Source organism: Centroberyx affinis, unplaced genomic scaffold (assembly GCF_046629955.1).
Source record: "Centroberyx affinis isolate AG114_WGS23_722 - 3 ecotype Tasmania unplaced genomic scaffold, CSIRO-AGI_Caff_v1 ptg005692l_1, whole genome shotgun sequence".
Taxonomy (NCBI): domain Eukaryota; kingdom Metazoa; phylum Chordata; class Actinopteri; order Beryciformes; family Berycidae; genus Centroberyx; species Centroberyx affinis.
The window spans coordinates 1-52,500 of NW_027282870.1; the positions used below are offsets into that span (position 1 = coordinate 1).

Genomic DNA, 52,500 nt, shown 5'->3' on the forward strand with positions numbered 1-52,500 from the left:
AACCCTTAATTAACAGTTAACTAATGTGTAATTTACTAATGGTGTTCATGTTAACTAAGGTATTAATTTATACATTATTTAATAGTTTATAAAGATGACTATTAAATAATGTATAAATGAATACCTTAGTTAACATGAACACCATTAGTAAATGATTACCAGACATATTAGTTAACTGTTAATTAAGGGTTAGTTAATGCTTATTAAGCATCAACTAACCCTTATTAAGCATTAACTAACCCTTAATTAATGTACACTTATTGTAAAGTGTTACCAATTATTCTGCTGTTTAAAGGACATTAGGTAACTTCGGTCATAAGTTTTATATTTCATATTTAGTAATTCATAATCAATAGAGAGTAACATCTGGTTAGTGACCCACATCCACATTTTAGAATAACAGTAAAGACATCAAAACTATGAAATAACACAAATGGAATAATGCAGTGACCAAAAAAGTGTTAAACAAATCAAAACTATCTTATATTTTAGATTCTTTAAAGTAGCCGCCCTTTGCCTTGATGGAAAGGCAAAGGCTTTGGAAAGAAATTCATACATAGGATCAACTTCACTATTTATATTTGTCTAAGAAACTAATTTCAAGCATTTAAGCAGAAGCCTTTAGATCAAAATGGCTTTAAGAGAATGAAGAACACAGAACATTCAGTCAGGTGGGTCCAGACTGTGGACTGGTGGTGTAGAAAGTGTCGGCTGCAAATGTTTATATAATTTCACTTTTCTAAAAAATTGGTTTACAAAGTGCTTTACAGACCAGCATGAAATCAAACAAAACAATAGAGCGGTAATTAAACAGTGATGAATAAAAGCAACGAAAACTGTAACTGTATATTGATAATGATGATACTAATCATCTTTATTCATGTAGCACTTTTCAAAACAAAGTAGTAAACGCTTCACAGCCGAGGAAAACAAATGAACATTTGACCCAGAGCAATAAAACAGAACGATCAAATAAAACAGTAAAAACAGTCCTGGCCTTATGGAGCAGACAGAGCAGATAACAGACAACACATGTTCATATAACCCACCACTCTTTATTTTCTATTTCTTCTGCTTTTTTATTGTTTTGGTTGATTATTTACATTCCTTCCCCTGTGATCCCTGTGACTTTTCTGACTGTTTCTGCACAGGATTAAAGTTTCTTCTCTTTTCCAGACTCTTGCTTTTAACAGATTAAATGAACTTCATGACTTCAGCTTTTGTCCCAAAATGGATGTAATGGATAACATGATATTTTGGAAATGGACTCTTCTTTTCCAGACTTCCAGGCCGACTATTACTGCCCGCACATGTGGAAGAGGAAAGTTGTTGCCCATTTGAGAAGTAAGTGAAACGTTGTTCGCTAGCTAACTGTGATTACTGTCGCTATGTGATTGTCACAAATGAGCAATGTTGTTCAATGTCTTTATATTTTCATATTTATGTACTCTGCCATCTAACGTTAGGTTATCCTCTTCCACATTCCCCTTCGGCCCGTTTCATTGTCAACATCCGTTGTTGCTCACGTCCGTTGATGTTGTGGCTTTTGCATTTGTGTTTTCCGTTAATCTGCTAATCTGTTTCCAGACATTATATTGTGTCAGTTCTGCTTTATTAGATGATGCATGGTAGGAGCTATTGGAGAGAAGGGGGCGGGTCTTGGGGTGTGTGTGTGTGTGTGTGTGTGTGTGTGGGGGGGGTTACTGAGAAAGATAGTGAGTCAGAGTTTCTCCACGTTTCATAACATATTTCATCATTTGAACCATTGCCACACACTCACACTTTGTTTTTGTTTTTTTTTACTTTGATTTTATTTTGAAATAGTTTTTATGTCTCAATTTCTTGTCTCTCTCTTTCTTTATTCTTTGTTCTTGACGGCCTGATCTGTCCGTCGATCTGAGCTGTAAGTCGGTGTTGATGTATTCCTGTGTATACTTTAGTTATTTATTCCATCTGATCGTTATTTTCTCACAGATTCTGCTTGGTTTTGTTTCAACTGGAAAGTGAAAATCAATAAAAAAAAACATTACAACAACATCATGGCTTCACACTACATGACTTCAGGCCTGATTTAGCTGTTCCAGACGAGTTTGGGAGATCTGAGACAAAATGGTTCTCTGCTGATCAAATGTGAGCCAGAGAGCAGAAACCATTGGGCAAAATTATCTTTTAAATTGATAAAACATCATATGTGTAATTCATGGCACAATTCAAATGGGATCAAACAATTATTTGTCTCTCGCCGTTGACTACCGAACATATTTTATCTGAAATAAGGTCCCATGGTGGTCCACCGGAAGGGGAGGGGCTTAGGCTCTCTGTTTGGTTCGTTTAGGTCCAAACTGACCAATTACAAGTGGACCAAGGCTTGTAAACAACAGTCACATGACTCACAAGTAGCTTGTTTATTGGACAGAGTTTTGGTGACCTGTCATCCTGCAGGTTAGAGATTCAAAACAAATCCTGACTCTGAGTTCCTGTGACTTTATCTAACATGATGTTCTTGTCTGTCTCTTCTTCTGTGGTGCTCTGTGGGAAGGAGAGGGACTGAGGCTCTCTATATTTACATTTTTGGCATTCAGCTGACGTTTTTATCCAGTGTGATTTGCAACAAGCACAAAAGAAGAAAAAGCTTAAATTCCTGGATCACCAGCATCAGCCGACCGGTAGTGAGTGCAGTCGGCTGATGATAAAACGGATCAGCAGCTTCAGAGAGAGAGGGGTTTCCTCTCTGAAGCTGCTCTGGATGTGGATCTGAATGTGGATCTGAGTGTTTTCACAGCCACAGCAGACTAAACTCTTTCTCAGGACCTTTGACTCCACTTTCCTTTTGTTGCTTTTTCTCTGTTTTCTTTGCACCGTCTCTTCAAAACCAACCAGCCTCGTTTTCACAGGACTCAAACTGTTGGATGTAAACTGAATGTAGCAAAACATGTAGAGGGGAAACTTCTGCTTTTTATGAAATATATGATGAGGTGAATCCCGGTAAAAAAGCCTTTATCCCTTATTGAGTTCCCTCATTAAATCTGTACCAATCACAAAGGAGGAGAAGCAGACGAGTTGGAGAAGGATCTGAATGAGAGTCATATTCAGCTGGAATAAGATGGCTGTTTTTTATTTTTAAATAATGCTTTCATCACTGAATTTAGTTTGAATTCATTTGTTTACGTTACCTTTTGTCATTGCTATTGTTATTTTAAGCATTTTCTCATCTTATCCCACTACTATAATTGGAGAACGGTTTGTGTGTTTGTGTGTCCCACCATGGAGGAGAGGAGAGGAGGAGAGCGGAAAGGAGACAAGGAGAGGAGAGGAGGAGAGAGGAGAGTAGACAAGGAGAGGAGAGGAGGAGCGGAGACAAGGAGAGGAGAGGAGACAAGGAGAGGAGGAGAGGAGAGGAGACAAGGAGAGGAGGAGAGAGGGGAGACCAGAGGAGAGGAGAGGAGGAGAGAGGGGAGACCAGAGGAGACAAGGAGAGGAGAGGAGAGGAGAGGAGAGGAGAGGAGACAAGGAGCGGAGACATGGAGAGAGGAGGAGAGGAGAGGAGACAAGGAGAGGAGAGAGGAGAGGAGAGAGGAGAGGAGAGGAGAGAGGAGAGGAGACAAGGAGAGGAGGAGGTTATAAATTCTAGTCATTGATTATTAGTGTTGTATTGCTTCCTTGTGAGGAGCCCAGGAAGACTGTCTGTCATTAACTTGGCAGCTAATGCCAATTGATGCTAATTAATAATAATAAAAAAACAGAAGTGTATTGTGCAAAAGGAGGCTGCAGCACAGTGTGCAGCCTATACTGCCCTCTGTCCATATCATGTCCTCTGAACTTTATGTAAGATCCTGTTTTGTGTCCAGTGAGTCAGAGTCAGTGTTGTGAAATCTTGTTGATATCTCTCTCTGTTTCTGCAAGGCAAACTCCTGTTTTCATTTACTATACTTACAAAATGAATCAGATTCTGCATGGAAGATATTACCAAAATTAGAATATAATAATAATAATAATAATAATGATAAAAATAATAATAAAAACCTTTATTTGTATAGCACCTTTCATACACAACATGCAGCTCAAAGTGCTTTACATCAATAGAAGGCAGATAAAAGATGAAATTCATATAAAAGAACAAGCAGAATGCATTGCATTAAAATAATCAAATCAAGTAAAATATAAAGATAAAAGAACACAACAAATACTCCCACTTTCAGATGCACATTGTGAGTGAACCCATATGTTTTTCTGTAATTTTCTTTTCCCCTGTCCTTCCTGATTCTACTGTAGAAGGATCAGTCTGATGTGACACTGCAGACCTACATGAGTCATGACACATATAGATTAGATGACAACAACACTGGGTGACTGACCTGCAGTCTGCTGGAGGACCAAGGTCTTGTGCAACGACACAGTAAACATGAGCCAGATTATGTAAGAATCCAGCACAGCAGAGGGAGGGGGGGGGGGGGGGGTATTGTTGTCACGCTTGAATGTGATATGTCATGACGATCGCCTATTATGTTGGCAAACAGGACATTTTGTCCAGCACACACCCACACACACACACACACACACACACACACACACACACACACACACACACACACACACACACACACACACACACACACACACACACACACACACACAGTGCTGAACACCTTGTGCTTCACTACAGATAATGTGGCAGAGAGGATGAGAGCTGTGGAGCCGGTTAACATGGCAGCTGATGATGAGTCCAATCATTATTATTCTGTTTGTTTAACACAAGCTGAATATTAATTAGACTCCACTGTCCATAATCTCTCTCTGTCAATTCAATTCAACTAGAATTTATAACCTCCTCCTCTCCTCTCCTTGTCTCCTCTCCTCTCCCCTCCTTTCCTCTCCTCCTCTCTTCTCCTTGTCTCCTCTCCTCTCCTCTCCTTGTCTCCTCTCCTCTCCTCTCCTCTCCTCCGCTCCTCTCCTTGTCTCCTCTCTCCTCTCCTCTCCCCTCCTTTCCTCTACTCCTCTCCTCTCCCCTCTCCTCTCCTCTCCTTGTCTCCTCTCCTCTCTCCTCTCCCCTCTCCTCCTCTCCTCCATGGTGGGACACACAAACACACAAACCGTTCTCCAATTGACCCTTCGCTAAGCCCCGCCCCCCTTGGTTACTGTTGCTACGCCTGTCAAGCTTTCACACCCGGCATGTAAATATGGCGTTTTCAACGATATCAGTGAGAGATATTCCAAAGGAAATAATAGCAAATTTATGGAATAATAGTTCTGAAATATCAGAGAGAAGTAGACAGAAAGGACTACAATATGCTTTTGAGAGCTAACTTCATAATATAATTTTTATAATTTGAGTATTGTGAATGAAGAGGACATTAAAATGGAGGGAAAAGCTCTCGGTCCCAATGCCAGCGTCAGGCAGCCCACATCTTCACAATTAATGTGCAGGACAAACATACAGAACAACAATGTTCTTGCACAGCAGGGAAAGTCAATATATTGTTTTATTTTAAGCTAACGTTTAGTTATGACTCCCTTATCTAATATATGTTTTAGCCCATTGCTAGCAAAACTAAATTATCCCGCTTTTCCATTAGTTTAAAGCGTGTCAGCATACTGCTCCCACATGGTGGGTTTGCTCCATACATTGGATTTCATAAAGGCACAACAGGAAAGGCCAAGTCCTGCACAAGTTTAACAACAACTAACATCTAAGTTAACAACTGTGTGCTAAGCTAGCTAACGTTAGTTAGCGTCTTACCTTGGAGCAAACGAAGGAGTTTTTGTTGATCTGTGATGGATTCAGCTGTGTGAGGTCTTCCACACTGTTCAATCCATATCTCATCTCTCCTCTAGTGTTTTTGGCTTCGGAAAAGCGAAAAATACGACACCCATCTCTAAACTTTGAGGATATCTGCTGTCGGCCTTGCAGGTTCCATATGCACCGTTTTGGCATTTTCCCTTGTTCTGAAAGCTTGACTGGCCTCCCGCGCCTAGTTACGGTTGCTAACGTAGGATTGGACAGTGGCTGTTCTAGGGAGGGGCTTAGCGAAGGGTCAGTTATAGTAGTGGGATGAGCTTTTACTGACATGACAAACCTCATATCACCAAAACTACAAATACAACAAATGTAGGACAAGATGATAACACACACACACACACACACACACACACACATATACACAAATAGGGCACACATAGACATACATAAGATGCAGAAGACATGCACAGGAGAAGCTACCAGAAGCAGCAAACATGGACAAATGACGGCCAAGACAAAAAAAACAACAACAACAACACACAACAAGGTGTGAATTGAAAGAAAGTTGATAAATGGATTAGTATTGAAGTTCAGAGTCAGATTAAGACATCTGCTTATAAAATAGTTTATTTTTAGAGGAGAGAATCATTTATGTGTTTTTCATATATTGCTTGGTGAATTTCAAGTAGGATTTATTTCCAACAAAATGCATATATATGGTTTTGGAATGAAACCCTACAGTACATTTTGACTTCCAGGCAACAGAAAGCATCAAAAAGCTTCAAAATGTTGATCTGATAGTGAGAACTTGAGTTTTAAAGTTTTTTAAGTAAAGGATTTGAAGACTTTCCACCGCTGCCTGTTTCTAGACACTTCCCAGCAGGTGTCAGCAGGTCAGGAAAACAACAGAAATATAGAAATGTGACGTTTTGACTGTATCTGTACAGAATAATCTCATTTCCCAGCATCCAGCAGCTGTCAGTAGGTCAGGAAAACAGCGTGGTGGCGGGGAGGCGGTGATGTAACTCTGTCAGAGGGGCGGGAGGTGCAGGACGTCCTATCAGCCGGTGTCAACACTCTGCAGGTGTGACCTTGCTGTCTGGGAATGGAAAATTCTGGGTGACATGTCGTTCCTGTGTGTGTTTTACATGACGTTTTTTTTTTTTTGCAAAATATTTTTATTGAAAACAGTATTAAACGACATAACACTGAGCATGTGGGTGTACATTTTTAGAATTTTTTACCATAAAAAAGAAAAATGACAGTAAGAAACACTCACATTATGCACGTAAAAGAAAGAAGAACAGAAGAAAAAACAGCAAAAGTACAAAACCCCAAGAACCCAAACACACCAACATTCACACACCCCACCCTGGCTCAGTAAGAGTGAAGAGCACACACACACACACACACACACACACACACATAACAGAATTTAACAAACCAGCCTGTAGTCCCGCAGGACCTGCAAGTCTGTAAAGTATGATAAAAAAGGTTGCCATTTGTGAAAAAACTTATCAGTATATCCTCTCATCGTATATTTAATTTTCTCAAGTTTGAGAAAAAACACAGTGTCTTTGAGCCGCTGTGACACAGAGGGAGGGTGAGGAGATTTCCACTGTAGGAGAAGGTGACATCTGGATAGTAAAGATGTGAAATTAATCATTTATTTTTGCACAGAATTCAATCGACCTGACTCATCCGGGGTCCCAAAGATAGCAATCAATGGACAGGGCTGTAGATGTATTCCCATTATGGTAGACATTATATTAAAATAACCGGACCAAAAATTATGTAACCGTGGGCAGAATTACATGAAGGTCTGTCTGATTCACAGTTTTTGCTGCTGAAGAAGAAGAAGAAGAAGAAGAAGAAGAAGTAGAAGAAGAAGAAGACGAAGACGAGAGGTGGCGGCAAAACACTCGGCTTCCATGAAGTGTGTTTCCTCGCTGCAAACATGGAGCTGAAGCTCCTGAGGGGCGGAGCCGGGCAGCGAGGGGCGGAGCCGGGCAGCGAGGGGCGGAGCCAGGCAGCGAGGGGCGGAGCCAGGCAGCGAGGGGCGGAGCCGGGCACTGACTGCTGAGGTTGTTCAATTCCCTGATAGTCTCCATGGGCAGAGAAGGCTGTCCAAAATATTAGGGACGTGTTCTGATCTCGAGCTACAGCAGGTTTTAGCTCAATCCACATCAAAACTCCTTCTCTAACTCGCTTCTCTTTACCTCCATCTCTTTCGCAGTGTTGAGCGGTAACATTACAGTAATGTGATTACTTTTGTCAGTAACAGTAGTGTAAGGGATTACAATTTCAAAATCAGTAATTCCATTCCAGTTACTAATCCCAGTACCGCTCTGTTACTGCGTTACTTAAACCTGAACCACCAATCTTTTCTGTTCTCTCCTTTGACATTTTCAGGTTGTTTTTTTGTCCAAATCCCCGTGTCTGTTTTCCTCATCTGTCTCTTCAGGACCTGCAGCAGGTTTTCGGCGGCTGTTCGCTAAAGCAGTGGTTCTCAACGTGGGGTCCGGGGACCACCAGGGGTCCTTGAGGAGGTTCCAGGGGGTCCCCAGCAAATTGATGAATTGTTAAACTTCACCATTATATCATTTACAAGAAGTTAACACAGTTAGAGAATGTAGAAGAATGACTGTTCTGATCATAGTTTCACTGTTATCTTTGCCTACAATACAGATAGTCATAGAATTCTGGACAAAATCATATCTAACAATAAAAATATTCTCAGATTTGGGTCCGAGAGACAAATGGGGGTCCGTGGCCCTAATGTGTACTAACTTTAGGGGTCCTTGATATGAAAAAGGTTGAGAATCACTGCGCTAAAGAATCAAAACAGAAGCTGGAGGCTGAGGGAGAGACACAGACTTTCAGCAGCTGGAAGTTTTCCCGTCACTTTGAACTGATCTCAGTCGAGGACCAGAGAACATTCTGGACCGTTGTGAACTTTGTGTGGCAGCAGAACTCTTTCCACAGAGAAAAACACAACATCCAGTTCATCAAAGCATCTGATACAGAAACACAGAGATGAGAAACTCAGAGAGAAACAAGGAGCCAACGAGAGACTGCTGCCAACGAGACGCAGAGGAACTAATTACTGCTGCTGCTGAGGAATCAGTAAAGTAGTGGGATTACTTTTGAAATGAGTAATAAGTAATGAGTAATTGATTACATTTTCCGAGTAACTTGCACAGCACAGCTCCTTTGTGATCGGTGTAGATTTAATAAGGGAAATCAATATATCGATAAAGGCTTTTAGGTGAACTTCATGAAAAGAGGTTTCCTTAATATTTTGCACATTCAGTTTACTTTTTTACTTTTTTTTTTTTCAATCAGCTCAATAAAAAATAGAGCAGCAACTCTGCAGGTTACAGGTTCAGGTCCCTCTGGGGCCGTTCAGGCTGAAACTGTTAATTTACGGCACTGGAAGCTGCTTTGCATAAAAGCATCGACCCAATGCCAGATATGAATTTCCCATCTTATTAAAAGCATCACCTTTCCCCTCCTGTCCGTTTATCAAGTCAGATTTTATTGATAAAGCACATTTCATACAACAGTGTAACCCAAAGTGCTTCACAAACAGTTCAGAGTCTTGAAAAAGAAAGATGACCCACATAAAGGGACGAGAACAGGAGAAGTAATGTTTAAAAAGTAACATCTATATTTAAAAAGAATGGTTAAAAAATAGATTCTGATCCTTTAATTCCTGGTTTCTTCATGTTTGGTTGGTGGTAAAACTGCACAACATTCCTGCTTCACTCAAAAAAAATATTGTGACAAAAAAACATCAATCAACAAGAAAAAACTCCAACTTTACTCAGTCTGCCACAAACCAACACAAACCCAACCGTGAAAAATTACTTTTTTTTTTTTTATTTCTGACCATTTTTCTCTCCATCTGAGTCATAGTGAAGCGTCTCTGCCTCATTTCGGTGTTCTTCCTTCGAGCATGCTCAGTTCGTTTTCCCTTCAGGTGAAAAGTTTCGCATTTTGACAGTTAATCCCTTCAAACAGCGTGTCAGAACGTCACATGATCTCATACTGAAATGGTGCCATACAGGTTCAGAACAGGCTGAAAACTTTACTGATATTTTACTGAAGTAGAAGTAAAAGTACTGGTGCGATAATCTCCTTCAGTTAAAGTACAAAGTGTGTGATTTAAAATGTCCTCAGAGTAAAAGCTCCTGAGTTCCTCTTTAGAACAGAGAACGTTGTCAGCTGTGATCTTTTCCATGTGATTCTAACAGGAGAGAGGACAGAGTTCACACTGGATTCTTTTCACTGGAAACATTAGAAATGACAAAATAAAGTGCAGAAACAAAGTAAAGTCAGATTCCTCTTCTCACTGTGAATGGATCCACCCAGTTTGTCAGTTTACGTCGATCCAGTTTCTGCTGCTGATAGAGACACAGAATCAGGGGCCGGATTCACCAATGTGTTCTTAAGATAGATCTTAAGAAATGACATAGGAGGAAATTTTAGGAAGTTCTTAAGAAGGCTCTTAAGTGCAATTCCTCAATATTTCCTTAGTAACAGTCTCATTTCTTACGAATTTCTTTGAATTTCCTACTTAAGAACTTCTCAAAATAGGGCCTGAATTAATTCTGGTTAATAAACTTTAGGCTTACTGCCACTGAGGCTAGGAGACAAGGCTAGGAGGCTAGGAGACAAGGCTAGGAGGCTAGGAGACAAGGCTAGGAGGCTAGGAGACAAGGCTAGGAGGCAACCCAAAGTGCTTTCATCTACAAAACAATTGGGGAAAAACTATTTAGGGCAACTAGAGCAAAGATTTAAACATTGGTTGCTGTTGGTAACTGTAAAATTTGCATCTTATTTCCAACAGACATGAGACAGAGGCCTACCTGGCCCTACACCAAATAAAGCTTTACAATAAATGTTCATCTTAATGTTAGGTGTAGGGGAACCTATGAAGACTTTGAACTATAACCTACTTGTCTAAAATGTGTTTAAATATATGATATTAGAGGCTTACCTTTTCACTGTAGGAGTTTTAAGACAGGTGAAGGGCCGTCTTAAAGTTAAGAAAAAAATCAACAACAAATTTGACAACTTTCATTTCAAGAATTCCATTTATTCCTAAGTTTTTTCTTAGGAAGAAACATAAGAAGAAAGTTAAGAAAATATATAAGAACTGTTTTTGAGAATAGCATTTTTTCCTTTTTTTTTTTTCTTAAGACTAAAGTTAAGAAAAAAATGGCACTTGAGAAGATTTTTTTTCTTAAGAGGGTTTTGTGAATCCGGCCCCAGTTCTGTAGTGGATGGGATTTAAAATGGACTGAAGGACAAAACTGCAGGAAGCGTAAAATGACTGACATTAGAAAATATGCAAAAAACTACAAGTACGCAATAAAGCTACTCAGTCACAGTACAGTAACATGAGTAAATGTAATCAGACAGCGGATCAGAGACTGGACTGGACAGCTGTGGTTCAGACCTCACATCATGAAGACGCACCTGAATCATCTGCAGACAGACCTGGTGTCATGCTGCTGGGATTAAACTGACTGTTAGAGAAGTGCTGATGTAAGCAGCGTCAGATCGTGGCGTGACAACATGCTCACTGCTGACATCATCGCCCCCCCCCCCACCCCCCCTGCATGAGTAACTTCCTCCTGTCAGCACATGCAGCCTCAGTGTTTTGGTTTGGTTGGCAGCATGTGAGCACATTTTGTGCAGCAAAACACCCAAAATCCACACTGACTGTACAAAATATTAAGGGACACTTCCTCTTTTCACGAATTTCACGGTGAATCCACACACAGAAAAATAAAGCGCGGACTGGAACCGAAAATGGTTCCATATATGGGACCATACATGGTTCTTTGGGATGTTAAAAAGTTCTTAAGTGTTAGTTATTGGATCTTGGGTGATAGCATAAATGTGGAAAATAACCAAACCCCTCCATAGTTTATATTGTGCAGTTGCAAATGAGGCTATAGAAGGACAGATGAACAAAAACACCATGCAGGAGTCTAAGCAAAGGAGAGCAGAAATGGTTCTTTAAAGCAGTGATTCTCAACCTTTTTCATATCAAGGACCCCTAATTTAGTCCACATAAGGGCCACGGACCCCCATTTGATGAGATTTTGTCTCTCCAACTCAAATCTGAGAATTTTTATTGTTAGATTTTGATGATTTTGTCCAGAATTTCATGACTATCTAGATAACAGAGAAACTATGATTAGAACAGTCATTCTTCTACATGCTCTAGTTGTGTTAACTTCTTGTAAATGAAATAATGCTGAAGTTTAACAATTCATCAGTTTGCTGGGGACCCCCTGGAACCTCCTCAAGGACCCCTGGTGGTCCCCGGACCCCCCGTTGAGAACCACTGCTTTAAAGAACCTTCTTTGTGGAACCAGAAATGCTTCTTCTATGGCGTCACTCAGCAGAAAGATTTTCAGAATTTTTCTGTGTGCAGGTAAAGCCAGTATGCCTTATTGATTTCCCTTATTACAGTAAATCTGTACCAATCACAAAGGAGATGTAGATGATGAGTTGAGTGGATTGTGGAAAAAGGGGCTGCAGCTCAGTATCAGACATCCTGAATATTTTGCACATTCATTGTATTTGTAAAATGAGTTTATACTTTTGTCACAAATGGCACTAAACACCTGATCTGTGAGCAGCTGGATAATCCAAAGAGTTTGACATTTAGTCATCATACAGTATGTGATGTTACATTATCATTAAGTTTAACAAGACGAGGCAGGAGGCTGCAGGCTGTTGGAAGAGAATTCACATTCCTTCACTGTTAGAGAGACAGACAGACAGACAGGCAGACAGAGAGAGAGACAGACAGAGAGAGAGAGACAGACAGACAAAGAGAGAGACAGACAGACAGAGAGAGAGACAGACAGAGAGAGAGACAGACAGGCAGGCAGGCAGACAGACAGACAGAGAGAGAGACAGACAGACAGACAGAGAGAGTGAGACAGACAGAGAGAGAGACAGACAGGCAGGCAGGCAGACAGGCAGACAGACAGACAGAGAGCGAGAGACAGACAGACAGAGAGAGAGAGAGAGACAGACAGGCAGAGAGACAGACAGACAGAGAGAGACAGGCAGGCAGACAGACAGAGAGACAGACAGACAGAGAGAGACAGGCAGGCAGAGAGAGAGACAGAGAGAGAGACAGACAGACTGACAGAGAGAGAGACAGACAAAGAGAGAGAGAGACAGACAGACAGGCAGACAGACGGGCAGAGAGACAGAGAGAGAGAGACAGGCAGACAGAGAGAGAGACAGACAGGCAGAGAGAGAGACAGACAGACAGGCAGAGAGACAGACAGAGAGAGAGAGACAGACAGGCAGAGAGACAGACAGAGAGAGAGACAGAGAGAGAGAGACAGACAGGCAGACAGACAGACAGACAGACAGACAGACAGACAGGAGAAACACGAGCCTGACTGGCTCCAGTCAGACAGATTTATGAGTTTTTATGAGAAACTGTCTTGTCAGATCGGTATCTGCCAACAAGCCAATTATGAACGGAAGCATCACTTCATATTCTGCATTTACATTTTGACATTTAGCCGACACCCTTAAAACTCCCAAGTCTCCAACATTACAAGCAGCCAATAGTAAGGAAGTGAAGGGTCAGAGGTCACAGCGCTCAGGTGATGGACGGAGCAATGATTAACAAATTAACAAGAAGTCGATACTTATTGTCCTAATGGAGAACGATCTTCTTGGAGAGAACAAACTTCTCAAGAACACGAGAACAGAGAAGCATCTGATGGACTGTGTGCTCCAAGTTGTACCTTTAATTAAAGGTCCCACATGGTGTAAAACAGGACTCCCCTTGCCTCTGTGATGATAAAGGAGTTGGATGGTCTATCTAAACATGGTGAAAGAATCAAAACTAAATCCACACAATCCATATTAGAAAAGCGAGCCTCTAAACGAGCCGTTTGGACTTCCGTAACTTTGTGGCGTCACAAAGGTTCGCTCATTATCATTTTGTAAGAAATAATAGACTAACAAAGTGTTTTTTTCAAAGCGGTTGAGCGGTTGTCATTGTTTATTACCGGAGAGTTTTCCCTACCTGTAGCCGCCGGGCCGCGGCGTCTCACGTTTCACTCTGGAAACGGTTAGCCGATCAGAGCTACAGAGGGGTCGTTAATATTAATGAGCCTTAAAGACACGGCGACAGAAACGGCCTGTTCTTGGTAAGGCTCAGAGAGATGCTGGAAAATGAAACGTGGAGAAATGGATTGAGAGTGTTTTTGGTTCATGACTCCACACACACAGCTTTGAATGGAGCTCAAGACATAAAATAAATCTCTGGACAGTGGAGGATCTGGACCTTTAAGACACAGCAGGGTTTTGCTCCTCCAGCTAACTCACCTGTCTCTTTACTATAGAGACTGCAGCGGTGTTTGGACGTCGTTCTCACAGTGAATCTCGGGGCTTCCCGTTTGTTCCTGTCGGCCAAAGCACCACTCGATTTATCCTCAGCTGGCAAGTAAACCTCATCGTCCTCCATCCTCATGTTCTTTTGTTTCTGAGCCGTACTTCAGCTGTTAGACATTACATCAAATGCGTCATGAAGGACACAAGAAACTCGTCAGGTGGCACTGTGGCTCAGTGGTTTTCTCCATGTTAACCTCCCATCCAGCTTCATTCTGTTGATAACAGCCGATCTGAATCAAGTCAGCTTATCAGTGGTGGAATGTAACTAAGTACATTTACTCAAGTACTGTACTTAAGTACAATTTAGAGGTACTTGTACTTTACTTGAGTATTTCCATTTCATGCTACTTTATACTTCTACTCCACTACATTTCAGAGAGAAATATTGTACTTTTTTCTCCACTGCATTTATTTGACAGCTTTAGTTACTAGTTACTTTGCAGGTTTAGATTATTAACACAAAGTATAAATCAACTAATAAAGTATGATATATTTTTATAGGTTAAGCTACCCAGCAGTATATAAAGTAATTAAAATTAGCTCCACCTTCACCAGCTACAACATTAAAGTGATGAACACATTAATGCATTAATAATTATAGTCCAATAACATGATATATATGATTCTGAAATGGGCCATTCTGCATAATGACTACTTTTACTTTTGCTACGTTAAGTATATTTTGATGCTAATACTTTTGTAGTTTGACTTAAGTAAGATTTTGAATGCAGGACTTTTACTTGTAACAGAGTATTTTTATACTGTGGTATTGCTATTTTTACTTAAGTAAAAGATCTGAATACTTCTTCCACCACTGCGGCTTATTATCTTCTAAGGGTGAAGCGTTCTGTGATCAGTGACTGTGACTCTTTCAACCTCTGTGTCGAAAAATCTGCTTTTTTATCGTCAGACAAGTACGTTTCCACGACACCTACTACAATACCCATAAGCCTCGCCAACTCCTGACCAATCACACGACCCGAACAGCTTTTACTTTCCACTGTTCTCTCCTCAGCACCGATTTTTACTCTAGCGGGATTCATCTCCTCTCCTTCTTCAAGGATGATGAGAAAAGTTTTAGCAGATGAGAAAATTGGAGCAGCGGTTACAATCCGGCACACAACACCGCACCAGAGAGCCGTCCGGTCGATCAAAAATGGCGCTGTGGCATAAAGCACCATGGGAATTGTAGTCCTTTACCGAGCTAAGGCTGTTATGTACACAGTCTTGTACGTCCAATCCCACTACTATAATTGGAGAGCGGTTTGTGTGTTTGTGTGTCCCACCATGGAGGAGAGGAGAGGAGAGGAGAGGGGAGAGGAGAGGAGAGGAGAGGAGAGGAGAGGAGAGGAGAGGAGGAGAGGAGAGGAGAGGAGAGGAGAGGAGAAGGGAGAGGAGAGAGTCGAGGAAACAAGGAGAGGAGAGGAGGAGAGGAGACAAGGACAGGAGAGGAGAGGGGAGAGGAGAGGAGAGGAGAGAGGAGACAAGGAGAGGAGAGGAAGAGAGGAGAGAGTCGAGGAAACAAGGAGAGGAGAGGAGGAGAGGAAAGGAGAGGAGGAGAGGAGACAAGGAGAGGAGAGGAGGAGAGGAGACAAGGAGAGGAAAGGAGGAGAGGAGACAAGGAGAGGAAAGGAGGAGAGGAGACAAGGAGAGGAGACAAGGAGAGAAGAGGAGGAGAGGAGAGGAGACAAGGAGAGGAGAGGAGGAGACGAGGAGGTTGTAAATTCTAGTTGATTGAATGAGTGGAACCGTATGGAACCAGCTGGGTTCTGCAAGTGAATGAAAGTGGAACCTTATGATGTTGGGATTAGAGACATTTATAGAGAAATGAGCAGTGAGGATATAAAACCTGAGGAGAGAAGAAGGCAGAAAGGATTTCTCTCTGGAACTCTTTGCACCAGCCTCCGTTCTCCTGGAGGCCCTTTGTCTGAAGCTTATGACCTTTCCTCCAGATTATGGATGGAGGTTGTGTGTGTGTGTGGGGGGTGTTTGTGTGTGTGGTGGTGGTGGGTGGAGGGGGGTTCAGAGTCTTTGGGCAGCCCTGCTTCCTAATCTCCCCCCCCCCCCCCATTAGTGCTGGAGCGGTGTATTAAACCCAGCGGTGACCCAGATAGTCTGAACTGAGTCTGGCTTCATCTCCATCCTCTGGCCTCCCTCTCAGTTTCTAATGGAGGAGACATCAGACTTCATTTCATTCAGTGGTTTTCCATTAAATGAGATCATTAAATGCCTCTGGGTGTTAATCAATATTTTCAATCGATCCAAAAAAAGGTCTTCCTCTCTGTCTGAGGAAGGGAGAGCGACTTCTGAGCTAGTTTGCTCTTCCTCTAGCAGCTGAATATATATATATATATTTTTTTAGAATTCACGATGCAAATCACTGCTGTCATGTGAAACCTTGTAACTCTGGTTTTTGGTGATTTTCATGTTTTGACATCAGTTGCTCCTCTGGGTGGTTTCAAAAGACAAATTCTGGGTTTATGAAACGCTTTCAAAACCCAGCAGATGAAGTCAAAATACATTTTGAATGAGCTAAAAACAAGGCTGTGCTCCTCAGATCCTGAACCTCTCTGTTCTGCCAAGCTGAGCTACAGAGAGGTGTAGACCAGTGATTCTCAACCTTTTTCATATCAAGGACCCCTAATTTAGTCCACATTAGAGCCACAGACCCCCATTTGATGAGATTTTGTCTCTCTGACCCAAATCTGAGAATATTTTTATTGTCAGATATGATTTTGTCCAGAACTCCATGACTATCTGTATTGCAGGTAGAGAGATAACAGAGAAACTACGATCAAAATACCCATTTTTCTACATTCTCTAATTGTGTTAACTTCTTGTAAATATAATACTGGAGTTTAACAATGCATCAATTTGCTGGGGGACCCCATGGAGCCCTCTCACGGACCCATGGTGGTCCCCGGACCCCACGTTGAGAACCACTGGGTGTTGACGCTCTTTTACTCCTGCTGCAGTTAGGATGTTTTAGATAGTGACTTTTACACACTTGTATATATTTAGGGATGGATGTGTCCCTTTTATATATAGACTAGTATATTTATGGATTTACAGAATATTGAAAGGCAGAAATCTTGGTCTGATGATAAGGTGATGGTGACTTTTATATATGCTTTTATATATGTATTATCTCCATTTTCCTGCAATGTGGTACCGTCATGTTTCTTATTGTTTTGTTAATGTTATATATGTTAATGATGCCGGGTGGGTGACGCCCAAAATTCCCTCCATCCGGATTAATAAAGTATCTGTGTCTGTAAAAGTTGAGTTTTCACCTGACTGCACAATATGATAAAAAAAAAAAATATTGCATAAGTGTTAATGAATGAATGTCCTTGTGAGTGTCATGTTGAATGCAAACTGCAAAACAGCAATAAAAGTCACCTCGCTGTAATCAAAGGTGTGTTATGAAAGGCCGCACTGTATTTTTCCGTTTACTGAGTATTTTATGACTGTGTCACTGCGTTATGCAAAACCTCAAGGCCGAGGAGCTGCAGTCAACACACAGCTGACAGTTATAGGCCGTATGCATAATTAGAAAACGGGAAATATTGCAGTTTATCCCTGAAGTCAGTCTGTTTCTGTTGTTTCTGGGATATCGGTGTGTATTCTGGACCGGGACCGGACCCCGTCCTGTTGTTGCGGGGCACTCCCAAACCCGGAGCGCTTTGCCCAGTCATGTCCTTTTCCGGCGGGGGGGGAGTCGGGTCACGTGGGTTGGTGACAGCCCGTCAGAGCTCGCCGCGCCCCGTGATTGGCCGGGAGGTCGCGCAGCCGTCCCTCCCATAGGCTGTCCCTGCCTGCGTCACCGCGATCAGCTGTTGGCTCTCCACAACAATAACAGAAGGAGCAGAGGGACTGAGGAAGCGACTGAGGAAACTAACGCACTGTGACTCCCGATGTACAGTCCCTGAACTTTTACATTTTTTTTTTCTATTTTTATTTCTTCTGCGAAGAAACTCAAGTTTTTCTATTTTCGAAAAGAAAGAATCTACCTCATTCTTAAGGATTTTACCGCGGCTGAAGTCGCTCAGTTTACATCTCCTGCCGCAGGTGAGCGTCGCTTCTTTGTTTCTCCGGTAAGAACATCCAGTTCTTTCTCGCCCGTCGTGCAGAAGCTGCTCGTCTCTGCTTATTCACACCGGCGACGACACACTTTACACATTAAGACACACATTAATATACATGAGCGATGTTGCGGTTTCATAATCCAACAATAGATTTGTTATTCGGCCTGTTCAGCTGCTCGGTTTGTCCTCGCTGGATTGAAAACACTGCTCTGCTTTCACTCTGCAGAGCTTCATTTTCCAGTTTATTCCTCGACTATAATATTGCATCGTATATTTTTTTTTTGGAAAGGATATGATATTATATTATGTGAGATAAAAGTTTCCCAGCAGACAGTGCGGTCCGCCCAGCGGGTGTAGAGTTACAGCCTCCTCCTCCTCCTCCTCCTCCTCCTGCAGGCCACACCGGGCCTGAGCCGCTCCAGTCTGGGCTTTTTGTTATCGTCCCCCCGGCTATCTTTACCTCTCAGACAGCGCTGTGGTGCTGGATAACAGCCAGGGTGAACTATCTGCTCCTGTAAGGCATCACAAGCATCTTTAGGCTATAAATAAACACTTATATTTTCATATAAAAGCATCAATTTATGCGTTTTCCCCTTTCTCTCAGCTGTTGATATGATGTAGTCTTTGAATCTCTTATTATACCGCTTTATTCCAGCCTAAATAGCCGTGCAAAGTCTATTCTATAAATTAAAAAGTGTCTAAGAAGTGAGTTTGGGTTTACCCTCCGCTGCACCCCTGATTATCGAACAGTATCATTTATCTCTAATCCTGCCGCCTGTACATCGGATCGATCGCTTTTCAGCCTCGTCCTGTTCACATATACCTTGCATAACCGCCTATTTGTTTAAGATTCAGAATCTGATGTAATGTAGGCTAATGCTGTTGCAATGACTTTCCACAGAAGATGTTAATCAGTGACCCATTTAAAAGCATGAGTCACCGATACAACAGGCCTATAGGGAGGCTTTCCTCTGCGTTCGCGGTTATTAAAATAGAAAAACAGTCATTTTAATATAAGGTTATCGTTGAAATGGGGTGAGTGGAGGGCGGTGGGTGGAGGGGGAACAGGTGCAGCAGATTATCAGCCTGCTGTTGGTGTGACACAGTGAGATAAAAGCTTTTCTGTTGCTCGCTGTGTACAGAGCTGCAGCTCGTCTTTGTTTCTAATGTGAGAAAAACGAGCCGAACGGAGAGGAAGTAAACGCATCACTGTCAAGGTTAGAACTCGGTTAGAACTGATGGTGCGTTCGGGTGCTGGGGGAGGAAAGTCCGATATTCTGGACTTTCAAGTCGCGTTCGTGTCATGTCGATGTACAGTAAATAAATACGAACTGCTGACTGGGGGGGAAAAAAGGTTCACGCGCGCCTCCTAGTGGTGAACACTGGCAGGACTTGTATGTTTTTTGTAGCTGATATCTCCCAACTGTCATCATAAGTTGCATAAGTGTGTCAACAGACAGCAAACACTGCAGTGAAGCCCCAGCTGTCAGCAGTGCAAAGTAATACAATGATCAGTTAGCTTTATTCACAGTAATACACAGTAATACACTTCTGATATAAGGTGAATGTGGCATAAACAATATTATCTAAATCGCAATATGGCCAAGTGCAATATCCAAATCGCAGAAGCTGCAGTTTTTTGATAAAGGTAAAATGACAAAACAGCGTTATAACTGAAGTACTGTAGTGCTGCAGAGATGCCCAGGACTACAAATCTTGTAAGTAAAAAAAAACATGTTTCTTTGGTACAGACCCCAACACATGTCACATCATCGTGATTTTAATAGTTTTTTCAGTGGAAATGAAAATTGTGATGCAAAAATGATCATTCACACTAATCGTGAATCATATCGCAGTCGTAATATCTGTCAAAATAATCGCAATATGATTTTTTTTTACCATATCGTGCAGCCCTAATAAACAGTGTTGCTTTCACATGCTATTTCGTCAGTAAATCAAACCCAAGAGTAATGTAATAAAGCCAGGTGCATAGAAGTCTGGTAGCAAAATTTTCTCTGATTTTCCAACTCTGAAAGCCATTCATGTGAAATTTTGAAGCGCACCTTTAAAAGATGGATCCAGTCCTTAGATCTGATTGGCTGAGATATGTTTAGAAATACCTGACTAACACACAGCTGTGACCACCTTAATAGCTAGTTTAAATATTAATGATATTGTTACATATATACACAGCACACCTGTGACCACATAACAGTTAATTATTAATGCACTAATTGAAAGTCACTACTTACACCGGCACTTATGTGTTGCCTAGCAACCACTTTGGCTACTGTCAGAGGACTGTATTGTTTGGTGGAAGAATAGCATACAATTATGGATTATTAGTGATAAAAGCTAAAAGATTAAAGGTTAGAAAAATAATTGTAATGTTATTATAATGCTGTTTAATAATAGGCACAATACCAGTCAGGTGGATTAGTGTTAATAACGCCTCCTAGATCTTGTGGCTTACTGTCTATATTTATTAAGTAAATATTAGTTCCTGACTCTATCCAGCAGCTGCAGTGTAACATTGTGCAGCAGCATCACATGGGACCTGGTCTACAGCAGGCTGCAGGTTTCTGTGTTTACTGTTGAACAGAACAGAGTCCGGACCGCTCCTCAGATCCACAGCTGCTGCCCGTCTCACTGGGCAGGAAATCCAGATCCAAATTTATTTATAAAGCACATTTAAAAACAACAGCAGTTGACCAAAGTGCTGTACAATCAAAATAGCGAAAACCATAAAACAACACAATAAAAACAAAGACCAGTTTAAAAGACAAAAGGACAATAAAATAATAAAAGCAATAAGACCATAAGAAAAAGAAAGGCAACTCTCATACTGAGTTAAAAGCCAAGGAATAAAAATGTGTTTTGAGACGGGATTTAAAAACAGGCAGTGTGTGGGCAGCCTAACATGCAGAGGAAACTCCTTCCATAGTTTGGGGGCTACAACTGCAAAGGCCCGATCTCCCCTGTGCTTCAGCCTAGAGCTTTGGGACAGCCAGAAGCAACTGGTCAGCGGGCCTGAGTGACCTTACTGGGATGTGTGGCTGGAAAAGGTCAGAGAGATAGGCTGGATGATTTGTAGGCAAACAATAAAACCTTAAAATCAATTCTAAAACGTACAGGGAGCCAGTGGAGGGAGGCCAGTACAGGGGAAATCAATCCCAACTATTCACTCTACGACCTGATACAGGGTGATGACCTCATGACCCAGGCCTGGCCTCTGTGTGTGTGTGTGTGTGTGTGTGTGTGTGTGTGTGTGTGTGTGTGTGTGTGTGTGTGTGGGACGTGTGTGTGTAAACAGCTATACTAGCAGAAATTTCTATTAAATTTACGTCCCATCCACTGACAGTCCACAACATTAAATCCTAGTTGCCTGTTTCCAGAGAGGAGAAGAGCTGCCATAACAGACAGACTGGTGTGTGTGTGTGTGTGTGTGTGTGTGTGTGTTGGTGTCAGCTCCTCCTAACATGGCTCTCTCTCTCCCCCCCCCCCCCTCAGGGCCTTGTTGTATTTGCACTGTGTTGGATCGTAGTGATGAGCGTCGTGCGCCCGCTGGCCCTCAGATGATCCTCTGCCACACCTTATTGATGCACTTTAGCGGTTTCCCGGAGCCTTCCCCCCGCGGCGGAGCCCGCAGCTGATGACCGAAGCGCCCGCCTCCCCCCCCCGCCGCCGCCGCCGCCCCGAGCCCCGCGCCGCCCCCCGCACCCCAGCGCCCCCGCGGGACGTCCCGGGATGTTCCAGAGGTTCGCCAGCGCTCTGTTCGGGGACGAGGTCGAGGAGCTGAGTCGATGCGGCCGGACCGGAGAGCGCCGGCAGGAAGAGGAGGAGGAGGAGGAAGACTGGATCCTGGTGGACTACCTGGGTGAGTCTCAGCAGCAGCTGCAGCTCATGTGTGGAGTCAGATGTGTCCAAAAAATAAATAAATACACAGAACATGCCTATAAAAAGTGATTTGATGGAGAGTCACAAATTGCTAACAGCCCAGAATTTACCATTAGCCTTGGTTAGCTTGTTAGCATTTTGTGATACTCAATCAAATCTCTGTTTTATAGTTTCAGTCGTCTGACAGAAACAGAAACATCTGTCAGTGGCAACAGCTGTAATGTGTTATAATATAATGAAACTCTAAATCAGTGATGACAGACAGAAAGTTGGCTTCTCATCACTGCTGCAGGTTTTCACTCCTTCCAAACACCACAGCAGCTCAGTTCACTGCTGACTTCTCCCCGTCTGGTCGACTGTGTGCTGATCTGTGAGAAGAGCTGCTGTAGTGTTCAGCTGGAGTGAAAACCTGCAGACTCAAATTCACCAGTATGTGTAGCAGCACTCCTTCAGTGTTTCAGGATGTGCAGCTACTGGGTAAAGCCCATGCAACAAGCAATGAGTCTGATGTGAATAAATCTCAACAGACCATAACTCCATTCAGAACGTTTAGTGGAAAAACAAAACAGCTACAGACTAACAAGATTCATCAGTTGGCATCAAATCATTTTCTCTCGGTCAATAAACCGTGTTGCTCCGTGGACTTTCTCTCTGCAACTGAGTCTAATGAGGTCAATGTAAAGGAGCATTTCAACTACTTGGAATCTATTGGGCTATAGGCCTACATAAGAAACTATAGGAAATCTAATGTTCTATAATAATCAACAAATATGACTATAGTACAAATTAACTATTCAATATCACAAGTATTTCAATTAACATTATTAGCTATCAACATTATTTCAAATATACAAATTACAAATCGAATATCAAAATATCTTTTCCCCTAGAATGGCTCTTACAGTGTGCCTTCATTTAAATTCCTTGCTGTTACATACAGTATCTATATAGGATTTGTTTTCCCTGAATCGTGCAGACAGGGCGTTCCCAAACACCAAACCAGAAATAATGTACACACAGAGACAAAACGCAAACACACACTGACACAAAGTACCTGCAAACACACACTTTCACACACACACACCCCAGTTCACCTGCTGTAGGCTGCAGTGAGGTCCAGGTCCAGGTCCAGGTCCAGGTCCAGGTCCACACAGTGTCTCCACCTCGGCCCGCAGCTGTTTTTAACTCAGACGGATCCGTCTCGTCTCCTCAGCCCAAGAAAAAAAAAAACCCTGCAGGACCCACTTGTCCTCCTCCATCTGTCAGCATCATGAACCAGCCTGAAACTTAATAAAGTCTATAAATATCAATATAAAAAAAAAGTCTAAACTCACCTCTACTTCTGGGCATGTGGCTTTGAAACCATACTGTAGACACTAATGTAAACAAAGCCCCCAGAGAATATTCAACCGCTTGATGTTTTCCTCTTCATGTGGTTTTGCAGCTTCAATTTTAAAATGGAATGAATTGAAATTGTTTTTGTCACTGATCTACACATAATAACCCATCATTTCAAAGTGGTTTGTGTTTTGACCCAGAGGGCTGAATACTTATTTAACTGAGACAATTCTGTATTTCATTTTTTAATAAGTTCCCGAAACACAAAAAAAAAAAAAAAATCCATTCTGAATTCAGGCTGCAGCGCCACAAAACGAGGAAGAAGTCAAAGAGGTTGAATTCCTTCTGAAGGCGTTGTACACACACACACACACACACACACACACACACACATTCTTCAAGAAACAGATTCATGACACACACAGTATACAGAAACACACATACACACACTGTATATAGAAGGATACATCACACCAGAGCCAAAAACAGGCAATAAATCATGTACAAACAACACTAAATGTAAAAATCAAGCTCAGGATCAATAGAGATGCTGATCGATCTGCAGCAGCTCTAAACACCTCAATAACCTGCTGATTAAAGCATAGAAGTGTGAGCTGTCAACACAACACATGTAATCCCTCAAACAGTTTGTAGTGCTGAGGAGAAAATAAATGAAGGTAGGAAGGAAAAACGGATCCGGAAACTTTCGCACCAGACGGGAAAAATGTCGAGTCAGACGAGTCAAAACCCCTGGCACGGGACAAACGAGTCCAACGTGTCAGAAAACTGGAGCAGACACACACACACACACACACACACACACACACCTTCTCAGAGTATTCAGAAACAGATATTGTAAACACATACTGTATACAGAAACACACTCTCTGCCAGCTGGCGTCCGGCCGGCCCAGCGTCTCGACTCGACCGGCTCCGATTCCACAGCCGTGTGAATATTTCAGGTGGGAGGGAGGGAGGGGGGAGGGGGGGGGAGAGGTGGCCCAGATCTGGATGGGACGGGAGGGGGTGAGGGGGGGGGGCATCAGGCAGTTTATGGGCAAGCCAACCTGTAAACAGGTCAAACAAAAGCGCCTGGGGAACCGGCACCAGAGGTATAAATAGGTACTTGTGGCAGCAGAGTTACCGCTCTGAGCCGAGGGGCTGCAGACGGACATGTACGGGCACACAGCCGCCTCCAACACACACACACACACACACACACACACACACACACACACACACACACACACACCTGATGCAGCTCTAAACAGCGTCCTGTTACTCCCAGGTGCATTGTGGGTGTCTTTGCACAGAGTTGGTCATGGGAGTCTGCAGAGTTGGGGAAGACTCCCGCTGCAGATCTTCATCTTCAGTGTTGTGATGTGATGTGATGTGTTGTGATGTGAAGTGATGTGATGTGATGTGATGTGATGTGAAGTGATGTGAAGTGATGTGAAGTGATGTGATGTGATGTGATGTGATGTGAAGTGATGTGAAGTGATGTGATGTGAAGTGATGTGATGTGATGTGATGTGATGTGAAGTGATGTGAAGTGATGTGATGTGATGTGATGTGATGTGATGTGATGTGATGTGATGTGATGTGATGTGAAGTGATGTGAAGTGATGTGATGTGATGTGATGTGATGTGAAGTGATGTGAAGTGATGTGTTGTGATGTGATGTGATGTGATGTGATGTGATGTGATGTGATGTGATGTGATGTGAAGTGATGTGAAGTGATGTGATGTGATGTGATGTGATGTGATGTGATGTGATGTGAAGTGAAGTGATGTGATGTGATGTGAAGTGAAGTGATGTGATGTGATGTGAAGTGATGTGTTGTGATGTGATGTGATGTGATGTGATGTGATGTGATGTGATGTGATGTGATGTGAAGTGATGTGATGTGATGTGATGTGATGTGATGTGAAGTGATGTGATGTGATGTGATGTGATGTGAAGTGATGTGATGTGTTGTGATGTGATGTGATGTGATGTGAAGTCGTCTGTGGCTGCAGAGGCTTTTCCAAATCATTTTGTTTTTCAGGCATTCGGTGAAAAAAATGTTGTGGTGAGAAATTGCGAACTGCTAATTTGTATGTTTTGAATATAATGAAAGATTTTCTCCAGGCTGCAGCTTGATTTGAATGCCAGAGACTAATGCAGAACACAAGAAGAGGTGGGATGTAACAAAGTAAAAATACTTCATTACTGTACTGAAAGTAAGACTTTCAAGTATCTGTACTTTACTCAAGTTTTTCTTTCACTGAAGATTTTTTACTTGTACTCACTACATTTCAAAAGAAAAATCTGTCCTTTCTGCTCACTACATTTTCAATTCTCGTTACTCTCGGGAAAGTAAGTAAGTGCTTCCATCCCAGAAGCAGCTGATCAAGAGCCAGATGTGATCGGCTGCTTGTTCAGCAAAGTGACACCAAAAATTAGGGAAAGGGAGAGAGAGAGAGAGAAGCAACAAGAGAGAGAATTAACGTTATAGTGAATTCAGCTGCTTGGGTTCAGGTTCCTGATCTGAGCTGCAGACTCTTTCTCATCTGGAATTCAGAGGAACGCTCAACAGAAAACCAGTTTAGAACATTAGAAATGACATTTTTAGAGAGAGCCACTTTTACTTTTATACTTTAAGCAAATTTAAGTCCACATACTTTTATACTTTGACTCGAGTAAAGGATTTGAAACGGTACTTCAACTTCTACCAGAGTATATTTTTAAATGAGTATTTGCACTTTTACTTTGAGTAGGGAATTTGTGTACTTCTACCACCTCTGATTATCTGAAACACCGTTCAGTCTTATGAGAAACACTCTTGACATCTTGTTTAGATTAGCTTGGCTTTGTGATTGTTTCAGTGCGGCTCCAGTACACAGCAGCACTCTGCCGGTCTGAAGGTTCGGCTGACCGCATCGGCACGCTGCTGCTGCCTGGATGTTTATTTTTAAAGTAGAAGAAGTGGAACGGTGTGCACCTCCAGCCCAGCCTGGCTGCAGGTGCAGGACAAAACCTACAGAGAGGCGAGGAAGGACCGATATAGATATATATATATATATATATCCCAAATTTTGGCCGGTCGAAACGTTGCAGCGATAAATATTTTGGGAGCTGATGCTGCCTCCACTCTCTGGATATTTATTTATAACACGTTTATGGCAAAAAGTCCCTCGGTGATTCACATGAATCTGGAAGGTCGCAGGTTTGATCTCCGCCAAACAGATGCGTCTTATTTAAGTCTGTGAAACTCGACCTGCAGCGGCCAAAGCAGTGGTTCTCAACGTGGGGTCCGTGGACCACCGGGGGGTCCTTGAGGGGGTTCCAGGGGGTCCCCAGCAACAAACTGATGAATTGTTAAACCTCAGCATTATTTCATTTACAAGTTAAAACAATTAGAGAATGTAGAAGAATGTTTTGATCATAGTCTCTCTGTTATCTCTCTACCTACAATACAGACAGGCATGGAGTTCTGGACAAAATCATATCTGACAATAAGAATATTCTCAGATTTGGGTCCGAGAGACAAAATCTCATCAGATGGGGGTCTGTGGCTCTAATGTGGACTAAATTAGGATCCTAATGTGTAAAACCTGTGCAGCAGACGGGTCACGGTGGCACATGACTGAGCAGACAGTAGACTGCTGCAGAAGGTGAACTGGTTGTTCCTTCATAATCCACAGCGGCTTTATTAACCCGACACACACACACACACACACACACACACACACACAGCCTGCCACACACACACACACACTGCTGCTCTGCAACAACAACACTGTTTCAGTCCTGCACACCTGCAGGCTCCATGAGTTAGATCACTTTCTGATGCAGCATTGCTTTGCTGCATTTTCAACTTCCATATCAAACACTTAAACCTCCACTGGAAACAAGCTCCATCTTAACAAGCCATTTAATCTGTTATTGAGTTCTAAAATCGCCATTTTCTCAAAATAAGTGAGAAAATCTGCCACTGGGTTAGATAATTTCACTTGTTTCCAATGCAAATCGACTTGTTTGAAGAATTTAGTAGAATCAAGAGTCATTTTCTTGACAGCAGTGCAGTGATCTGCCTTATTCTGACTGGTTTCAACAGACTGAAAGAAAGAAGAAGGTCCACACACTGTAGCTCCCTTTAGTTCATTTAATGAAACATCCCATATGTGACGTTTCAAGCTGCTGCTCTTCTTCAGACATAAACAAATATACAGAGACGTCATCTTTAAATACACAGTACCCTCTGGTCACATGACCATCACATGATCCAGGGGAAAAAACACATACAACACCTTAGACACACCGCTACAAATAAGTGATGGAAAATACAAATATATGTTACAAAAAAATGTTAATAAATATATACATATATTATACAACAAAATATAGATAAGGCCCTCACAGCACATAAGAAAATTCCACCAGGTTTCAACAGACGTTTCTAGAAAACTCCTGAAACAAGTGAAGCTGCAGTGGAGACAAGTGGAGTTATCTCTCCTCACTGCAGAATGTTTCTCTTGGTCTCTTGGATTTGAAGGCTGTGTCCTCTTCTTCACACACACACACACACACACACACACACACACACACACACACACACACACACACACACACTCTGGGCCTCAGGTGAAAGGATTACCTGGACAGTGAGTGTTGTCCTGCTGCTCGGTGGATAAAGCTGCAGCAGATCTGACTCAGCAGCTGCAGCCGCCTGCTGTGGCTCAACAAGGTTTCCTCTGTCACCTCTGTGGTGGTGTCGCTGTCACGTGTGAAAATGCACGCCAAACACACACACACACACACACACACTCACACTCTGCACACATGCATGGAAACAAACCTGCATGCACACTTCAAACAGAGAATGCATATTGTAAACTTAGGAAAAAGGGCGAGCAGTAAAGGCTAAAAGGTGGAAAAAGGGTCCAGATGAAGGAGTTTAGTCTGAAATGTTTAGGACAGTAAAGGAGGGATCAAGTTAACCTTTTTATCCCTTTGCTGGTATCTTTAGTTCCCTGGATCCCTTCTGCTGTCTTTAGGGGTGAAAAATGTTTGACTGTATGGTTGAATCAACACAAACTAACTCGTGTGGACCCCCTCCACTCCCTGTGCAGAGAGGATCACACATCAGCAGCTTCTTATTTTGTCGGTCAGAGATCTTTGTGCAGGTCTGACCTCAGGGACCCGCGTCTCCCGTCTGATTTCAGTTCTGTTTAAGGGCCTGCTGGGTTATTTTTAGAGTCCAGTGTCTGCCGGCCTCGGATCACGTTGCCTTTCCGCCTCATAACTTCCTGTATCTCTGTGAATCATTAGGAGGTGATGCTGCACCTCGGATCAAAACAAGCGGGCGGGTGCTGGCAGGCCGCCCGGGCGGTCGGTCTGTCTGTCTGTCTGGCAGCCGGCGGCGGTGTGTGTGTGTGTGTGTGTGTGTGTGTGTGTGGCGTTCAGATGTCGGCTCGTTTACAGCTGATTTATGTGTTTAAAATGTTGCTGCTGCTTTGTGTAGAAACAGAGGAGGAAGAATGGAAAGATTGTGTGGCTTGTGAGCAGATGAAATGCCTGATCAGTCAGAGACAGGTTTAGCAGCACACACAGGCAGGTTTGCAAACACACACACACACACTCTCTCTCACACACACACACACACACACACACACACACACACACACATGCAGGCTGTGGTTTGGGTCGGGCACGCGATGCTCTGGCTTCAGCTTGGGGGGGAAAAAAATTGTTTACATTTGGTTGACTTCACTGCTGCTCGTCACACAGGCCACACTGCCTCCTGCTGGCTGGATTCGGATATTACATGGAGTGTTGTAAACAAGGCTCCCATGAAAAGATCATGAAACTTTGAATCTGACAGAGGTGGAAAGTAACTAAGTACATTTACTCGAATACTGTACTTAAGTACAATTTTGAGGTGCTTGTACTTTACTTGAGTATTTCCATTTCATGCTACTTTATACTTCTACTCCACTACATTTCAGAGGGAAATATTGTACTTTTTACTCCACTACATTTATTTGACAGCTTTAGTTACTAGTTACTTTGCAGATTTAGATTATGAATACAAATTATAAATCAACTAATAAAGTATGATATATTTTTATAGGTTAAGCTACCCAGCAGTATATAAAGTAATTAAAATTAGCTCCACCTTTACCAGCTGCAACATTAAAGTGATGAACACATTAATGCATCAATAATTATAGTCCAATAACATGATATATATGATTCTGTAATGGGCCATTCTGCATAATGACTAGTTTTACTTTTGCTACTATTTTGATGCTAATACTTTTTTACTTTGACTTAAGTAAGATTTTGAATGCAGGACTTTTACTTGTAACAAAGTATTTTTACACTGTGGTATTTCTACTTTTACTGAAGTCAAAGATCTGAATACTTCTTCCACCACTGCAATTTTAAAAATGGGTTTTATTCCAGGGCTGGAAATGTTTTGGAAAATTGTAGAACATCATTAAACTTTTGGAAAAGTCACAAAACTTTAAATTATGATGATACAGTTGTTTTGTACAGTTGAAAATAAGACTAGGAGTGATTTGGGAAAAATGTGACAAAAAGGAGTCTGGGCTGGAGTGCAGTCAGTGGTTGCTGTGAGTCTCAAACAGAAGAAATGTTTCACTTTGCAGGTGAAGGCTGTCATCAGTAGTAACTCCCAGGGGGGTAGCTACGATTTTTGGGCAAACACACCTCCACACCTTCATTTTCTGATCAATTATCAGACACATCCCTAATTGAAATCATAGGTTTTGGGCGCTACCTTTAGCTAACTGGATGTCATAACCAAACTTTCACCTGTAGTCCCTTGTTCAAAATCTGTCATTGTTTTTTAGTCTGCACTGGAAAAAACAGAGCCAAAATGTATTCCTGCTTCCTACTTTTTAACACAATAAAATGTGCTGTTTTTTATTGTTTGGCACACGCTCAAAATGTGGCTTTTGGCCCCTTTGGATGTAATTGCACAGAATTTAGTGGGACCATTCCAAATACAGGTTGAGATGTGATAGTTTTTTAAATTTCAACCAAACCCTGTTTTAAAACCAGAGCAGTGTGAAATGAAACAGGGTGTCCACGGGGTCTTAATAAGTATTAAAAGGTAATAAATCAATTTAGTGAAAATTACGGCCCTTAAAAAGTATTAAAAAGTGTTAATCAACATTTTATGAGGTACTCAATTTTGTAGCTATTTTTTCAATGTGAATAGCCTATTTGTCCAAATAGTATGGGTGCTTAATGTTTGCATGAACTTATTTATTTTGCCCCTCACAACTACTACAACACTCAATTTATTCTCTTGAGCTTTGTTCCCTCCCGGCCTATCTGAATTCTGTTGTATTGATACAGTGATCCATAGAAGTTATCACAAAGTAAGACTGTTTAGTTTTGCAATCTCAAAATCAATGTATAGTAAATGTAAGTTAAAGGTGTCGCTGATGTAACCTGTTACAGCTCAAAGTGGTGTTGAGGTCTTAAAATATATTGAAAAGGTCTTAAAAATTGTCTTAAAAGGTATTGAATTTAACTTCAGGATTCCTGCATATACCCTGTGAAAGTATACAGTGTTTATTATCACACACTTTAGGACCACAAAAGGCACTTTAGGACACTTTAGAGGCCCTCTGTCAGCTTGGGGCCCCTATTCCCCCAACTCCTGCACCCCAGGTAACTCCTCCTGTACAGACTTCATGCAGATCGGTTTACTGTTGGTCCCTCTGACCCAAACCCTCCTCTCTCTCTGCAGCGGACGCCTGCTCCAGCCAGTGTGGTGACGGCCGCCCCGGACCTGCTGCTGGTCCTGAGGAGGAGGAGGAGGACGAGGAGGAGGAGGAGGAGGAGGACCTGGTGATGATCCCCTCCCCCATGGCCAGCCCCCCCCTCCGCTACGCCTCCTGCACCTCCCTCAACTCCACCGCCGACACCGACCCGGACGGCTGCCCCGAGGAGGAGGAGGAGGACGAAGAGACGGAGGAGGAGGAGGAGGAGGAGGAGGAGGGGGGCTTCCTGCGGCTGGAGGCCTGCTCCCTGGAGGAGAGCTGGTTCGTCACCCCCCCGCCCTGCTTCACGGGGCGGGGCAGCCAGCCCGTCCTGCTGGAGACCAGTCCGCTGGAGAACCTGCTGATCGAACACCCCAGCATGTCGGTGTACGCCCACCACAGCCCCCCCCGGCTGGGCCTGGACCCCCGTCTGGGCCTGGACCCCCGGCCCCGCTCCCTGGACCTGGGCCTGTTGCCCGGCAACGCGGCCGCGGCCCCGGCACCCGCGGGTGGGAAGGAGAAGGCCAGGCGCTCGCTGGACGGCCCTCGTCACAGGTCAGACTCTGGTTCTGTTTATAAAAACGACTTATTCCTACTGAAGGCTGAACTGAACTGTTTGACTACTGCTCTGGACAAAAGTGTCTGCTAAATTATCTACTCTATGAACCAGTAATCCATTAAAATAACCTTACATTTTCATTCATTTACATTAATTCACCCCTTAATTCACACAAAATCCCCTTAAAATGAATTAAGGGAGTTATTAATGGAAGAGACCCCATCGAAACCTCCTTAAACTTCCCCTTAATCTTGACTCCTTACTTTATAATTTAATGAAAAATTCAGGGAGACAGGAACTTTACATTAATTTCCACTTAATAACCTGTAAACCTGCACAAATCCCTTATAAACTCCATGATACTAACCTTACTTTTTTTAAAGCTATGTTATTTTTAATGGATAATTAAATGTTTATGTAATGAGAAATTAAGGACATTTCAGGGATAAAATTAAGGGGTTTGGTTTCGTAGTGATATGTAATGTAATATAATGTAATGTAATGGGTTTTATTTTTCTCAGCTGAACAAGATTCTAGTCGACAAAAATTAAGTCAAGAACAAGAACCAGGCAACAGACTTTTGCCAACACATGATAATAAATAATAATAATACATTTTATTTGTACAGCACTTTGCAAGATACTCAGTCAGTTTACATGGAATAGCGTTTGCACTAAAAACAGCGTACAAACACATAGTATTTATATAAAAAGTAAAATAATAATAATAATAATAACTCTGTTTGTATAGCACTTTTCTAAAAACAATGTTTACATACAATAAAACCCAAAAGCAGTGATGTGAAACTACCACAATGAATGATAGAAAAATAAAAATAAATGTAAAAAAATATATAATAGAAAATAGGAATAAAAGGTAATATATGAGGTAAACAGGTACAACTAAAAACACACAAACAAACAGAGATACAATTAAATACAGATCGAACTTTACATAAAAGTGTGTGCCGAAAAGAAATTATGAAAAAATAGGAATAAAAGGTAATAAAAGAGATAAAGTCATATATAATGAGTCAATAGAGCAAGCCATTACAGTTCCATGGCACAAACAGTGACGTCCTGTTCTGTGGTGACAATATTGAATTATTAAAGTCGAAACACTCAGCTGATAAGCTGCATTAATATTGAAGGGAAAAACTAAAGCAAAACAAGTGGTGCTGTGTGAAGACTGACTGAAGCTGAACTTACATGAAAATCAGATTGGAAAATAAAACAAAAGTAAAATCTAATGGGAATCATAAATAATGTTATTACTGTAACGTATTTTTAAAGAAACCCTGGTATTAAGCCAGTCCAGCCTCTCATCTCCTCCCTGTGTGTGTCTGTGTGTGTGTGTGTGTGTGTGTGTGTGTGTGTGTCTGTCTGTGTGTGTGTCGGTGTGTGTCTGAATGAAAAGTCCAAAGAAGTGTTTGTTTTAGAGGTAGCCTGCACCTTTGACTCCAGCCTAGAGGAAGCCTTTATGACCGAGGTCATTAAATACCAACCACTCCTAAACACCATCTTAGAGCTGGTTATAGGTGCAGACTACTTGTTTTCATATTTGGCAGCCTAGGACACACTCACAGGTTGGTTGTTAGAGGGCTTCAACAACTTGGGATGCCCAAAAAGGCTAAACGGCTTGCAAAGTACTGTGCTGTCTCTGCTACTTATACCCCTGAGAACTGAGTATTATGTTTTGTATTGTGAAGATCTATGCCACTGGTCCATGATTTTGTGAATGTACTTTACTGCACCTTCAATATTTGTGTCCTTGTACGTTTTCTTCTATGTGGACATAAATAAATTGTTAAAATGTGTGTGTGTGTGTGTGTGTGTGTCTCCCCCTGCAGGCCGGAGGTGGCGGTGGGTCCGCGGCGCTCCAGCCTGCACGCGGCCTGCTACGCGGCGGCGCTCTCGGCCCACGCCGGCCTGCTGGCCCCGGGACGCCTGGCCCAGCGCGCCCCGCCCCCGTCCCGCAACGCCCTGCGCCGCCTCAACCTGCTGCGCCACCCCAAGACCAGCGCCATGCACCTGCACCAGCCCAGCCAGAGACACCTCAACTTCTGAGCTGAGGGTCATCATCATCATCATCATCATCTTCATCATCTCTCATCATCATCATCATCAACCCTCCACCTCCGCGCAAACCAGAACAGCAAATCGACACCAGCCTCGTCAAGATCTGAGGAGGGGAGGGCAGCGTTCACCTGTCAATCATACATCCTCCGCAACACACACACACACAGACACACACACACACACACACACACACACACACACACACCTTCCTCCATCTTCCCTCATCATTTGGGAAATGAACACCAGCTAATTTCAGTGTTACCGGCCTCTGTGCCAGGCGACCAAGCATCATGTCTGTCTGGCTGGTGAAATAGGGAAAGTGGCTGGTGAATTTTTTTTTTTTTTTTTTTTTTTTGAGGATTTATCAGCCGCTCTGGCCAATCAATGGATGAAAAATTAGTTTCCTGCCCTTCTCCTCATCCATCCATCCATCTATCCATCCATCCATCCATCCGACTTCTGATTGACGCTGAGAAGAAGGGATGTGAAAAAGAAGAAGTCGTCATATTTATCCATCCATCCATCCACCTCTGTACGTGTTTCTCCCTCCGTCGGACCGCTTTGTGTCCCGTCACAATGGAGGAAGTGATGTAACGTCTTCTTCTTCTTCTTCTCCTTCTTCTTCTTCATGGACATCATAATGTGTAGAATCAATGCTGTAGGTCACTTTACTCACTGGCAGGTTCACACAGCCTCCATGGCAGAGCAGCCGAGAGGCGTCGGTGTGTTTTTGATCATAGCTTAGAGCGGTCGCGTGCGTGATGTCACGGCGATGTCGCGGTGATGTCATCGCAGGGTCGCGGGGTCTCACAGAGCGGCTGGCAACTTTTTGAGGGGGCAACATGACAGGAGGTCAGCATGATGACAGGGATCCCAGTTGACTTGAACAATGTACAATAAAATCTGTCTGTGCAGCACGAAGTTGCCGTGTAATCAGTGCAAGAGTGCTGAGACGTCGCCTTGGGCAAAGTTGCCCCCACAGCGTTGCCCAAAAAAAAAGTTGCCAGTTGCGTCACCAGCAGCGGAGAATGCTGACACAAAAATAAAATAGTGAAAGTGGCCGGGTGAATTTTGGAACCGGCTACTGAGTCTGATGGACAAAAGATCAAAGGAAAAATCCCCTCAGATCCTCTAACTGTTAAACATCTTCAGTTGTAATGTAACCTGCTTTGTCTACTTCAGTTAGTGATTTCCTACGTTTCCCAGAATGCCTTTCAACAACCCCCCCCAGAGAGCGTGCTTGAACTTGTTGCTTTCTGCTGTGTGGGTGAGAGAGAGAGAGTTAGAGACAGCAGAGCGAGTTTTTCCAGTCTAGTCGTCTCTTAAAAAACCTCAAACCTCCAGCCTGTCTCTCTGCTGCAGTGCATTCTGGTCTCTCTCCTGCTCTCTCCTGTGGGTGGAGAAATTGGTCTCTCTCCTCTTCTCCGATGGATTTCTCCCTGTATGATTGTTGAACGTCTCTCGGTGCAAAATGGCGGCTCTAGAAAGAAGAAGCGCTCGCTCTTTGAAAACAAAATAGAGACAGGAATGCAAAGTACATCACCAGTAACTGTTTACAGTGTTAAAGTGTCTTAGGGGGATTTTTCCTTTGATGTCCTGGTCTCTGTGAGGTCCCGGTCTCTGTGAGGTCCCGGTCTCTGTCAGGTCCTGGTCTCTGTGAGTCCTGCAGCGTCACACTTACATTTAGATTAAATTCAGCAGCAAAACAGCGACTTCTCAGACGGTTCCTCTCTGCTCAGACTGTGCAGACACCTTTCCTCCGGCTCGGGGTGAACTTGCCTTTGACTTTGTAATTCAGTACTTTTCACAATATTTTTTGAAAAAAGAAAAGACGGTAAAAATTACTGGGTTAAATATCACTAAACGCCTTGTTTTAACGGTAGCTTTGAGATGAAAAGTAATGTAAAATGTATTTAAAAAAAACTTCCAAAATATTTTTTGAAAAGAAAAAAACATATTACATATCAGTATGAAGTTGGTATATATGCGTCTACGGTATCTTGCATAGGTATGTTTGGTTATGTTAGTGTGCAATTTGTTGCATGGTTGTAGAGATGTGTTAGTGTCCAGATGGTGGAAAAAAGAAAATGAAAAAGATTTTTCTCTTTTTGTTATTTTTATCTTGTGTTTGTTCTTAAAAAAATCTGCAGTCCATTTCTCAGGGTCACAACCAATCACCTTTACACTTTAGGAAAATGCAGATTTACTTGATGGCTGATTATTGTCTTTGTGCATGCTGGGACTTTCCAACTCCGTCCCAGCGCGCTTCCCTCGTGAAAATGTTTGTTATTAATAATCGACTTTTAGTCTCAAATTTTCTCCTTGGTCCCAGGACTGTGAAAATGAACTCTTTATGTCTCAGTCGACTGTTGGATTTCCATCCAGACGGAGGAAACTGTTGGTCTTTTTCAGCGTTGTTTCTATATTTTGCTCAGTGTACCTAACATGGTTTAGACTTGTATTTTATGCCTTTTACCTAGTCTATTTTCCAAGTTAACTTAGTTACATTTTGTTAAACTGTTAAAATATTTAAACCAAAAAGTAGCAATGATCTTTAACCTTGCGGTAGTTTATAATACTGTTGTTATTTTATTAGTTTGTGTGTGTTATCAGTACTTGGCCTCGGCGCTCGGACACAGCAGACTCTGATGAGTCTAAACTGTCAGCTGTGGGGAAAGTGGAGTCCAGGCCAAACTAATCCATCTGGAGAAATCACCGAGTCTCAGATTGACTCTTAAAATCTTATTTTTCTTAGAACAAGTGGGAAGATGTGCCAATGTTGCAAGATAAATTCACTCATTTTCCCGTTCAAATGAACTCGTTTTGACAGTTTTCTTGAATTATCTTGAAACAAGTGCAGAGCTCCCAGCTGATGTTTTCATTTATTTCAGAATCAGTTTTATTGACCTAGTGAGTTTGCATACACAAGGAATATGACTTGGTGTCTGCTCACACATGGTCACATCAAACATAACAACATAGAAGAAGTACATGAAACATTTAAAGTAGAAGTGTAGGGAATGGTCCCTCTTAGAAGAAGTGTATAAAGCGAAGCATGCAGGTATAAGAAGTGTAAAAACATAAAAGAAAGATAAGATTTTAAGACTCGGTCCAAGATGAAAGGACTCCAGATGGCTTCTTTCTGCAGTGTAGATGCTAAATCTCCAGTCAGATCTGATTGGCTCCTTCAGCTCAGTGTGTGTTCATGAGGATGGAAGCCGCTCCAGCAGGATGAAGAAAGCACTAACGAGGATCTGCCGGGCTTCTGTGAGGTTGAAGTGTAAATAGTCGTGAGGATATAGCGGAGCGATCCTCTCTGGTGTATTTAAGCTCTTTTTTTTTTTTTTTCGTTTTTACTTTTCAAACAACGTCTCTGCTGTCGAGCTTCGCAATCATCGGACGAGTCGGTTTTTATTTTGTGAAAAAAGACAAAAGCAGACAGACAGACAGACAGAAGGGAACGGAGGAGACGGCGAGGATCCGTCCGCAGCTCAGTCTCAGCTCTCCACCATCAAACTAACAGGGATTTGTGTGTTTTTTTTTTTTTGTTCAATGCCTTGAAACTTGTCGTCCTCGTGGATCACGTGCCTTCCAGGTCGAAATGTTGTAATGACAATGCATCGATGAAGAACTTGAACTCTCTCGTGTCCAAAAGCGGACGTGATGAACACAAAAAAAAACAAAAAACAGACAGAAACCAACTATGCACCACTGGAGGAAGCTTCTCCTGCTCCGCCCCCCCCGCTCCGCTTTTCTAAAGTCAAAACACAAAAAACAGAATGATGTAGCAAACCTGTTTCTCCTGTTGGTTTTATTTTTTTTTTCTTTTGAAAGTGTGAAGAATATTTTGTGGCATTTTTTTCACCAAGTGTTAGACATTTTTTTTGCTTTTTGTGTAGTTTACTGGAATAATACAGCACTTTGCCAAAAAAAAAAAAAAGGTGTAGGAATTTTAGGGTTAACTTTTTATTTATCGACATAACTGGTCTCCTTCTTTGTATTTTGGATGTATGACAGATCAATTCATTCTGTTCTGATGGTCAGAAAAGAAATCGCTAATAAAAAAAAGTGGGGTCATCTGTTTTCAGACTGTAATAGTTCATACATGTGATCTCTTATTAGCCGACAATAAATGTTTTCATACGCATCCTCCTGTCTCTGTCTGTTGACTTTAGTTTAGTTCTTTCTTTTTAATCGTAAAACAGTTTTAACTGAATAGGTGAATTTCAGGCTCCACATTAACAACCAGCTCAAACAAGAAATAAACACTTGCTAACAAAGGTGTATACTTCAACACTCTAATACTAGTAATACCAATACCACTACTACTACTACTACTACTGCTACTAGGCTACTGCTACTACTGCTGCTACTGTTACTACTACTACTACTGCTTCTACTACTACTACTACTACTATTACTAGTAAGTAAGTAAGTAATTTATTTTTCAAAGTGTCATGCACCAAAAGGTGGCCAGCCCACATGGGCTTACAAGACACTACAAACATAACAAACAAGAGCAATAACATAGTGACAGCGAAAGAACAAATATAATACAGCTCCATACATGTCAAACCATGTCAAACCAAATATCAACACAGCCCTGCTCCTTAGATCCATCCATTACAGCTATAAAACATAACTTAGGCACATCTGAGGTTCAGACTGTGCCGTTAACACATCAAACACAAAGCCCCTCCTGCTGTTGGTAGGCATTAACACAAACTGAGCTAGGTGAAACACTTTGTCTGTAAACAGGTACTGACATAGAAATCAAATCAGGACATTCTGCAGACATTTTACGGAAAAGCCTATATCTAAGATTGTGATATAACGGACAATAGAACAAAAAGTGCATTTCATTTTCAACCTCTCCCAGATCACACAGGTGATATTTTCTATTCTCCTCTGGAACTGAGTGGAAGTGGAGGCGAGATACCACCTCTGAACTGGGCACAGACAGACTCTGTGCTCTGGTCAGGTTACGGGTGACATAGTGCTCTGGATGGTAACTCTTAATCAGACTACTAATACTACTGCTACTGCTACTACTATTACTACTAATACTACTATAATAATAATAAACTTATTTTTTATAGAACTTTTTAAAACTACTACTACTACTATTACAGCTGCAGCTTCTGCTACTACTATCATAAATACCATTAATACTACTACCACTGCTACTACTACCATTACAACTACTACTATTAGGCCTACTGCTACTAGTGATAATAATGACAATAATAACAATGCTACTACTGTGGCCGATACTACTGTTACTACTATAATGTTGCCTCGGTTTAATATAAAGGTCTTTTCTGTTACATTTCTTTCTTGTTCATTTACTACATATTGCTATTCTAAACTATCTGAAGACAGAAAACTGCCTCTTATTAACAGAAATTGTGATTTTGTTTTACAAGCATCATACAAAGACCTTGAAGAGTGAGACAGTGTTCATGTGTTGTTTGAGTTCACCGACCAGAGCAATGATATTAGATTTTGGTAAATTAGCATTTGTGAATATGAAATGTAGCTATCAATAAAATTAAGATGATGAAGACAAAATGCTTTTATCCATAAACGTACATGCATGAATATGAAATTCATCCATTAATATAATAGAATCAACTAACTGCAGTTGTCTCTCCTTGCCTCTGTCGTATTCAAAATAACAAAAAAAAACCCCAAAACTTTCTTCTAATAGAAGACCGAGTCAGAGCAGAGCTGGCAGAGTGTTTGACAGCAGCTCCACGTGCTCACTTTGTTTACAACCCGGCGAGGCAGCACGCGCTCTCTCCCAGCCCGCTCCTCATTGGCTGAGCGGCTCGGGAGCTCCTCCTACGGGCGGGAACACAACGCGGAAGTGTTTTCGGCGCTGCGAAAAACTAACAAATAAGTCGATACAGGACTAAAATCTCAAAGCGTTTCTCGTGTTAAAGGGCAGCTGTATGTCTACCGGGTCGTTTAAATTTAACCGGAAAGTAAGGAAAGCGGTGTTTACATCAAAAAACCTTTCTACGATTCGCTGTGTGCTTAAAATGAACGTAGAGTCCGGTTAAACCCGGTGAACGACACGTCTAACCGCGTCCTAACGGCTCTGATAAGATGTCTTATCATTAATGAGGGCAAATTAAAGCCATATAAACTCGTATTCTTGCGCGGTTGCGATAATCGTAATTCAGATTTGAACATTTAGCGCGTTTATGTGAACCGGGAACACACATGCGCACTGGCCGGAGGCAGATGAGGATATAAGGGTTGGCGCCGGCGCCACAGCTGATCCATTCATCGAGCTATTCTTCATCCTGGAGGTAAGACCACCGAGCTGGGACTCACATTTATCCTATTATATTCAGATTTTTCAAGCTTGTGTATATATATTTGCACAGCCGAAATCTTCCTCAGGTTTGCATCGTGCATTTTGCTCACGGTCCATCCGTTTGTGTGGGCTATTTTGGGTTTACTGGACTTCACTTTAATCTAAACAAGCATGGAGGAGCTTCCATAACTTTTTGGACTTATACTTTGGCATTATAAGGAGTTTCCGCAGCTACAGATAAACCTAACTTAACTTCATTTGGATCGTGTATTTTATTCTGGTGGTGAATCTATGTGAAAACTGCTATTTTAGGTTTGAATGGACTTAACGTTGACCTAAACAACCATGAGGCTCCTCCTGTAACTTTTATACTTTATTACAGAAACAGAATCAGCTTATCTTCTCCTATGTTGTCTGGGTTGCTCAAAACATGTAAATATTCAAGTGTAAGCATGCACAACCGTTAGATTATAAGTGTATCTGCATATTGGGGTTAAGTTATCACTGACCTAGTTAGCTGTACCCGGGCTAAACTGGCTAATCTAGCTGCCCTCCCCAAGCTAGCCTCGCTGTGGACTCGGGTTAGCTGGACTTAATGGGACTTTGTGGACTTTCCAGGGGGTTAGGATGTAAATGTCTACTTCCTAGCAGTTTAATACAGCAGTTCTGAGTGGTATAAAGTAGTAATATTATATTTTAGCGGACATTTCGACCGGTTTCCCCCCGCAGACCTGGAGCAGCTTCAGGGAGGCAGGGCTCAAATCCTCCCGCTTTGCTTCGTAATTTGGCGCGTCTTTGACTTTGAATATTAAAATATATTTCATATTTACACGTTTTTACACGCTAAAACTATGCTTAAACTGACGAGGGATTGTTCTTCTTCGCTGAAGATAAGAAACCCTGGTTGAAAAATTATAATTTCAAGCTGTTTTTTTGTTTGAAAACTAGGAAGCAACTCACAACCAGCCCCCCTCCTTTTGGCTGGCTACCACAAGCTAGTACTGATGTTAGCTGGCTAGTTTGGCTCCTTACTTATTATGCATCTATTACTATTTTACCCATTTACCAAGATAAATCTATCGAGACAACATTTAGCCTCTAAAATGTAGTATATATTGATATTTGCATGCGGTGCTTTAGCGTTATTAGCTGGATATCACTAGGTACTATTGATTTTTATCTGGGTAGTTTTGCTCATGACCTATTTTATAGTTTAATTTAACCTCTGGACGGTCACAGGTCAACTTTACTGAGATAACACATAGTCTAAAATGTAATGTATGTATGTTTTAGCTCAGTGGTTCCCAAACCTGGGCTCCAGGGTTCTCCAGGAGTCCTTAAAGTGGTTCCAGGAGGTCCCATACAAAATGGAGAATATTTTAATTCAACTTAGATTATTCAGTGGAAGTTAACAGCATTTTAATGTGTACTGGCTAGTATTGTTTTTAGTTTGCTAGTTTAGCTCTTTATTTATATGAATAGTTAATTTACCTTTGGGCTATCATAGGCCAATTTCACAAAGATAACTTCTAAAATATTGTATATGTGTGATAGTTGAGCCCAGTGGTTCCAAACTGGATTCCAGGATCCTCCAGGGGTCCTTGGAGGGGTTTCAGGGGGTCCCAAACAAAATAAGGAATATTTAATTTAATTTTATTCACTGGAGCTTATTTTACACAGGCCAACACCACCAGGGTGATATTTAGCGTCTGCAACATCATGCTTTGCTGCGTTTGTCGGCCCCCAGCCTTACCGACTTGTTATATAATGACCTGGTTGATTTCTGTTGTGTTTTCCTTTACTGTTTCCTGTTCTCTGCTGCTGTAATGACCCAATTTTCCCTCACAGGAATCATTTAAAGTTACATCTGATCTAATCTGTCCCCTTTTCCTTTGCAGCGGAGCCATAACTACAGTCAACACCATGTCTAGACGCAGGTAAGCCGCTGAAACTGGAGTCAGTGGTCCAGGGGGTCGCCAGAGAAATGAGGAACAGCTCAAATTTGTTTTAGCTTTTATTTATTTATTTAGAATATCACTGCCGTCATGTGAAAACCTCAAAAACTCCAATATTAACTTCGGTTGAAGGATTACATGGTCATCCATCAGGCTCATGAAATCCTCTCAAAACTCCATTGGGAAAACTCAAAACATAAAAATAAGGCTGTTGTACCTTTTTTAAAACATTTTGGAGATGCAATGTTTTGTTGCGACAGTGACAATAGGCTATGTAAAAATGACTTCTGATCAAATGGAAATCTGTGGTTTAATGCATATCTATTTGAGGGCCTCACATGTAAAAGGTCTGGGAACCCCTGACTTGTATTATACTGTATATGTAAAGTACTGGTTATTTTGCACCTGATCATTTATACCCAGTGATAATGCTCAATTTGAATCTGTGCTGTTTTATTCCAGCGGTCGCATCACATTGCAAGCCAGAGACGAGAACGCACCGACGACCAAGATCACATCCAGGAAAAGAAAATCAGAGGTTTGTGCCGTTAAATATTAGCAGTTTGAGTTCCTGTGTCGAGTAAATACTGTTGCTAACTTTGATAGACTTGCTTTCATGTAATTGATTGATTGATTTTTGATCATATTCATTTTTAACCACTTTTATTTTGAACGTTTGCCCTATTTTGTCTCCCTATACATTTTACCATTTTTCTGTCTTCTAAAGCACTTTGTAGACTCTGTTTTTAGATAAATGCTTTTTTTTTTTATAATGTTGTAGCTGCTACCACTAACATTTCTATTTTTATTTCTCCTCCAGCCTTCCAAAAAGAAACTACAACCTGCTGCCAAGAAACAAAGCTATGAAATACAGGTCAGTGTCTCCACCTCACGTCGATTTTCTAAAACCTCTTCATCAATTTTGAAAGAATGAAAGACTGTGTGTGTGTGTGTGTGTGATAAGAGCTGTGATGGGGTGTGTGTGTTTTGTTACTAGTTCATTATCTGTGTTTTGTGCCTCCTCCCTTTTCACTGTGACCTGCCTCATTCCAACCTCCTTTTATCTTTTTTTTTTTTTTATAGTTTTAATTTTATGGTTAGTATAGTATAGTTTGGACATGTATTTACAGTTAACAGATTTGCACACAAGTTTACAGTGGGAAAATTCCAGTAAACCCTTGTGATCATCATCATCCATGGTGGGAGTTTACTAAATCAAGAGCAGCCATTTTGTTACTCCACTTTACATGTAATGTGTGTTTGTATGGTTGCATTTATATGTTTTGTTGCTTTTTCCCCTGGCTTTTCAGAGCCTAGCCTTTCCTATGTAAATGATACTGTACAGTGAACCGGTCATTAATACAAAATAATGTGAATAAAGAGCCAGATGTGTAGCAGAAATCAACCTGAAGGGCCTTAAGTAACAATAATGATCTCTCTGCATATTATCCTGCTTATTCCACAGCTAATTCCCAAAGACTGTAATCATTTGACTCAAAATATTTATTTAAAATGACTTTATTACAAGCTCAAGTTCATTCACAAGCTTCCACCAAAACGAGTCCAGCAGGACTCTCTGCAGTAACGTTGTTCGACCAGAAGGCGGCGCCACTTAATTTGATTATAAATCCACAAAAAGGAGTGCAGCTCCTGACTGTGGAGGGATTATAAGATGTGACACAGCGGTCTGAACAGAGATAGCAGCCAGGCTTCTGTGTGCCTGCCTTCACTGGCCAATCAGAATTAACATTTTAGTCTCACAGGAATATTTGCTCCATCTTTTGTCTGGGTGCTGTGACCTCTGACCCCTGACCTCCTTACTGCTGGTTGCTTGTAATGCTGGTGGTCTGGGAAACGAAGCTTCCTCTGTTCAGCTCACTCCAGGACGGCGGCTCTCAACCTTTTTGGCTCGTGACCCCCCCCCTTAAAACGAAGTGATGTCTACTAGAGACTCCTGTCACAAGCTGCATTCAACCAAAACTATTCAGTATTTCACAACGGGGAAAAAAAAACAAATTTGTGAAAAATCAAAAAATTACACAGGATAATAAATGTGTATAGTAGAAATATGCTTATTTTCCTATCCCATAAATAATCTTGTGACCTTCCAAAGTTATCTTGTGACCCCCTGGGGTGTCCCGACCCCCACGTTGAGAACCACTGCTCCAGGACACTCTGGATCAGAGCGCTGGCTGAATGTGTAAACTGTGAATGTTTGTATTCATGTTCCTGCTGTGTGTGTGTGTGTGTGTGTGTGTGTGTTTCAGAAGTGCTGGTCGCAGGACGGAGCCAGTCCCTGCCTCCTCATCGAAACTCCTCACAAAGAGCTGGAGCCCACAGATCCGTCCAGCTTCAAGCAGTACAGATTCAAGAACCTCTTCATCAAGCCCTCGCCCATCCCCTGCCTCAGGTGTGTGTGTGTGTGTGTGTGTGTGTGTGTGTGTGTTACACCTCAGTAAGGCCACTTCACTGAGCCGCTCTGTCTTTTGTTCTTAAACCCTTAATCCTGTCTCCACCCAACTTTGTATTCGCAGTGTGTTTAATGGTTTTGTTAACGATCTGTGAATTGACCCAGTTGTAGAGTTTCATCCCAAAATGAGCCGTCAACCATCTGATTAATGTGACACAACTTTTGTCAAAGTGATCTCTGGCATGAAAGTAAAACTTAGATTAGAAATGAATCCTGTTTCGGTTTGTAAATGTAGAACAATGAACATCAAGTGGCGTTTTTTTTTTTGGAGTGAAACCCTTCAGTTTTGCCCCCTCAGCATAGAAAGGTCTTTTAAATGTAAAATATGTAAAAGCAGCTGAGAACTTTTCCGTAAATGAATCCCTTCCAACTGAGTGTTGACCGGTCAATTTACATCATTACTTTAATGCTAAAACATAGAGAAGTGAGGCAAAAAAAAACTATAAAATATGATTAACAGAAAGAAATGCAAATAATGCAGCTGAGAAATAAATCCAAGACTGATAAAGAAATCTACGGAAGCGTAATGCATTCACTTGAGAAAAAAGAAATTGCCCTGTTTTTCTGAATTAACGAGATAATTCGTTTCCAGTTTTATAATAAACTGGATTAAACTAAACAGGCGGGACATGTTTGCTTCCATGAAATCGAGCTCTCAAGTAGGAATGAGAGCTTCTCTTGGGATTCTGAGATATCTCATTAATTCAGAAAAACAGGGCAAAATGTTTTTCTCAAGTGAATGCATTACGCTTTCATAGAAATCTCACCTTGAAATGAACAAAACAACAAGATGGTAAACTTCTTTGTCTCTTCCAGCTGGGCCAGTTCAGACGATGTTTGGATCAAAATGCTGAACAAAGAGCTGAAGTACGTCCATGATAAGAGCTACCTGCAGCAGCACCCCAAGATGCAGCCCAAGATGAGGGCCATCCTGCTGGACTGGCTGTTCGAGGTGAGAGGGGGAGCAAGGAAACAAACTGAATGGAAAGGGAGTTTGGGGTTCGAATGTAACGTGCTTTGGATGAAAACCTTCACCAGATTACATGTACTGCATATGTTCTACTTATTTCACATGGCCACCTCTAGCTGTCGGCAGGGATCTCTGTTTGAAGAGGCTGACTCTCAAAACTGGGGCTGCAACTAATGATTATTTTCTTTGTCGATTATTTTCTCGATTAATCGATTAGTTGGTCTATAAAATGTCAGAAAATGGTGAAAAATGTGGATCAGTGTTTCCCAAAGCCCAAGATGACGTCCTCAAATGTCTTGTTTTCTCCACAACCCAAAGATATTCAGTTTACTGTCATAGAGGAGTAAAGAAACCAGAAAATATTCACATTTAAGAAGCTGGAATCAGAGCATTTTGACTTATTTTTCTTAAAAAATTACTCAAACCGATTAATCGATTATCAAAATAGTTGGCGATTAATTTAATAGTTGACAACTAATCGATTAATCGTTGCAGCTCCACTCAAAACTCTTTACTCTTTGTTGTAATTGTTTTTGGATCAAAACCATAATTCATGGAGTTTAAGTTCCGGATTGTCAATATCTTTTAATTTTGACCATTTTCATGCAAAAAAAGTTTTCTGCTTGTCAGGGTGGAAAAGCCTCTGAAACATTTAGAGCATCATGGGACACTAAAACGCTCCACTGAGACCCAGACTGATGAAGGTGTTTTGTGTGCAGGTGAGCGAGGTGTACTGCCTCCACCGGCAGACGGCCTACCTGGCTCAGGACTACTTCGACCGCTTCATGCTGACTCAGGAAAACGTCAACAAGGACTACCTGCAGCTCATCGGCATCACCGCGCTCTTCATCGCCTCCAAGACAGAGGTACGACCCTACGAAATTATCTCGATATACGATATTATCTCTAATTATTAATAACATGAAAACCTTAAAAAACAGTACGGCAATATACTTCAGTTACTTAAAAACGAAATGATATCAATCACAAGACATTTCTCTTTTTTTAAACACGTTTTAATGTAAGACTGTAGAATGGCAGTAGAAGGCAAAATATAAACTGCTGGTTTAGCTTTTAAAAAACTAGCTGGTAGAAAACAAATATTTACCAATCACACTAAAAATTTATCAGAATTTCACCTCTTGCATGCATGAGTTAAGATAAGCTCATGTTTTCTGGATCCTATGTTTTCTGGATTTTAACTAATAACTCCGGTCATCTCCTTCCTCTCTCCAGGAGATCTACCCTCCTAAAATCCACGAGTTTGCTTACGTCACCGACGGAGCCTGCGACATGTGGGACATCCAGCGCACAGAGCTCATCATCCTGAAGGTAGGCACACACACACACACACACACACTCACACACACACACACACACACACACACACTGTTGAAACACACTCTTCAGGATTCCCGCAACAGCAAACGTCCTCCTCCTCTCCTCTCCTTGTCTCCTCTCGTCTCCCCTCTCCTCTCCTCTCCTCTCCTTGTCTCCTCTTCTCCTCTCCACTCCTCTCCTTGTCTCCTCCTCTCTTCCTCTCCTCTCCTTGTCTCCTCTCCTCGTCTCCTCTCCTCTCCTCTCCTCTCCTCCATGGTGCAACACACAAACCGCTCTCCAATTATAGTAGTGTGATGTAGGAGCAGATGGACATAAAGTGCTTAGCTGTAGACTTGGCATGTCGCCTTATTCATATCCAGTAGGGTCAATGGTGAAAGAGTGGAGACAGGGAGCTGGTTGTCTAGTGTCCCAATACTTCAGCTGTTAAAAGACCAACTTCAGCTCACTGTCTGAATACAAAGCCACCGACTATATGTGAGATTCTCGTCTTTCATCGCTTGTTTCCATCAATACTGACCTTGGTCTCGGTCCCCCCCCCCCCCCTTCCAGGCGCTGGACTGGAACCTCTGTCCGGAGACTCCCATCTCCTGGCTGAAGCTGTACGCTCAGGTCGAGGCCCAGAGCGACGGAGACTGCTTCCTGGTTCCTCAGTTCTCTCAGGACGCCTACATCCAGATCACACAGGTCAGTTCACCTGCAGGTCTGGAGCCAGACTCGGTGTCTGGCTGCAGGGTGTGTTGCAGCCCGTCAGGATGCATGTTAACCTGGTAGCTTCACACACACACACACACGCACCTGTGTTAAGTTCCTGTCACAGCTCTGCTCAGAGGCACTGTCAACACTCCAATCATACAGAATGGATTAATAGTTTATTTTAATGAAAACGCTTGATGCTCGTCAGTATGGCTGAACAATTAATCGAAATTTTATCGAAATCGCAATATGGCCTACTGCAATTTTCAAATCGCAGGAGGCGCAATATTTGTTAAAGGCGAAATGTGTCAAAACACCATTTTAAAGTAAATATTGTGGTGCTGCAGAGATGTCCTGGCCTACACATCATATTCTACAGACTTAAGAAAACATCTTTGTTTGGTACAGATCCCCGCAAAAATCACACCATAATCATTTTAATACGTTTTTCAATGAAAATGAGAATAATGATATAAAAATTATCATTCCCTCTAATATCACAAATCATATGGCAATTGCAGTATCAGTCAAAATAATGGCAATTAGATATTTTTTCAAAATCGTTCAGTATGTTTATGATAGGCTTTTCAAACTTTACACAAGGCAAATTTAATGTGCTTTACATAAAACATAGAAAATACAAATTTGTCTAGTAAAATTACATTATAAATAGATAAAAATAGCTGAGTAAGGATAATAAAAAATAGAAATATTAACAGTCCATGTCAAAACATAGTACTAAGAGTCTGTGTTAGTACTACAGCTGTTAGACCTGCAGTGTGTGTGTGTGTGTGTGATGGCTCATTTTACAGCTACTACAGACTAAAATGACTTTTCTTCCTTCTGCGTTTGACAGAAAACACCAGAGACTGATCTTTGTTTGTATCCAAAGCCTCACTGTATTGACCTTTGACCTGTGTGTGTTGCAGCTGCTGGACCTGTGTATGATGGATGTGAACTCGCTGGATTACTCCTACAGCGTTCTTGCTGCTGCCGCCTTCTGCCACTTCTCCTCCTTCGAAGTCGTTCATAAAGTTTCAGGTGGGTTTGGTTCCATAATGATTTTTTTATAATAAGATGCCAAGACTGGATCGGTGTTTAAAGCCGCTCAGTACACAGGGAGTTGCAACTGTGTGTGTGTGTGTGTGTGTGTGTTATTGACAGAATATTGCACTTCATTGGTCTGTTTTTCTTTAAACTGACAGCAGTAAAAAGCTGAATTAATATCTAAAAAATGTCATGAATTGAGTAGATGAAATTTGAGTTTATTAAGACCTATTTTTCAAGTGAAATTATGGTGAAATTAGGCTTTTATGTTTAACTCACCGGCACAAATTTGTCATTTTTCCCAGTCTTTATCACTGCATTTTATTCCTTTTCTATCTCTTCACTTCTACTAAATTGCCTAAATTGAACTAAACTACATAGACTTTTATTCATAGTCTTTAATGCAACAGAACTGGGTAGTTGGCATGAGCTGAACAGACAAAGAAAAGAGAAACTCAAACTGCAGCAACAGGAAATCCAAGCTCCGCCCACACTGTTTGATTGACAGGTGATCTGTGGGAAGTGCAGTGCAGAAACACCACAGTGAGGCTGAGGGACACAGATGGAGACTGAATAAAGACAAGAATCACGCAGATTAGCACTTTTTCCATTCCTGCACCTCTACTCTCTTGATGCCTGTCCTTGTCTGTCCTCCATCTTGAATCCCCTGCAGCTTCCTAACCTCTTCCTCTCTTCTTCTTCTTCTTCTCTTCTTCTCCTGTCAGGCCTGACGTGGGAGAGCGTGGCCCCCTGTGTGCGGTGGATGAGTCCCTTCATGGACTCTCTGCGGGGCCAGCCCAAAGCCCAGCTCAAGAACTTCCCCAAAGTGAAAGCCGACGACAGACACAACATCCAGACGCATGTGGACTACCTGGACCTCCTGGTGAGCATGACAGCTTTATATCAGACCGTTATACTGTATGTGCACTGCTGTGGTCCAGACCAGAGCCAGTCCAGAGTCTTCCAAGTAGAATATTGTGTAAACCTTGAAAAAAGTGCTGTATGACACACTAAAATGGCCGATGCTTAGTTTCTAATCTCGCTTTTGAAATATGCAAATATGCAGGCAGTCACTGGACAGCTGACATTAAAGTCACAGTGAAACGGCATTTTGAGAACATCTTGCTTCTGTAATTTGATGCATTTCCTGCTGACATAATGCAGGGAGGGGTCATTTTAAAGTTTAAACCAATGGGAGATCAGTTAGTGAAAGAGAGTCAGTTTGATTTAGGGGCAAAAATCTATGATGTTTTATTGGTTGGAGGTTTTATTTACGCCTCCTGGTGCTGCATGAGGTCACCATTAAAGATACATTGTTTTCCAGGAAGGAGAAGTAATGAGATTTTGATAAAAAAAGAAAATACAAGAAAATACATTTTGGGGGGGCATAAATTGTCAAATAGGTGTATGGTATCATAGTTAAAATTAGCTAAAAAGGTGAAAAAGTTATTTTTCATGTCATTATGACTTAAAGAATAAAAAAGTAACCTTGAGTAAAAGGAAATTGGCATGAAACTCCAGACCGGCTTGGTTTGGATATAAGAAGCATCCAAATGGCAGGTGACTTTACATCCAGTATGTAGAAACAAACTGTTTAGGCTCGTAGGAATAGCATGGATTCTATTTGGTAGAGTGAAGAAATCACACAAAGTCCAGACTGTATTCAGTAGAAGAAGAAGCCTCTTCGTTCCTCATGTGTGTCTTCTCTCCCTGCAGAGGAAAGCTCAGGAGCGGCAGATCGACAGTCCGGACTGCCAGCTGTCGCCCGGCCCCGCGGGAGCCGTCCTGACTCCGCCCAGCAGCACCGAGAAACCCACCAATCCCTGAGCCGGGCTCTACCTCTCCACCGCTCCGCTCCGCCAGGGAGGCGGCCGCCCGCGTCATCGGTTCCCGACCAATCGGATGTCGAGAAACGAGCTTTTAAACGCCAACTTTTATGTAGCACGTTTTGAATTTCTTTTACACTAAATTGGGTATCAGATGCAGTACTTCATTCAGTCCCCTTCTGTTTTTCTGTGGTTTTATAAAAAGCAAACATAGAGATTGTCAGGAGTCACAGGTTCTCAGGCAGCCATTTTGGCAGATAACTGACCATCGTGTGGAGTGTTTTTGTTCGTTTTGATTTCAAAAAATTATATTTGACTGATTTAAAATGCTAAAAGTGGTTTGTGAATTTCAGCCACCCGTAGGCGAAATTCAGTCTGTCCTGCCTGAAGGAGCGTTTACCAGCTCCTGTGCTTCCATTGATGTTAAATGGAGAAGCTGGCAGGGAAGCTGCAGCTCCAATCCACGCTCCGGTGTTTCTGTTTCAGTTCGAGGTGAAACGGTACGTTTCATGTGCGTGAAGCATTCTGGGAGTTTTACTGGTGCTGTTCAGTTGAATCAGGTCTTGAAAAGCCTCTGAGGCGGTGCTGATCCTTGGGTAAACGGAAATGAGGAACGACTCATTTTCTTCAGGTAGACGTTTATTACAATGAGATGTTGTATTTAGAGGAGGGGAGCAGTGATCAGTGCTTTCACTTCCCCAGCTCTAGACAGTATTCCACTTTTTGTTAAAATCAAAAAATGGCATTTTTTTATATATTTTAATTAAGGTCCCTGCCTAAATTTGCTTTAAGAATCACTTTAATCACCAAGTCCAGTGAATATTAAAAGTCTTGGTGACGGTGCGGTGATCACATGTTAATCACATCTCGACCACTTGGGACCAAAAGACGACTTTGATTGTCTGAAAGCTGAGTCTGCGCTCTCAAACGTAAGGAAAGTGTTTCTTAGTTAGCTGTGCTGTGCAGCTACATGAGCCATAGGATTAATCCAGTCAACTGTTATGCTGTACAACCTCCTGAAACCTGAAGCTGTTTTGAACGCCCCCCCATCCCCCCCCCCCCCCCCCCACAGAGTTTATGTGGCTCAATAATCCCCTTCCTGTCGCTGTTGCAACCTGGTTGCTGTTGGAGTTACATTCCTGGGAAACTTGACTTGCGTAGGGAGTCAGCCTACAAATTGTGCAAAGTTCTTGTGTTTTTAAAGCCTTGTATTTATTTCTTTATAAGCCTTAGTATGTACAATGTCTTATGTTCATATGTAAAAAGTGAAAGAAAATCTCTCAGCATTGAATGAACTCAGTTTCTGATCACTGCCAAAGGCAAAAGCTATTTATGATTTTGCTGTGTGACATGAAATGTGTCCTGGTGCCTTTAATGAACTGCTCAGCTCCTCCCACAGAGCTGTGACTGTAACCTGGAGCTCCGGCCGGCTGCAGTGAACCAACAACCATGTAAACTGTATGTAGATTATAAAGAATGTATGTTTTTGTACATAGAGCAATCCACAAATGTGTAATTTTCATTTTTTTTTAATATCGAAATGTTTTAAATAAATGGACAACTGAATTGAGTTTTGGGTGTTTTGGTGTTTTTGATAACGACGACCAAGGAAGCTTCATTCACATGCAGCTGTTAGTCTGAGGAGCAGCAGGAGGGAGACTGACTGGTCTGAATGTGAATGACGGCTAGGTGTGGCCTTTAAGGTTCAGCTGATTTACACATCCATACAAAACACCTAAAGAGAGGGGAAAAGACATGGTGAAGGTGAAATGAAGAAACCACCAAATGGCTTATGAAAACCACTTCAAGTGAAAGAAAATCCAGATGGCAGAAGGCTGAAGTGGGCAACATGAACCAATCGACATCAAGAATTCAATGAGGAAAATGCAACGAAACAAAATCCAATGCAGAAATGATGAGTCAGGTAGATTTAGATCTGAGATCATTTA

General features: G+C 41.9%; 2 protein-coding genes across 2 annotated transcripts; both read left to right on the forward strand.

The window, feature by feature from the left end:
• Positions 1 to 18,076: 18,076 nt before the first annotated feature.
• On the forward strand, positions 18,077 to 38,071 carry tp53inp1 (tumor protein p53 inducible nuclear protein 1). Its single transcript, XM_071547147.1, has 4 exons — positions 18,077 to 18,253; positions 21,781 to 22,147; positions 31,275 to 31,842; positions 33,696 to 38,071. Exons 2-4 carry the CDS (start codon positions 22,018 to 22,020, stop codon positions 33,910 to 33,912), a joined length of 915 nt encoding a protein of 304 aa, XP_071403248.1. The 5' UTR covers positions 18,077 to 18,253; positions 21,781 to 22,017; the 3' UTR covers positions 33,913 to 38,071.
• Positions 38,072 to 42,172: 4,101 nt separating this feature from the next.
• ccne2 (cyclin E2) lies at positions 42,173 to 52,075 on the forward strand. Its single transcript, XM_071547148.1, has 11 exons — positions 42,173 to 42,186; positions 42,667 to 42,742; positions 43,025 to 43,078; positions 44,472 to 44,614; positions 45,491 to 45,626; positions 46,364 to 46,510; positions 46,881 to 46,976; positions 47,535 to 47,669; positions 48,608 to 48,719; positions 49,451 to 49,608; positions 50,442 to 52,075. The coding sequence occupies exons 1-11, from the start codon at positions 42,173 to 42,175 to the stop codon at positions 50,550 to 50,552; spliced, it is 1,182 nt and encodes a 393-aa protein (XP_071403249.1). The 3' UTR covers positions 50,553 to 52,075.
• The last annotated feature ends 425 nt before the right edge of the window (positions 52,076 to 52,500 follow it).

Excerpts from the sequence above, each read along its gene's own strand:
- tp53inp1 (XM_071547147.1), top strand. The coding sequence starts at position 22,018 with ATGTTCCAGAGGTTCGCCAGCGCTCTGTTCGGGGACGAGGTCGAGGAG. Across the intron at positions 22,148-31,274 it reads GATCCTGGTGGACTACCTGG|CGGACGCCTGCTCCAGCCAG; the intron begins GTGAGTCTCAGC and ends CTCTCTCTGCAG. Across the intron at positions 31,843-33,695 it reads CTGGACGGCCCTCGTCACAG|GCCGGAGGTGGCGGTGGGTC; the intron begins GTCAGACTCTGG and ends CTCCCCCTGCAG.
- ccne2 (XM_071547148.1), top strand. Across the intron at positions 44,615-45,490 it reads TCGCCCATCCCCTGCCTCAG|CTGGGCCAGTTCAGACGATG; the intron begins GTGTGTGTGTGT and ends TGTCTCTTCCAG. Across the intron at positions 45,627-46,363 it reads TGCTGGACTGGCTGTTCGAG|GTGAGCGAGGTGTACTGCCT; the intron begins GTGAGAGGGGGA and ends TTTTGTGTGCAG.